At 43.4% G+C, this 72089-nt stretch overlaps 1 protein-coding gene across 2 annotated transcripts; it reads right to left on the reverse strand.

Moving 5' to 3' along the window:
• Positions 1–17762: 17762 nt before the first annotated feature.
• znf281b (zinc finger protein 281b) lies at positions 17763–54750 on the reverse strand. 2 transcript variants are annotated; one of them, XM_072487232.1, is made up of 8 exons: positions 54633–54717; positions 53487–53808; positions 46030–46428; positions 32070–32195; positions 28926–29046; positions 28633–28716; positions 28348–28466; positions 17763–27247 (listed from the first exon to the last, which is right to left on the reverse strand). In XM_072487232.1, the coding sequence occupies exons 3-8, from the start codon at positions 46381–46383 to the stop codon at positions 25703–25705; spliced, it is 2349 nt and encodes a 782-aa protein (XP_072343333.1). In that variant the 5' UTR covers positions 46384–46428; positions 53487–53808; positions 54633–54717; the 3' UTR covers positions 17763–25702. The 2 variants fall into 2 exon arrangements, with proteins under 2 accessions (XP_072343333.1, XP_072343332.1); XM_072487231.1 differs by lacking the exon at positions 53487–53808 and having other exon boundaries at positions 54633–54750.
• Between the last annotated feature and the right edge of the window lie 17339 nt (positions 54751–72089).

A 72089-nucleotide genomic window follows, 5' to 3' on the forward strand; every position in this document is an offset into this window, starting at 1 on the left:
TGATTGATGCCACCCGGACAGTGGGGTCCCTCGTACCACCGAGTCTTGCGATCTCTCTCCATTTAAATACTGTGCTGCTTTGCTATTCTCCCTGACAAAGTGGACAAGTTTACATTTATCCCCATGTTATACTCCATCTGCCAAATCTTGCCCACTTATTGACCCTGTCTACATCCCTTTGTGGATTCTGTACCTCTTCTTGACAACTTACTTTCTTATCTATCGTGGGGTCATCGGCAAGTTTATCTACCATACATTTGGTTCCTTCATCCATCCCATTGATGTAGATTTTAAATAGTTGGGGTCCCAGTACAGAGCTCTGTGGTACCCCACGAGTTACAGCCTGCCAATTTGAAAAAGACCCATTTACCCCTACTCTCTGGTTCCTGTTAGCGATCTAATACTTTTTTCATGCTAATGTGTTACCCCCTACACGATGTAACATTATGTTGTATGGTAACATTTAATGAGGCATCTTGTCAAATGCCTTCTGGAAATCCAAATACACCACGGGCACCATCTAACGGCTGCGTTGCGCCATGCGTGAATCAGAGCGAGCTGGTTAAATCGCGGGAGAGTAGGTAATCGGGAACCGTGCTGGGCGCCAATTGGTGTCAGATCTAAACAACCACTCCCGTTGGCGAGATCCGGATCATGCCTCGACGTGGCGAGAAACCAATAATAACCAATTAAAGCCACTTTCCATCCATTAATGGGGAGGACCCCCTACCTAACAGCCTGCCGTGATCTAACCGGCTCCCCAGTGAGCGGTCGTGTACGCGCCCTTTAGTGCACCTATTTAAAAACATGAAGCTAGCACAATAGCTGCTGTGGGGACCAGAGGAGGCAAGTAGCCATCTTGGAAACTGTGCAATCAGCCCGGGGACACTGGGGCTGCTACCCCACTGCTTGGGCGGGTGGGGAAACCCAGGGAGTGTGGTCGGCCATCATCGATGAAGGGTTGCCCCTGGGCTGGGGTGTGAAGGGCTCAGTACCCCTATGTCAGATATGCCACCCCCCCGGATCGTATATACCCATAACAGTGGCACTCTAGCTGCTGCCTATCCCCACCACTGAACAGTTCCAGGACAGATCCCCGTCCGAGAGAATATGGTGAAGGTCACTTTAACCCCCACTGACTTGGCGGCCTCTGGCCGCACAGTTGAAGGCCATCGCTAATAGGGAATTAGCAATGTTAGTAATGTGAGCACTTCACAGCCCCCAAATGAATTTCTCTGGGTAGACATGCCATTTCGTAAGCGGGTGTTACTGCCTAGCATCCCGATCAGACTGTGAAGCCTCGACACTTTGCCTTAACGGTGGAGGCTTTAACACCACAGAGGCAACAACCAACATTCAAACACACAAAAGCTGGACTTCAGCACTGGGGTTATTCCCGTGACCAGGGGGTGGGTGTGTGGATAAGAGAGGGAGCTTGCACCCGGTCCAAGTAATGTTCCTGACAGGGGTCCAGGGTCCGGTGCCCAGGGGCCCTTGCTGTGGATGGGGGCATGTGTGTGTGTGTGTAGGGCGGGGTCCCCCACACAACTGGCTTGTTGGATGACACCTGAAAGATGGCAGAGATATAAGGATGGGGAGGCTAAGGGGACCCGACGGTACCAGGGTAGAAGCCATAAATGATTGTCGGTTTCTCACCCTCTCCAATTCGTAACAGATATCACATTGTGGATATGTATTGTAGACTCCACAGCCGCTGCCCTCAGTGGCACTGGCAGTCCAGGCAGCCAGACGCTGGAGAAGATGGCGGCAGTAGCGTTGACAGAGGCTCAAAGCAACAGCCCATATGCAGGGACCCGCCCACACCCTGAGGACCATCAGGCCAGGGAGGGACCCAGAGGGGGAATGCGGTGATGTCCCAAGGTATACAGTTGTCACTGGTTGTTTTTTTTTGTTAATAATCTTTCTTATCACAAGTAGGCTTACATTAACACTGCAATGAAGTTACTGTGAAAATCCCCTAGTCGCCACATTCCGGCGTCTGTTCGGGTACACAGAGGGAGAATTCAGAATGTCCAATTCACCTAACAAGCACATCTTTCTGGACTTGTGGGACGAAACCGGAGCACCCGGAGGAAACCCACGCAGACACGGGGAGAACGTGCTGACTCCGCACAGACAGTGACCCAAGCTGGGAATCGAACCTGGGACCCTGGTGCTGTGAAACAACGGTGCTAACCACTATGCTACCGTGCCGCCCAAAGAGATGTCGGACAGCATGTGCCGCAGGTGGCTCTGCCTCAACAAAGAGACGGTGTGGCATTGGTGTGGACTTGTGCAGGAAGATGATACCACTACCAGTGGCAGTCAAGGTCACCGCAGCCCTGACTTTTTACGCCTCGGGTTCATTCCAGGGCTCGAGCGGGGACATGTGTGGCATTTCCCAACCAACAGCCCACAAGTGCATCTGTGACTTCACAGATGCCCTGTTTGCCCAGTCCGCTGACGAGAGAACTTTGATCTGGACCAAGCCCATCAAGATGCCTGCGCAGCAGGATTCGCCGCCATCGCCGGGATGTCTTAGGTCCAGAGGGTAATGGATGGCACGCAGATCTAGGATTACCATGCCTGAGGGATTGGGGCCGGGGAAGGGCGGAGAGCAACCGGGAAGAGGGGTGGGTGCAGGCTGGCCTGCAGTGTGGAATAATGTGACAGCGGCTTCCCATGTCTTGGGTGTAATGTGTTTTAATGGTGAACAATCGTGACCCAAACTGTCTCTCGTTACCGCTGGTACCGCCCCCCCGCCCCCCCCCCCCCCCCACTATCCCTCTCAGTGATCCTGTATCTGCGTAGCTCTCCTTACTCTGCCACTATGTCTAGGTGTGTTCCCAGGATACACATCAGAGGTGGGGGCAGCCTGCTGCTTTCCGCCCCCTATGGCCTTTGAAGCCCCTGATGTCCTCTGGAAGTCTTGGGGCCGGAGGACCTCGGCCGACTTTCCGATGGCACATGCCTTGCCGTGCCACTCTGTTCCGCCTGCTGACACCAAGGTGCGCCGTTGTCAGGAGGAGGGAGGAGGGAGAGCTAGTGACCGCCGTCGTCTCCCTGTAGGGAGGTTCCAGGTTGGCCTCCAGTGCTCCTCTTCGCGGTCAGTGCCCCTAGGGTTCTGGGGATCAGCTTGGAATGGAGGGGGCAGCTTAATTGAGCTGCAGAGACCCCAGCGTCATCTGGCTCTGCTAGCCCTGGCACCTCCCCCTTGTCTGCATCATGGGTGCCAATGCCCTCAGCGATGCCCCTGTGTCCGGGCCGCATTCTGCAGTGCCTCACTAATGCCCACCTGCATCCAGGACATGGTCCTCAATGACTGGGACATGTTCTGGAGCGCCTCAGCAAGGCCCACCTGAGACTGGGACATGCTTCACAGCGCCCCGGCATAGTCCACCTGAGATGGGGACTTTTCAGTTAGATCGCGTCCCAGATCTGCTGGTTTACCTTTATCCACATTGTTTGTTACTTCTTCAACAAACTCTAATACATTACTAGTTGAACAAAATTGCCCTTTCACAAAGATATTTTGGATCATATTGCTTGGCTGCCCGCGTGTCTCTCACGGGCAATTATCAGGAAGCACTGACCGAGCCTGACAGCAGGTCACGTGATCTTTTGCCCTCTCTACTGGCCATGGCAAAGAGGGATCGAGGAGAGTATATGACTTTAAGATTTTGTTTTTGCCATAATACATCATGGCATTAATATCAAGTGACTGGTAAAAATCCAGCAATAGTGTTTTGGCTCCTCAAGAGATTTTTAACAAAGAATTTTCTTAGTTCAAGTGCAGGTAAGAATGCATGTTTAAGGTTCAATTCTGCTCACGCTCGATTACATTCTTTCAGGCAAAGAAATGTCAAATCAATTTACCGACACTGTTATATTACAAAGCATGAAGCTGTTTCTATTAGCAAGTTGTAACAGGTTACCTGGTCATCATCTCATTGCTATTTGTGTGCAGATTGGCGTCCATATTTACAGTGTAATAGTTCCACTTCAAAAGTGCCTAATTAGCTAGAAAGTGTTTTGGGACATCGTTAAGTTCTCAAAGTGCTTTGTAAGTCCAAGTTCTTTCATTTCATGTTTTATAGCTGGGTGCAATATTCAGTCCAGTCAAGTCAAATCCTCAGCTTCATTACAGTAGCAAACTCGACCTCGTCAAAATAAAAAGCCACTTTCTGGCAGATTCTGGACACTAAACAACATTTGTTTCAAGTCTCACAACAATGCCCTTATGGTAATGATGTTTTTACGTAAATAATCGTCTTTATTAATTTTTGCGAACAGTAAGTCTTCCATTATTCGAGAAACTCAAAATCTTGAAATCCCATGCAAAGCGGCTGAGATTGTCAAAGGTTAGCTTTCAATTAAACTGAAATGAAAGACTTGGCCAGAAATGATTAATTAAACTGGGATGAATTGCTTTGACATTCCCATTTGACACTGATCACGTTATGCTTCCTTAATCCCACAAAATATTTGAAGGTATCTGTTACAGTTGTAAAATGCCTTCAATTTACCAACGAATCTGCCATTTGATAAAAAGGTAACATTTTCTTTATTGACTTTTTCAAAGTGATTGAATTAGGTGGGATTGGGGGTGGGTGGGGTGGGTTGGTAGGGGTGGGGGGTGAGGGGGTCAAGGGCAGGCGGAATGATGGTTTAAGGAAGAACCAGGTCCTGGTTCTCTGTTTTTGGGACTATGTCCTCACGCCATCGTAAAAACTGTGGCCAGTCACTGCTTTTGCTGCAGCTACGGGCCCCCGCACTTCTGGGTTGGAGGCTGCGCATGCGTACGGCAGCGGCCACACCGTGCTCCATGGCGTACTCAGGAGCTGGACCCTCCAAATAGTGCCCCCGATCGGCCTCGCGCCCGACCCGGTCAGCCCGGCCAAAATTAGCGCGCTGCTGTATAAGGCCCCCCCTGCCCTCCGATCGGCCCGCCCCCGATCATGGCGGCCGTGGACTAAGTCCGCAGCTGCCACGTGAGTATCCCGACCGGCAGGACCATGTTACTCCCCGAGTGTGCCGCTTTTCGGGGTCCGGAGAATCGGGGAAGCGGCGCCGGGCCCGATTCCATGCGGGAAACTGGATTCTCTGCCCCGGCACCGGCCACGATTTCGGAGTCGGGGTGCGGAGAATCCAACCCCAGTTCTTTTCAATTCCCTCATTCTCTCTCGAACCTCTGCTGTTATCACCTCACATTGGTATCCCTTCTCAGTCCAAGTGATCTGGGCTGTGATAGTGTCTCCAGAACTATTACCAAAGATGCTCTTTACGGGTAATAATTGCACAACCAATTCCCTTTCCAGACCATAGTTTGATCGACCCATTGCACATTATGTGAAACTCCCCCACAGCAAAAACATCTGCACGAGTCATGAGAGGCTCAGCTTTCCGAATTCATTCCAATCCTCAAACATTGTAATCACCCTTGGTGTTGTTTCAAAACTGTCCCGTTGCATAATGGGCTAGTCCAGCAAGTAGCTGACTCAAGCAAGGATGTGTAATAAATGCTGGCCTAGCCAGCAACGTCAACATCCTGTGGATGAAGAAAATGAATCCTGGTGCTGAGTCAGCCAAGGCTGAAGTAGAGATGACACAGTTGGCCTCGTATTCGGGAATGGAAAACTAGCCATAGTTTATATTCCTGGTCACTATCCATTAACCCCCCCCCCGTCTCAATTCCATATGAGAACGAAAATTTAATTCTGTTGTAATAGCATTACTGGTGACCATATGGAAAGTCATCAGCTCAAAACGCTAACTCTGATTCTCTTCCTACAGGTGTGTGCCTCCAGCATTTTCTGCTTTTATTTCAATTTCCAACATCTGCAATATTTTTGTTTTGCTTGGCACAACCATGATCCTCTGTGTCAAATAGTAAACCAACAGGTACTGTTGGGGTCCCACATGAATAGTGAAATATCATTGGGCCGCTAGAAGCGGTGGAACAAGGAGACTTTGGACAAAGAAAAGTTGTAAAAATTAAGATGGGGGGGGGGGATCTAAAACGGTTGAGACTCATGATGCAGCTACAGCTAACAGAAACAAATTCTACCTTGACGACATTTTAATGTTTCAAAACAAGCAGGTGGAAGGGACACAATGTGCCTGAACTGAGCCACACTGTACATACAGTATACTGTGGGCTTTGTTCAACTTTTAATGTCACTTACAATTCAAACAGCTGAGTGAATTTCTAAATAGACCAGAAAAGTGAAAATCAATACATTTTTGAAATGTTTACAAGAAACAAATGACAATAGTGTGCTAATAGCGTACATTTAGGTATTCATGGAAGCCCAGTATTAATGGTATCATTGTAGTAGCTCCTTGTAGTCAGGGAGCAACCAATTAAGTTTGCGCTGCCAGTATTGGAAAGATTGCATTTTTTTTCTGATGATGGAAATGACAATACTAAGCCATAGTTTACATCATGCTATAATGCTTCTGAGTTATTGAGCCAAATACTGTTTATGGCTTGAATACACTTGTGTTTACATAGTATATTTTCATGTTGAAGTGTTGGTCAGTGACGTCTGGAAATGTGGTAGCATGCGTACCAATAATCTACCGCGCACGCACGCACACACACAGCCGAGTGGTGGAATAAACTTGATTTCTGGGATTATCTTGGACAAGGCAATGAACCACTTGCTCCTTTACAGGCAATTGCAGTGGTGTCTCTGATTGAATGCTCAACAGAACAGGCTGACAGGACCTCAGTTTCAAAGCAAGCATTTCTGTCAAACTGGGCTGGACAGTATGCCTCCATGCTTTAATGTGGGATGGAAAAAAAATTGCACTTCTGTCGCGCCTTGCATGATCCTGGGTTTGTCACGTTCTGTCGACTGGCCAAAGTGAATGATGAACGACAGAAAATTTAGTTGAAATGATTTATTGTGGAACAACTGCATGGTAAGATAATTAGGATAAATGAAAAAATAAACGAACACTAATTAATTATTATGGAACTACTGCAAAATGCGTCTATCCTCCAGCACGACCTACTCCCAACTCCCCGACCACAGGGTCACGTGATAGGTTTACACTGTCACCTAGTGGTCAGAGGACATGCATAACATTATGTACAAACTTGCCTAATGCATATCATCACAGGGGTCTTTAGTGAAAAGCAATTTCCAACCAATGAAGTACTTTTGAAGATACTGCCCAATGTTCAAATGTAGACAAGGCTGCAGTCAACTGGCACGCAGTAAATTCCCACACAACAGTGTGAAAGCGACCAGGTAATCTATTTTAGTAATATCGATTGAGGGAAAAATACTCACCGAGGCTAAATCCCCTGCTCTTCTTTGATAAAACGCATGGGATCTTTTAACTCCACTGAGAGGGTAGATGGGGCCTCAGTTTAATGTCTCATCTGAAAGATTCAGTTTAAATTACTATAGACTTGAACCAACAACTTTCTGATTCAGAGGCACGAGTGTACTCCTCTGAGCCACAAATGACACCTAACAGAATAACCACGATTTGACTCAGAGGTAAAAATGCAACCCAAGCTTATATCCTGTGACAATTTTTCAAGTAAACTAATTTTATTGGGTGTGAGGGAACAATGCTGACTATTCCCTCCCACTCCTTTCAAAAAAAGAGATGAGCTATTTACTTAGTCTACTGGCAACATTTCTAGCTCCATAGCAGCACCCAGTGGTTGGTACAAAGCAAGGAAATAACCGATTAACAAACCCTTCTGACAGATCATCTGTGTGCTACCATTTTAGTCCCATTAGGAAATTGACCTTTCAAACTTCATTCTGAATCAAAAAAGCAAATGTTTACAAGTCAGGGTTGAAGGTGTTAGTTATAGATTGTGCAGATTCAGTTAAATGCACATTTCACAAGGGCCAGAGCAAGTCGACATAAACCTCTCTTGCCCCACTGATGTACATTACCAGTCTACATCGCAGCCCCAGCTGACAGGGGCAGGGATGTATCTCCAAATTAACTTAATTGGGGTTGGGGGATGGTGAGGGTGTCTGGGAGGGCAAGGTCCCAAACATTTCAGAGTTGCCATGGCTCATTGTCCGGTGCAATGAATGGATGGCAATACCGGAGAGAAAGATTTGTGCATACTCAACAGCAAAATTATTTTATCTTTTGAAACATTAAAAACGTCATAGAGGAAGGGCAGCATGTGGCACAGTGGTTAGCACTGGAACTACGGCGCTGAGGACCCAGGTTCAAATCCCGGCCCTGGGTCACCGTGTGGAGTTTGCACATTCTCCCCCCCCCCCCCCCCCCCGTGTCTGCGTGTGTTTTACCCCCACAACCCAAAGATGAGCAGGTTAGGCGGATTGGCCATGCTACATTGCCCCTTAATTGGAAAAATAAATTGGGTACTCTAAATTTAAAAAAAAATGTCATAGAGGAAAAATCTAACCTGTGCCTCTTTCAGTGGTGGTATTGAAGACTAGCATAATGGGGCAGTTATAATCTGATTTATTATTGTTGTTAGCTAGTTTAGCCACCTGAGTTGGCCAAGACCCGATTTAAAATGGCGAACGGCAAAGGCTGAAGGGAAATTCAGCCAACACAGGCAGAAACCAGCAGGTGCAGGTTTGCTGTGTATTTAACTCTACAAAGGCCCAGACAGCATCGATACTAGCAGCCATCTGCATAATAATGTAGCAACCATCTACATACTAACAAGCACTCCCCGGGAACAATAGCAACATTTGGGACAAACAAAACTAAGCCAGACTCCCCGGCGCCAGCAGGAGCCAACACAAAAGAGGTTAACGGACACCTCAAGACCGCCCATCGATCAGGGAACCGCTCCAGTATTGGAGAAATTGAACCAAGCGATTGGAACAAAGTCCAATCACCTAGAACCAGGTACAGGGTCCGCCCTGAAAGGCGGGAAGCCCCTGGGGACTATAAAGTTAAGCTCCAAGTTCAAATTGCCCTTCTTCTTCTTGACCGGGTCACCCAGCAACGCGAACCAACATTGACCGTGACCGGTCCAACGGCCACCGAGAGAGTGTAAGTCTTAAGTCAACGCTCGCTACGAGATAGGCGCTCCTAGCTATCAATCCGTACCAACTTCGAATCCCGCAGACTCAGAACCCGAACGAAAGGCCATTTGTTCCCCTGACCTGGTGGGCCAGTCCAAAGTTAAGTACAGGCCTGTTAGTCGTAGAAGTAGCTTAGACGTAGAATTTGTGCATGAGTAGTGATTACGGTGTATAATAAATGTGCTTTGATTTAAATCTTACTAATTGGTGTATTGAGTTCTTGGTCATTACTCGAACTTGAACCTCGTGGGGGTATCATAAAGATACCTGGCGACTCGAGAGCAAAGGTTATAAAACAGAGCCAAGTGAACCAACCAAAAGTTAGCAATATATTACTGGCGACTCTGGTGGGACCCGAACTAGAAGTGGCTTAACCACTCCGGGAGAACCCAAAACTTTGAACTAGAGATGCAATTGGGAACAGAAAACCACAAGTGTTCAAGCAGTTCTGACCAATCCTCATAATTCGGAGGTGTGTGTATGCATGCGTAACTAACAGGGCTATAACGTAAACTGATAGATTTTTTGTTGCGACAAAACTGTCGGGAGTTTGTACTTCGGAAATTAGCGAAAGCTGTACCCGTATTTACAGCACCGCCTTAGCTCCCCTGTTCCAAATTTAAAAGAAGCATTCGGACAAGAAAGATGGCAATGCAGGCAATGCAGCGCCTCATGAACCCAGAGGAATTTGCGGTCGCAGCGACCAGCAGCAGTAGAGTAGGACAGTGTCCCGTATGGGAGGAAGAAATTAGGAAGTACCTCAAAGGGAAAGGATGGCCCCTTTGGAGCGAATTCTGTAACAACGAGGAAACAGGTCACGGGAGTATAGGACATACTTGGTGGGAGAACCTGAGCGAGATCCACAAGAAGAGCTTAGGGAAAGCTCACAAACCAATGGCAATCGTGTCCTGCTTGGCACAGTTGCGAGGCACAGAGGAGGTTGTCAGGACGCTCTGGAAAGAGGTAGAAGGCATACATCGAATGAGTAAGGTCGATGTTAGTGAGGTAGAAAGAGAGAACTTAGAGTTGAGGAGGAAGTTGGCAGCAAAAGACAGAGAGGTGGATGATGCCAAGAGGGCACACCAGTCTTGTCTGGCGCACTTAAGCAGCTTCCAGTCCCAGTATGAAAAGGCCCATCAGGGCACGCAACGTGCAGTCCTGGTACGAGAGGAAACCGAAAAGCAGGTAGAGACAGTGCAGTGACCTGAAGGCAGCGTTAAGAGCACTCCATGCTGCCACCACGGAGCAAAGACATAGCTCGTTAGACCACGCAAAGTGCCGGAAGCAGATTGCAGAGCTGCCATCTCTGCTTTCAGTCCAAAAAGGATTCCAGGAAACCTTCGGAGCAAAATTAGATGAGGAAGACGGCCCTGATTGGGAAGAGTTAAACAAGACAGTGCAGAGATATGTTCAGGGAACATGTGCGCAGGGAAAGCCCCAAAAGAGAAAAGCGCCCCAACCCCGCACAGAACAGATAGTTCTGGCTCCAATGAACCCAGTCACCACCCACCGCACAGCCACATCGGACGATACGGAAATTCTGTACACCACCCCCTTAACAGTGACCCAATTACGGGACGCGTGCGATAAAATCAAACCCTCAATAAATGCAGGCAAAAGAAAACCGAGCACCCCACAGCGTTTGCTGGACACCTGTGGATCCACTTTGCAGCAGTTTTTGGAGACATAGACCGCGCCCATTTGTCCCCAGACAACATGGCCAAATGGACCCGCACACTTATCTCCCATGCCACAGAAACAGGACAGAAAGCATGCACGAATTCTGATCCCTCAGAGGAGGCTCATAATGACAAATGGGTAGCAAAAGGATTGTCCCGCACCTAGGAGCAGTCTGTACAAAACAAACTCGCAGTTAAAAATCCCGAAGAAAAGCAGGCCGACGCAGATATACAGGCAGTTAAAACACACCAGAACCCCGCATGGGTAAATGAAGGAAAGACCAGCCCCCCACAGAAACCACCGGAATGTTACAATTGTGGACAATTAGGACATTACGCACGATAATGTCAAGCCCCCCTGAAACAGCAACGGAATCAGTCCACAAATGCCCCCCGAACCAGCAAAGACACCAACAGCCCCGACCCCCCACCCAGGGAACCATACCCAAGGGAACAATGCACCAGAGAGCCTGCTCCTGCTTATGTGCCCCAGGGGTCATGTTACAACTGTGGGCAGCTAGGACACTTTGCCCGAGATTGCAGGAGACCCCCACCAGCTAGACTAGCCCCCAGATATGCGAGAACACCACCCACAGCAGCTACAAGGTCCCAGCTGCCCCATGCAAACTGTGAGCGTTTACCCACCACTTCTCATGGTAGCATTACCTCAGGAAGGCCACTTCATTTTTTGTTTCACTCCTCCTTCCTCTCTTCTTCGGTCACGCTGCATTCCCTCCATATGCTAGTTACACCCCAGTCCAAATGTGATTTACGATGTCCTTTCTGATGGAACCTGCAGCATGTTTTATGTTGTTTGTAGTATTTTGTTAAATGTTGTATGTTCGACCGGAACATTTTTTTCCATGGCCCCATGACACCACCCTTCTGCCGCCCACTGGCAATCAGGGAAACTAGTTTGGTCAGACGTTAGTTCAGAGGAACTAGTTTGTCCGCAGAGACTTGTTAAGGTCCCAGACACCAGTTCAGCGGAACTCGTCTGTCGACGGAAACACAGACCCCCGTTCGGAACTGCTCTTCTGGTTCGAGGAAGGAACCACTACAGCAGCCCCACCACGATGACTACATTTCTGGCCCGTTCTTGTCGGTTGCTCAGGCAGTGGAGAAATGGCATTGGGACCCGCCCTGCCTGGGAACCCCCCTCTGGTCAGCTACGCTCGGGTAGGGCACAGACGGCATTGATCGCCGTCCTACCCGGGGACTCCATCCAACTCTTACCAGTCGCGGCCATACGCACCTCATTTCGGAAAATTTGGTTCAAACAGTTTTGTTTTGTTTCAGGTAACCCTTAGGTTGCCAACCCTCTTCTATTTACATCCTGGAACATTGGGATGGTAAACCGCACAGTCTGCGAGATGGCTCTCACTGGTTCATTATCTGTATCTGTGTCTTGTCCTGAAATTCGGTTTTTGAATAAAAAATGAGGGAGTCACACATAGTGACCAATTATAAAGGGAGTAATTGGCACTAAAGGACAGACAGGCTATCGTACGAGATATTAACACAAGGTAGTAACAGACACTATGCTTGATCACACAGAACTCCAGAACCGGAGAAGAGAAGAGAAGTGAAAGAAGAACCATGAGGACATCCTCCGCGTGGCTCATCGTTATAATGGACACTTGGTTGCGCGTGAACTCGAACCCCCTGACCTCACCTCCCCCAGCCGTTAATGATTCACTTCCCCACAGTACCCAGAGCCCAGTCACAAGCGACACCACGCCATCTTGGTGTGACAGGTTTATAACCTTGTACTCCCTGTCCTACGTGATAGAATCCCTGTTGGTATTGGCGATACTCTGCTGCATCGTGCAGACTATTCGTCTGAGAAAATGCACCCCGGTATATAGAATAAGATCCCCTATTTTCGGATACGACCAGACCCCCGACCCCCGCGATTTATAATAAAGAGCATTCCTTTGCAATTTGTTGTAAATAAAGAAATGTTCATGAGCAATTGTACAATCCTGAGCTTGACTGCCAAGCCAGGAAAATGTGTATAAAACTGCTATGATTTTGTTTGTATGGTTTAGGAAGTTAGTGTGATGAAATGTTTGAGTGAGTATAGCTTATTAAGGATAGTTAGAGGTTCCCATTGTCTTGTTTTGTAATGCATGTCCCTGTTTGACATAGCGCCCCTCAGAATCGTTAATTAAATTTTTTTTTGCATAGTTATGGTCAGTGTAGAGGCCATCGAAGAGTGCTCGCCGGGTCAGTAGCGATTACTGTGTATAATAAATGTGCTTTGATTTAAATCTTACTAATCGGTGTATTGAGTTATTGGTCATTACTTGAACTTGAACCTCGTGGGGGTATCATAAAGATACCTGGCGACTCGAGAGCAAAGGTTATAAAACAGAGCCAAGTGAACCAACCAAAAGTTAGCAACACTTGGGGCTCTTATGATTTTCTAAGCAGATCCTATTATGGATCGCAGTGTCTGTCTACATGTGTGTCATAGAGGAAGAGGCCATCGCAGCTCTTAACCTAAAGCAAGATTGAAGCAGACTTTCCTGGACTGACATCAAGATGAAGGCAGATTGTTTATGGGGCAAGACCGGGTTCTTTGCTATGTCAGCAATGGAGGCAGCAGCTTCAATTTGGGTGAAAAACAAATTATATATAACCCCATTCATTGATGAGGTCTGCATCAACTGTTGCATCAGGTGATTGATGTTCCAGCAGATCTTTGAACTTGATTGAAAACTGATAAATACTTGAATCCTCATGGCTGCATCTTAACTTAGATAGAGAAAGATTGACCTACGAAATGTGCTGCCCATGTCATTGGTACAAATGACTGTGAGGGCCACAGCTGATCCCCAATCAACAAGAGCCAATCTAATAGTGAATGGATTATTTTGTTGTTTCAAGTATTTGTACAATCAGTATGCATGACGACAGAGTCGTGAACACAGCCCAGTCCATCACACGAACTCGCCTCCCATTCATTGACTCGACACCACCCGCTACCTTGTGAATGCGGGCAGCATAATCAAAGACTCCTCCCACACGGATTATTCTCTGTTCCATCGGGCAGGAAATACTAAAGTCTGAGAATGCGCACTAACAGATTCAAAAACAGCTTCTTCCCCGCTGTTACCAGACTCCTGATAGTCCCCCTTATGGACTGAAATGATCTCTCCACGCATCTTCTCTACTGCGTAGCACGACATTCCATAAGCTACACTCGATGTCTATGAATTTACATTGTGTATTTATCGTTCGTTCTATATATGAGAAAGATATAACAATCTGCCTGGTCTGTACGCAGAGCAATAAGTTTCACTGTACCTCGGTACTTGACAATAAATCTAAATTTACTACCTTGCAAATAAATCTGACCTGGAGGGCGATGCAGAAGTATGCAGGGAGAAGCCCTTTTTTTTGCCCTTTACTTCCCTTTTCCCTCATAATTTTTCCAAGTCTTTGAGGAATTTTTGTTGTTGTTGCAAAGAGAGCTACAACCGAATCTCATCCCAATTTGGGTGTGTGTGTGGTCATGAGTCCATTAAGATGCTGTAGGCCAATGTTGAAGCTCAGGGTATTTACCTCTGTTCATATGTTGGCTACAGAATGAACAGACCAGAAGAAGCACCTGGAGTAGTTAAGGAAGCTAAGCCGTTAAAACAACAGGCAAGCTTTGTACGTACAAGCTCCACAGGGACACAGTACAAACACCGATTTTCTTCCCCTCTCTCAACTGTTATGGCCTGATATCCTGTCAAGACAAAGGAAGACAAATCTAAATATAATACTCAATGATAAGCCATGGAGCGCAGAAAGATAATTTATCCCACTTGTTAGTAGAACACATACAAAGTGGTATTTTGAAGAGTTATGCAATTAAAATGCTAAACGGTTCGTCAGTTTACAGATGTTGACTGATTTGCTGGAAATGTTCTGCACAAATCATGTCTGTCTTATTTGATACCCCTCATTTAAGTCACAGATTTGATGGCTTAAAGAGGCTATTCTTAATTTGTAATTCTGTAAAAAATGCACATTCCTTATATCAAATCAGCACACATTGTCTTCACTATGCAGAAAATGTGCACTATATAAGATCTGGAGTGGTGCAACAACTGTTAATAATGCTCTATTAAAACTGAATTTATAATAGTTGATTCACAGTACAGAACTTGAAAATTGCTGAAAAATGAGGCATGTTAAAGCTTTTCCTCTTACACTCATCAGGATTCTTCTCAAGAATATCAGTATAAGAGGAAAACAACAAATATACTGTTTGAGAAGATAATGCTGATTGGTATGGAGAATGCACCAGTAGATGGTGAATGACAAATAACTGCCAATGATTGTTTGAAATTTAAACCAGACAGCTGATGGTCAGGGCATTGCCATGGGAAGTGAATCACTAAATGGCTGTTCGCTATTTTGTTTAGCTGAAACAGGCACAATGTGTGTACATTATTTCTGTCTGCCAAGAACAGGGCCTTGTGTATTAATGTACATAGCTTCCAGTACATGCAAATGTGCTACACAGTGAGCCCTACTGACAATCTCAAAGTGGTGGTCAGCATAATTCTTAGCGCAGAGGATTATTTAGCAAATGTTGTCCAATGGTGGAATCACATCTAATGTTTGTGTTTTTAGTTTTGCAACCACGATGAGTGTGATCTGTACTTTGCCCCTTGCGAACGGTGACAGTGTTTGATATACATACCTAGCATCACACTGGCACTGAAATTCATGTGCCACATTACTCATGTGTGCGATAGGCAGAACGTCTTTTTGGCTCGAAGACAGCATCCTGTTAGTTGCAATTACCACTTTTATTGCTATTGCACAGTGGTAAAATCTAACAGCTAGCTTCAACTGTTCAAGCTTTTTTTTGAGACACTTGCCCTTCCAGGGTACTCTTATCTATAACTGGATATGCATTATGAAGGGGACAAATGGTTGGGTGAATTGTTGTAAATAGTTTTGAGCAAGTTTCTCACATACGCTGAAGGATTCGTTCACATTTGCAAAGACCATAAAGGACCTGCACATCGACAGCAATGCTGTGTCCGTGTGCACATTTGACATTGCTAACCTATTCACCAAAGTTGCACTGAAGGAAGCCATAGATATTTGCACTGCAGCACGATATCATGGACATCCAGAACTGCCACGATTGCATGCATCAGTATTCATATGAACTCAGCAACTTGCACAGTTGAGCTCAGTTTTAAGATCACGTACATCCAAATTGATGGTGTTGCTATTGAATCCCCTCCAGGTCCCAATCGTGCAACTACCCCTTGCATATTTCTGATATGGGGATATGTCTGCTATATTTAAATCCACAGCTGCGTATTTTAATTCCTTTACGTCTTAATGGGCTTCAGCCTGCGCTCAAATTTGAAATGGTGCAGTCAAATAAAAGCTTCTTTTCCTCGACGTACCAGTTGAGAAATTTACCAGAGGGATCTCTACCATGGTTAACCTCAAGCCTACCGTCATTGGCCAATATATGTATTGGGATTCCAGTTCCACCTGCTAGAAGTTTGGCCTCATTGACAGCCTTTTAAGTAGGTCCTGAGCCATTTATTTACCATGCAAAATAGATGCTGAAATAGGGCACATAATAATCTTTATTGCCACAAGTAGGCTTACATTAACACTGCAATAAAGTTACTATGAAAAGCCCCTAGTTGCCACATTCCAGCACCTGTTTGGGTAGACAGAGGGAGAATTCAGAATGTCCAAATTACTTAACAGCACATCTTTGGGGACTTGTGGGAGGACACCGGAGCACCCGGAGGAAACCCACAGACACAGGAAGAACATGCAGACCGGGCACAGAATGTGACCCAAGCCAGGAATCGAACCTGGGACCCGTAAAGAAATCCTGTGGGTTAATGACTATCCTGATCAGGTCATCTTATGCAAACTGATGAACTGGCTTAAGACCATCACTTTTGGCCCCAAAAAGTGTCCAGATTAATAAGTTATCTCAAAAACCTTTGAACAACAGGTGAAGCTAGCTGTTTCACTTTGCCAGCATTCAATGTGATTCTGCAATTGATCATCAGTTAAATAGTCCTCAGTGGGCTAAGAATGATGCTGACAACCAATTTAAGATTGCCAGTTGGGCTCGTAGTGTGACACATTTGCATGTACTGGACTTTGTACATTAGTACTCAAGGCCCTGGTCTTTGCAGACACAAGAACATCTACACACGTTACGCCTGTTCCAGTTAAAACTGACAGCCATTCGATGATTCATTCCCCAGGACAATGCCATGACCTATCAGGGTCACGCTCTCTGGTTTAAATTTCACATGATGCATGGCAGCTATTGGTCAGTCACCATCACCTGGGGCAATCTTCAAGGCAATGCCCCAGCAGAGACCACTTGCCAACCAATCAGCATTCTCTTATCACACAGGATAAATTGTTGCTTTCCCCTTATACCGGCATTGTGTCCTGATGAGTGCAAGACAAAAAACTTTGATGTCTTTCTTTCAAGCAATGCTGAATTTATAATAGTGTATAAAAAGTTTTTTTCTTCTTTTCAATTTAGAACCCCCAATTTTTTTTCCAATTAAGGGGAAATGTAATGTGGCCAATCCACCTACCCCACACATCTTTGGGTTGTGGGGGTGATACCCACACAGACACGGGGAGTATGTGCAAACTCCATTCGGATAGTGACCTCAAAAAAAGTTGACAATAAAATGTTCATTCACTCACAGGCCACTATTCGAAGACTTATTTGGTGCCTTTATTCGCCAAACACAATTTATATATTAGGTTCAGTTTGCATTGAGTCTGTGATATACCATACATCGGCCTCTCAAAGATGACCAACGGGTCCATTGCCAGTTCTGCCCGTTTTCGGATACAACTAGGCAATGTAAAGTTAAAAGTTATGGAGCTATGAAGAAGGTTAGATAGAAAAGTAGGATTTGCAGTTGTTTACTTTAAAAATTGTGTAGACACAGCAAACTAGATTATTTAAAAAAAGTAAATATTCTGTGTAATGAACTTCAAAATAGAATAAAACCAAGTGTTAGGTTGGCAGGAACATTTTATTGATGTCAGAAATGGTGCACCACACACACTAAGTTGACCATTAATAAAGTTCACATGAAATATTTCATGATCTATACAAAAGAAAAAAAATTAAGGTAAAAATCATAATCCATTACATAATTTGGATCAAGTGTGAAGCAAATAAGGATACACTGCTCAATTATAACAGAAGGGTCCTTACATAATACAAATATATTTCACATAATGAATGGAAGTAAACAGTTTCCTTACAAACTTGTAAAAAAAAACGCACAATTAAACACTTTTCTACAAAACTGCTATTGTGAGGTAAATGTGGTATGTTAATATATAAGGCTAACGGTTTAAATAGAGAGATAACAGACTTTCCTAGTTCACAGAATATTGCATTTGTTTTTGGTGCTTTAATAGTAGCTGCAAGTGTTGTTTTAAGTCTCCACTGCATGACATACATGCTTTCTAACTACAGCATTATCGCAGAACCCTATTTCTGCCCCCTTCACTCATGTTCATTATGCAATCCCAAATTTAATTTCTACACAGGTTCAGAACTAGTCATGTGCAAAAAACCAAAGAAAAACAGTAGACTCCCTTTAACTGCATTACATAGGAAAGATCATGAGTTCTTCTGAAAATCTAAATTTTACATACACATTTATCGTGCCTTTTTTGTAATTAACAGATTTGATATAGCATATTTAAATATCCTTGCGTTGGTGTATCAAATGAACAGATGTCAGCCTGTTCACATTTCATGAGAATAGCAGGATAAGTAGTCAATAAATTTGATAATTGAGGTTTATAGAGACATGAAGAAATGACCTCTGAACATTCACATATTTGAATTCTGGTGAAAATATGATTTAAATATTATAGGTGTATAATATTTACAAGGCATACACTGTAATGGCTTTTCATGATAATGGAACATCTGCAGCTCTACAAGAGAGCAGAATAGTTCACGGTTTGTCAATATATTCAAGTTGCTTAAAGATCGACCAAGGTCCTGTTAATGCAGAATTAAGAGTTGCAAGTTGAGAAATATGTTCAGCAGGAAGGAAGCTCTATTATATTCGTAAAATAACATTTGCATAGATCAGCACCTGGATTAATTATCTCAATATCCTGTACTGCTGTTTTCATATTGCCAAGGGTGAGGAGCACTACTGAATTAGTCTTCAGAGCATCAAGACTGAGATGGGGATTAGGATTGCCAAACCTCCAGGTTTTTCCTGGAGCCTCCAGGGATTATAAAGATTAATCTCCTGCTGAGAGAAATCTGGAAGAAAAATCGTAGGAATATCTTTCATTTTACTTATTAGTTATGAAACTATTGAAGATGGGCAAAATCGCTGTTGGACTGGGTGGAATGGCTGGAGGCAAGAGATGAAACCTCCAGGAATAAGGTCAGAATTGGCAACCTTGGTGATGATGCAAATAAAAAATTTCTGATTCCAGTCTGTAATTGGTACTCATGTGGACATGCGATCAAGAGTAATCCAGGTTTTTTTTTAACAAGTAGGGTTCTAACACTTTTACTTTCATTGTTCATACCTCTTTTGTTTGTGATTATGAGTATACACATATGGAGGAGGAAAAAAAGTGGATGCCAACCTTTCTCTCTTCCCATCTGCCAAAATGAAATGGTACGACTCCATACAATTGCAGCTTGTTTCTTTATTGTAATATTAAAATCTACTAAACTTTCTAGACATAAACGCAAATAGATAAGGAAATGATTACGGACTACAGTTACTTTTTGAATATTTAAGAGGTGGAAATCCTGTTAAACTATTCAGTACTACAAACATAACCCATAATTGACGACTTCCACTGTGACGCTTTGGTACAAAGTTACACAGGAAGCGATACACCTGAATTTCTTACTAGAATGTAAACCTGAAATTGTAGGGCTTTTTTTCCTTAGGATAAAAAGATGAAAAAGATCCTTTATTCAAAGTTCTGAAAAGATTGTTCCATATAATGGTTGCAAAAGACTAGAAAGGTGTTAAATCAACATAAAAGGCAGGAAACAGAACAGATTACAGCTCAGATCAAATGACTTTCACTTACATTCAGGGTCCATTGATCAGCAACAAGCCCCAACTTACTGGGGCTGATCATGTAAAATTATTTTTAAAACTTTGAGTCAGTCTTTAATAGCCCCTCCAAAAGGTTTATTCGTCTGTAACCTGTTTTAAGAATTAAAGCGGTCATGTAACCCAGGAGCTTAATCCTGATCACTGCTTCGTGCAGCACATTCAACTTTTCCTTTTAATTGGCACATGGGGAAAGACATTTAGAAAAGACACCATACCCTGACACTCCATTACACCTTGAATGAAAGGTGCACAGCCTGATTTTGCAATAGTGTATTAATCACTGGTGTTTTGAGATCTCAGACAAGCACACAGTTCACTTTCCTTATAACTCAATTACTTAGAAATCTATTCATGCAGAGTATGTTCTGTGACCTTGGAGTATATACAATGATGTTATTTGAAGGTACATTGTACCACAGTTCTTCACAATCAGAAATAACCTCCTTGGGAAGAAATCAAAAATGGCAAAAGCATTCTTAACTGAAAAGGTAGTTCACATTGTATTCAACATTTGAGCAAGGTTAGTTAATTAATTGTGCTCAATTGTGATCATTTCTAGGCAACCAGACCAGTATTTTACAAACAAGCTGAAAATTGAATATTGTGGACGAAACATATCTGTATTGATTGCTCTCTATAAACCCTGCCTTCCAAACTTGGGAGCAGCTTGTGAAAGAGATCAGTACTGAACCAGTGTCATTGGGCTATATTTTAAAAGTAGCTGTCAGATTTGGCTAGATTGCAAAGTCACAAATGCATTCATATTATTTCCAAAATTTGTTGATAAAGATGCTCAAAATATTATTGAACCACCAAGTAGTATCAAGCCATAAACTTCACGGCAGAAACAAAAAATTTCAATTCTGAAGCCAGTTCCAAGAATCTACGTTTTGATTGCTATTTTCAAATAATTTCAGACAAAAAAAAGAGGGATAAGGTTTTAGCAAGCAGGATTGGAACATACATTTGAACTTCATTATTAGATTTGGATTAATTTGTTCTTTCTGTTGTACATATTGTTAGGCTCAGCAATACAGTTGTATCTAGAAATATGCCAACACCTGGCAGCTGGCAATCAATAACCACTCGAGGCAGCACTGATAGTTGTAGGAAATGTGATCTCCTAACTCCTCAAGATAGATCTACAGGCTGATCTAAGTTACTAGCAGCAAATAACTTTGTTCCATGTATTTAGATTGAACAAAATTCATAAGGTCTCACCATTAAAAATGCATCAGGGAAGAGTTATCAGGGCAATAGAATTGAAAATAAAACACTTGACTAAAATTTTACATCTTTAGTTGAATAAATCTGATTATTCCCACCGCTATTATATATAACTAATTTTATTCTACACTGATCTATGAAAGCAGGAAACAGGAATCCAGTATATAACATTCATTATTGCTCTGAAATCATAGGAGGCCTTTACTCAGGTTGTTTGTTAATCAAACAATGTTAGAACAGCTCCATTTTCTCTTGAAGGCGTAATGATGACCTAACACAATAAAACCAATTCACAGCAAGTGTGCGATGACAATTTGAATGTTCCTGAAATCCAAACTCAATTTTTCTTTCATCAGTTGAACATTTCACAAAATTTTCAATGGGAAATATTACAGTGACTACAGATCACTATTACCAACACTGTGACACACACACATACACGCAATAAGTTGTTTTATGGAGTTTAATAGCTTGATTTAATGAGGACCAGTTATAGCTTTAAAAATATAATCTATCAAGTAAAGGTGCATGTGGAAAATTGTATTTCATAGAGCGTGACCTCTGCCAGGAGCATTAAATTGCCAGCAAATTATTACCTCATCTAGTCTACTGAAAGTACGTAATTAGTATAACAAATATCTCTGAACACAATCCAGACATACTTGACAAGTATTTTACAGCAAATAAGCTGATAAAAAAGGTAGTTATATACAATACCTGATTTTAAAGTCTATAATGTTCTGATAAAAGTAGTTGGATATAGTTGGGAGTGTATTAGATTTGAATATTCTAGTCATCTTGTTTTAAGAGATTTATCAGAAGATACTTCATATTTGGCCATTCACCATGGCATTACGGTGAAGCCTACATGTTTGTGAAAACTGGATTCAATACGGACCAGGTCACGAAAATACTTGAAACAAAATTGCAAATTGTTTCCAACCAGACAACAATCAAGAGTGGGGTAAAGTGAAAAAGTACTTGCAACTGGTCTTTATAATTTCAAGCAGAAAATGGAAATCCGATATAACTGCAGACTGAAAATGGAAACCGATGAAGCGTGCAATAATAAAGGCAATAGCTGAAGTCAAAGTAAAATGACTCCTCCATTAAACAATTGTATCAGTATGCAAGACACAACATACTTTAAACTAGTGCAAAATCCTCTGTCCCCTTGTGGGTAAAAGTAACCAAAAAACTGTAAAATGCAAATAGCTTGTAAGCAATTTCCATTTGGTATAAAATTCTAATTGCAACTCATCAATAACCTTAAATGATGATTAATAGTCTAGATTCACAATGGAAACATGAATTGTTTGGCATCTAAAAGTCTTAACCAATTTGATGCATTGTGGCATTGTTGTATTGTGTTTTTTCAAAAAAAAGATCAGTAGCCTTCAAACCGGTTGTGAAATAATGGATGGAACTGGGAGTCACTTGGAGTTTCCCCTCGTGACAAAAACTATTTAGTACAGAATAATTTATTTTCAATATTACGCCATTGTACCAAGGTGGGAAAGAATAAATTGTAACTAACTGATTTTGTCTTACTAGGTTGTGGCTAAACATCTATGTCTTTTAAATGGCATGATATTACTGCTAAAATGTGAATATATCCTTCAAAAAAATTCTTCTGTCAAGACATCCTCACATGTATAGGCATGCACAACTAGAAAACTAAATTGACGTTTCCTCATTAGGATCACTCACTGTACAACTCCTCCGATAGTATGGCCTGTTCACTACTGACATTGTGACGCAAGGGCTTCAGTCTTTCCCAGTTTCCATCACATACACACCCCCCGCCCCCCCTTCCACCATCAATTGACATAACTGCTGCTTCACTCATCAATGACTCCAACCCAGCATGTGAAAAAAAAAACCACATCCATAGGATGGAATTCTGACCAGGCATATAATCCAAGTTTACAACTTGAAGTGCGGTAAAGTCAATCAACGATGAAGCAATATTTTTTGCTCAATTTGGAATATTTGCTTTCAATGTTTAAAAACTGGAAAAAGCACAAGTATCCCATCAACAAAGGAAATATCTTCATTGTAGTCCTTTAATCAAACAGGAGTTTTTGCCAAAAAAGGTCAACTGAAAAGCATGGCAAGCATCTAAAGCAATTTGCAGAACATTTTACAGTTATGCAAGTCACAATTTCTACATTTAAGACAGGACAACTTTGTTCATTTGAACAGGGTATTATTTTCCAAAAGCAGGAAAACAATGTTCAATTTCCGTCAATTTTAATAGGCATTAAACATACTTGGATTTTCGCAGAGTTATGGGTTATATTCAGAATCTAATGGCAATACCATCGGTATTGGGCTCTTTTAATAATTGGGCCTGTTCCCTGTTAGAATAATTTAGTTTTAGATAATATAATATTGGCAGTTTTGTTTTCTTATTTTTGTGGACACTAAAATGAAATGGCCCTAAGGACAATTAATTTTGTGGGTTTAAAAAAGTATCAAAAGATTGCAAACGACTACAACTCCCATGCTGCAACTGTATCTCTCCACTGTCCCACCCCCCCTCCTCACACACACACCAGTAAATTGTTCATTTACTTCACTTAAATCACAACCTATGTTTTACTTTTGAAGGACAATTGGGAAGAGGGCCTCCTTCATCTGAACCTATCAGATCACCATGTAAATTACAAGTCCTAAATTTTATCGGTTAAATAAGAATCTCATTTCACTGCACTGGGGAAAAAATAAAAAAAAGAGTACAGCTATTTTCCCTCCACTGACCTGTTCAACCGGACACTGAATCAAAAATGCTAAACTGGCAACCGATAAAATAGGCAGCATATTGACTAGCTGGTTATGTAGCCTCAATTAATATCTAAACAGTCTATCTACTGTTTAGTTCACACTGGTTTTAAAGGCTTGGTTATTTTAATGATGAATTGATGTACAGTTAAGTCCAGTCAGCAATGTGAACACTGCTAGTATTCACTTGAAAGCAGGTCCAACATCAATCTTAATCAAGAAACTCAAAATACAAGGAAGCTTCGGATCATGATTACTGCTGTTTAGACAATTTCTGATCACTGCACTACTAGATGCATTATGGGTTGTAAAACTCTAAGAGACATCCTTGACTCTAGACTTATAATCCACAGCCAGAGTTTACCTAGTATTCCACTTGCTTTTCCAAGGTGAGGGAGATTTTCTAACTGATCCTTGAGATAATTCAAGTCAAATACAACTTTTTCAAACATACAATATAATTGTTAGCAATCTTACAGACATCCTTCTGAAACTACACAAACTATTTATGAATTATAAATAACAAAGCTTATGTACTGTCATCACTTGAGTCCTCGGGCATTCAGGATGGAATACAGAATCAAAGTAAAATTACTTTGAATATATACAACTAGGCCAACCAGGTATGTGTTGGTTTAACTAAATTTGTTACTTTTGACCAATTCACGTCTTGTTCAACTTCTTAAAACTCAAAAACAAAGCAGCAAATTACCACGCACCTTTAATGGCTATTATGTTAGCAGGTTGTTACCATCAAACTGATGGGTAAATCTGAATTGTAACACTATGCTTTTGCAACACTATGAAATGTATAGAATTTATCATGTAGCATACTGAACCTTTCAATATACTTCACCGCACCCATAATTTTCACTGTACAGAACTGCGATTTCATCCTTTCACCCTGTACTATGCAGTTTTCTGAAACAAAGGTCTTTTTTCTCTCTCCTGTAAACATTGCTAATGTTAACAATGGAAATTATTACATTTACGCAATGTTGGTTCATGCTACTTGTACTACTGATACTTGCATTGGTACCCGCCTATTCACGGTTTTCAAAATGTAGAATGAGGTAAATAAAGTCTTGCCTACCTACTTATTTTTTTAAGTTTACTTTTTAAACTTTTTGTTATTACTACACTGAAATGAAATTGGTCATTAGTTCCTCTCGACTCAAATGAGGTTACTGCTTTGCGGTTTCAAAGCTGTTTTCAGGGACCAAATGCTTCAAATGCACAGATGGACCTGGCAAAATTCCCAACATCAAAGTTCTGCTCCCCCTTTCAAGTCAGTGCTTGTGGAATTTGTTTCAATAGAAATATCCCCATACTGCATCAAATGTTTCCTGAGTCATACTATAAACTAGAGCCATAGCTCAATATTAATGATGTCTCTATTTTGAAAATTGAACTTGTTGAGCATTTCCCTGATGCTTTTGAGTTCCTCTTTCTTTTTCCATTAATAGTACAGTTGAATTAAAAAAAAACACAAATCCCACAAAAAAAAACATTTAACCCCCATCCATGTCATGCTATTTTGCTAAAACATTTCCCAGTCCTCTTGAGAAAAAAAAATCCAGACTTATTTAATTTTCTGCCTATCCACTGTGTTTAAAATTTATTCCTAATACAAACTGTTCTAACATGATTACAGACTGAATGCACCAAACAAAATGGTAAAATGTTGCATTGGAAGGGCTTCATACATTTTACATTTTTTCTCAGAACCAGACATATAAACATTTGGACTGGCAATGTGCTTACGCATGGTTAAAAGCATGGTATCAAGCACTCAAGGCCCTCCAGCCTGGTCATACTTATGACCTTACCTGTAACTTTGGCTGGTTGGAGTCTTGGCTCCTGTACTAATTGGCTCATTAGCATCAGACAACAAATTAGTGTACCCTGAGAATTCAGAAACTGTAGTCCTTATTCTGTGGCCTGCCTCTTCGCCGGTGCCACTGCTGAAAGTCATTGGCACTCTCCCGCCTGTCTTAAACTGAGATCCAAAGGCCTGGGCAAAATTCTCAATCTGATAGACCTGATGGTTCAGGCCAGCCTCCAAGTTCTTTTGTTGTTCCAGCTGCCCCACTAACTCTTGGGATGGCGTCAGCCTTTGATGAGCAGCTTCGGTACCAGGAAAGTGAATGCCAGGTTGGGAACCTCCAACCAACAGACCAAAATGGGATTTTGGTGAGGTGGTTGGCAATACTGAGGTAATAGATGGACTGAAACCACACTCAAGTGCAGGTGTGGTATACGCCTGTTTGTCAGGGAATAAATTATGGCTGGGGATACTCGATGGAAGACTAGTGGGACAAAACTGCATCCCTGGGCTTAGTGAGAAACCGTCACTTTGACTTGTTCTCTCCAAAGCTTGTTGCAGGTACTTAGAATATTCTTGGAGCATTCCTGTTTTGTCACCACGAGATGCATGTGGTTCTGGGCAAACAGCATTCTCATGTATCTCTGGATTCTCTCCTGAAGAATGCATTGGGATATGTTGCTCAGTCATATCAAAAGCAACATCATGCTGGCCCTCATGTTTGTGAGAATATTGGTCCAGAAGGCTTTGAAGGACCTCATCTGGAATTCCAGACTTTTCATGGCAGACTTTCACATCTACATTCATCGGAGAAGAGTCCAGCAGTGTAAGTGAGGCTTCATTATCCATCACACTGGCAACTGCTGCTTGAATTACAGACTGTTGGGATGCCATCTGTCCTATACTTACTGCATAGTCATTGTTACTGGAAGCAGCTTGCAAGTATCTTTTTTTCTTAAAAAACTGCATAGCATCATCATAGTTGCAGTTGCTAGCCTGTTCCGTCTTATTGCCTGTGTTCTGCAGCAAGACAATATTATCCATGCTGGTGCTATTGTTCAATTCCAAAGGTCCTTGTTTATTAGCCATCATCTTTTGCCTCATCAGCTCTGTGGCAGGTATAACAAGAGGTGTTGTACTGTTCAGACCTGTCCTTTGAGGGCTCTTCCTATTCACCTTTTTGATTACCAATTTAGGTGCTCTTGTCTGCAAATCCTCTTCACTTCCCAATTTCATACTAGCGGGCAACATTGGCATCTCAACAGCATATTCATGCATATTATATACAGACAATTTATCTTTGCAGGTGGTCAAGCTACTTGGAAGTTCAGAAATGGTGGTTTTATTCTTTTTGCGAGCTGCCTTTTCCTTCGTCTCCTGAGATGTAGCTTTTGATTTTGCTTTTTTGCGTGCTCCCTGAGTTGATGTGAAACAACCATTTCCCATTTGATTGGATGGTCCAGGTTCCATTCCATTTTCACTTTTACCAAGGACTTCACCACATGTTCGCCTGTGCTTTAATAACCTGTCTGTTCTGGAAAAATACTGAGAAAAATAAGAGAAGCAGAATTAAAATGTCTTCTACAATACTAAACATACTCAGTGATATTATACACATATAGATACACAGAAAGAAAGAATTGCAGAATGGTTACAGTAGAGTTAAATATAAATGACCACTGAATTAAAAACAGTAGCTTCCATTTCCCCAAATAAACACTAAAACTTCATTATACATTAGAAATCAAAGGACAATTATTCCCATTGAAAAAGAGGATATGTAATTTAATTCATTAAATATAAGCCATATAAATGAAGCTTACGAGAGGCAAGGTGCAGAGAAAATAACAGAATATTTGCTGGGGTCTTGCTGTGAGTGGCTAGCTTCGTTAATTGTGTGATCATTCAGGACCTCTTCTTGCTGCCAAGTCCGACAGTAAGGATGTCGAGAGAGGTGCACGAGGCAAATCTACATGATATGCAACGAGGTAGCTCAACATTAAGCCTATGCTGTCTGCAATGCTACTGTAGTAAATACCCTGCCAATATTTGTTGTCAAATCTCATGCACTACGCCCCAGCAACCTTCTCACAAAGCCCATCTTTCATCCACTACATACAAAATTTAAAAAGGGTAACAATTCATTTAATTTATAGAAACATGGAAATTTCAGCATAGGTTAACATTTGGTCTACTGTTATATTACATATTTAATTCCCTAAAATCTCTTTCTTTGAAAGCCTCAGCAGCTGGAAAAAGGTTTACCATACATTGTCCCTTCCACCCATTTCAGTCAGGCTAAACATGTGAGGCTACATGGGCAGTATACTGATCCACGTATTTGATTTGAGAACAGTGAATAAATTCTCTGGTAAATCAAATCTGGCCAATTGATTTTGACTCGCTTCAAACACTTCTCTCAAAATAAACAATTTCCCAATACCCTTGCATCCATCATAAAAAACTGTTCTATTAAAGCAACACTATATATTCTGATTCAGCAATGGGACTGGACCATATAGCATACATGTCGATATTTACCCCGCAAAACTTTTGATTAATCGAACAATTCTGCCTTGCTATATATATTTTACATTTTTCCCATTCACAAGAATCACTTTCAAAGTCAGTCAGTTCACAAGTACCTGTTGACAAGTGTGGCATTGATAAGGCTTTTCCCCACTGTGTGTCCTTTTGTGTCGCTCCATGTGATATTTCTGGATGAACCTCATATTACACTGATCACAACAGAATGGCTTCTCTCCTGAGGAACATATATATCAAGCTTCAAAACATGTACAAAGTACCATTGTTTATAGACAACCCCATCACATATGCAATAGGTATATAATTACAAAAAGGTTTTAAGAAAACTTAAAAAGCACTGAAGTTAGCTGAAATAGGTGCCAATATAATCGCTGTGTGCATACCACTGTGGATCTTCTCATGCCTTTGAAGCAGATACTTCTGAATGAAGCACATGTTGCACTGGCTACACTGGAAAGGTCGTTCACCTACACCAAGAACAATTTTAGAATTATCCCTCCAACACAGGCTGTCAGGTCACACTAAACTGTCTCAAACAGGAACTGTAGCAAGCAGTTCCAAAGTAAAGCAAGAAACGCAATAGCATAACCACAGAAAAATCACAAAAAATTGCATGGAAAATATTGGAAAAATTCATAGCTTACTTCCAGTGCTATCAATACTTTTCATTCCTTACCAGTGTGAATGAGCACGTGGCGACGAAGATGGTAAGAACTACGGAAGGAGGCACAGCAATGCTCACATATATGAACTTTCGGACCATGTAAAAGACCGGTACCATCTCCACCCGTTGAAGACTACGAAGGAAAACAATTCTTTATTAAAACCCAAGAACCAATTTAATCAAAGCATCATCAAGTTTGATATTGTGAAGGGCAGCATGGTGGCGCAGTGGGTTAGCCCTGCTGCCTCACGGCGCCGAAGTTCCGGGTTCGATCCCGGCTCTGGGTCACTGTCCGTGTGGAGTTTGCACATTCTCCCCGTGTTTGCGTGGGTTTCGCCCCCACAACCCAAAGATGTGCTGGTTAGGTGGATTGGCCACGCTAAATTGCCCCTTAATTGGAAAAAATGAATTGGATACTCTAAATTTTAAATTTTTAAAAAAAGTTTGATACTGTGGTACGGGATTTTGACCGGAGGCAGGTTCCTGGCTTCCCTCGCCTCCCCCCGAGGGGGTCACAAGATAAGGTGATGCCAAAAACAGAGGTTGGAGAGGGGAGGGTCTCGGAGATATACAAGGAGTTGATGGGAGTGGGAAGGGGCCCCTATCAGGGAGGTGAAGAGGAAGTGGGAAGAGGAGCTGGGTGGGGAGATAGAATACGAGCAGAGGGATAAAGCCCCGAAGAGAGTCAATTCATCCTCATTGTGTGCCAGACTTAGCTTGATCCAGTTCAAGGTGGTCCACAGGTCCCATATGACGGTAAGCCTGGATGAGCAGGTTCTTTGAGGGGGTGGAGGACAGATGTGGGTGGTGTTGGGGTAGCCCGGCAAACCATGCACATATGTTTTGGGCATATCCGAAATTGAGGGGATTCTGGCAGGGATTTGCGGACGTTACGTCAGAGGTCCTGGAAGGAAGGGTAACTCGGAGTCCAAAATTGGCAATATTTGGGGTATCGGAAGATCCGCGGCCCGGGAGGGGGGAGGCCAACGTTCTGATCTTCTTCTCCCTGGTGGCCCGGAGACGGATTTTGCTGGGATTCGGAGCCCCCGAAGTCAGGAGTGCGGGTCAGCGATATGGCAGGGTTTCCCAGTCTGAAGAAAATTAAATTCGCTTTGAGAGGATCAATTCAAGGGTTCGCCCTGAGATGGCAGCCGTTCATAGACTACTTCAAGGAAAATTGAACGTCAGCAGTAAAAGAGGGGGGGGGGAGAAGAAGACGAGGAGGAGGAAAACAGGAGGCATGGCAATGTTACAACCGGACAGAGAATACAGTTTACGGGCAGCTACAGAATAGAGCGGGGAATGTTGTTCTGCAAGTTTTTTTTTTTAAGTTTGTCGGCCCGTGCGGTTGGTTAAGAGATATGAATGTGTTAAACTGTGAAAATTACAAATGCTTCAATGAAATATTTTCTAAAAATAAAGTTTGATATTGTGGGGTCGTTAAAAGCCTATTTAGGTGAGGTGGTGGTAATTCTAAACCGTTGAATCCTTCATAAGAAGTCAAAAGTATCTGTGGCCTTCAGCAGGGGATATTTGGACCAGTATATGCATTAGTAATTCATTTTCTATTTTGAAGTCATACATTCTTTCTTTATTTCTGCATTTGTATTTTAAATTTCTTTGTCCATATTTATCATAATGGAAACTGCCTATGTAAACATGCCATGTCTTAATTGCATCCTTGGTGTGGAGGACATAGGAACTTATCATTGAAATAACTGATGGGAAGTGTACACAACTATAGGTTTAACATATTTATATATAAATAAATGGAAGGGGTCAACAGGTGCAAAAGAATACTTAGGAGACGGGAAATATAATAGTTTGCAAATAAACTTCCAAATCTTATTATACTGATAAGATGGAATGATTCCCCCCACAACCCAAAGATGTGCTGCGTAGGTGGATTGGCTACGCTAAATCGCCCCTTAATTGGAAAAAATGAATTGGGTACTCTTAAATTTATGTTTTTTAAAATGGCACGATTCTCGTAAAAGTTGATCAATCTGGGGCGGCACTGTGCTGAAGACCCGGGTTCGACCCCAGGTCACTGTCCATGTGGAGTTTGCACATCTGCCCCATGTTTGCGTGGGTCTCACCCCCACAACCCAAAGATGTGCAGGCTAGGTGGATTGGCCATGTTAAATTGCCCCTTAATTCGAAAAAAAGAATTGGGTACTCTAAATTTATTTTTAAAAGTTGATCCATCCACATTCGTCTCCCTGTCACACCTCTTATGCTTTCTGTGCAAATACACAGAGGGCTTTACTTTAGCCAGGTCGCAATTTTGCTTATACAACAATATTCAAGCAGTAATCTACTCAAATTGCCTGGCTATTTATTGTAATCATATCGCTTGTTTTTAAAATTGTAAGCTTTTTAAAACTCTGCCATCACAAGACTTTGACTGGGCCAAGTTGTTAGTAAAAGTAAAGGTACTATAAGATGTGTATGTCCATATTGATTAATGCAAAAAAAAAAAAAAGTGGGTTTACCTAAAAATACAAACACTGAAATATCCTATTAATTACAGCAACTTTTACAATAGATGAAACCCATAGGTTTTAAACAGTCACAGGTGCATCACTAGTTTAGCTTGTGTTTTAGTCCAGTGTTGTGGGATCCAGGGTTGCGAGTATATGACCCCCATGAAATGATCTTTTAGCTTCTTATTTGCAATGTTCAGCACATGATGGCCATAATTAGAATTTTTTTTTTGCCACAGCAGACACTGACTTTTTAAGAAATATTGATATTTTATGACAATCTGCAGCAACAGGTTGGAAAAGGTTACCAGGAGTGTGGGCCCGAAAAGTATTACCAAATATGCATGTTAATTCAACTCAGTCATGAGGTTATAGTCAATTCCTCCAAGTGGTGTATTTGATTTTTTTGAACACTCACACAAATTAAAATGCTTTCCTTGAATTTGTACTTTGTTGCCACTGAAAATGATGCAGAACATAATCTTGTGTGCAGCAACTACGATTACACTTTTTTCTCCCCAACCATTACTTTCCCGAGTATTTTAAGATTGAATAGCCAGCCAGTTAAGTTCTCAAATGATTAACAAAACCTGCGACTTCAGTAAATAGTTAACTCTCCAAGCTACCTTCCAGTGTAATCAAGGCACCGAGAAAAAAAACATGTCCTTACCTTGGAAGTTTCACTTCGTTTGCGCTTGGGTTTTGTATCCTGAGATTGGGAGTTCTGTTTCTTTGCCCTCTTAACATTCCCTGGTTTTGGAATAGTGAGGTAATCTTTTTCATATCTGACCTGTGACTGGAGGAAATAAATTAACAAAATGTTAATGTCGGTAGGGATTTGTTACTCTACCCTGGGCCCTAAAAAAAAAAAATTCTTCAATTTTGCAACTTCCTTGAATTCAAAAGTGCAGCCCGCCCCCCAAAAAAAAGGCAGTCAACGTGGCTGACAAAAGAAGTTATGGATTGTACAAGATTAAAAGAAAAAGCTTTTAAAATTGCCAGAAATAGTAAACCTAATTGGGAGGTTTTTAAGAATACAGCAAAGGAAGGCCAAGATACTGATTAAGAAAGGGTGAAGAGAATGAATGCAATCTGGCGAAAAACAAAAACAGACTGTAAAAGCTTCTATAGGGGTGTAAAAAGGAAGTATTTGGCTAAGACAAATGTGCGTCCATTACAGGCAGAGGCAGGAATTCATAATGGGGAATAGAGAAATGGCAGAGAAGCTAAATGATTACTTTGTCTCTGTTTTCACGAAGGAAGTTACAGGAAATCTCTGATGTAGAACTCAAAATGAAATGAAAATCGCTTATTGTCACAAGTAGGCTTCAAATGAAGTTACTGTGAAAAGCCCCTAGTTGCCACATTCCGGCGCTTGTTCGGGAAGGCTGGTACGAGAATTGAACCTGCGCTGTTGGCCTGCCTGGGTCTGCTTTAAAAACCAGCTATTTAGCCCTGTGCTAAACCAGCCCCTGCTGGAAAGGACCAGGGAGAATGCAGAGTTCAAGGAAATCAGTACAAGTAAGAAAATTGTATTGGAGAAATTAATGAGACTGAAAGTTGATAAGTTCTGGGAACCCAACATTATGCACCCCAGAGTGGTGAAAGTGTTTATGATAAAGATAGTGGATTGATTAGTCCCTGAAAATTGGAAGGCAGCAAATGTCATCCCACTGTTTAAGAACAGTGACTCACCTGATGAAGGAGCTACGCTCCGAAAGCTAGTGATTCCAAAGAAACCTGTTGGACTTTAACGTGGTGTTGTTAGACTTCTTACTGTTTAAGGGAGGGGAGAGAGAAAACAGGAAACTTAAAAAAAAAAAGTACCCAATTAAGGACCAATTTAATTTGGCCAATCCACGTACTACACATCTTTGGGTTGTGGGGCTGAGACCCACGCAGACACGGGGAGAATGTGCAAACTCCACACGGACAGTGATCGTGGGCCGGGATCGGACCCGGGTCCTTGGCACTGTCCCAACTTTAGAAAACAAGAACCATACCTGTTAGCTTTACAACAGTGGTAGGGAAAATGCTAGAATCATTATAAAGGATGTGATATATAGACATTTGGACAATTATCTGATTGGGGATAGTCAGCATGGATTTATGAATGGGAAATCACATTTGATGAATTTGTTGGTGTTTTTTTTGGAAGATGTTACTAACAAAATTGATAAAGGAGAGTCGATGGGCATAGTATATTTGGACTTTCAGAAAGCTTTTGGTAAAGTTCCACAGGGGGTTAATTAGCAAAACAGAAGCACATGGGAAACGAGGCAACATACTGTCATGAATAGAGGATTGGCTAACAGGCAGAAATCAGAATAGAAATAATTGGGTTATTCTAGTGTTGACAGGCTGTGGCTAGTCCGGTACCGCAAGGATCAAAACTTGGGCCCCAGCTGTTCAGAATATACATCAATAATTCAGATGTGGGTACCAAATGTGGTATTTCCAAGTTCGCAGTTGATACAAAGATAGATGTGAATATTTGTGAGGAAGATGTAAAGCGGCTACAGGAGAATTTGGACAATCTTAGTGAGTGTGCAAGAACATGGTAGATGGAATAAAATGTGGAGAAGTGTGAGGTAACCCATTTTGGTCGAATCATAGAATCCCTACAGTGCAGGAGGCCCATCAGCCCATCAAGGCTGCACCGATCCTCCGAAAGAGCACCCTAACCCAGGCCCAATCCCCGCCCTATCCATGTGACTCCACCTAACCAATTTATCATGGCAAATCGACCCATCTGCATATTGTTGGACACTAAGGGGCAATTAAGCATGGCCAATCCTCCTAACCTGCACATCTTTGGACTGCGGGAGGAAACCGGAGCAGCCGGAGGAAACCCACAAGCTTTTGCATATAGATCAAGGCCAATATCTGCCTGGGTAATTGCTAGTCACTCAAAAGTAAAGTTACGGTCTAGTATGAACTTTTAGTACTCTGTAGAATAACTTGTGTTGATGGAGTAATTGATTTACTGCAGCAATATGAGAGTGTGAATAAAGACTATTGATTTAAAATGAAGTCGACTCGCAGTCATTTGTCCACTGCATACGGGTTAAAGACACACTGTGGTAGCAACAAAGCACTACATTTCTGATTCAAATAGTGCAGGCACTGATAAATATGGAGTCTAAAGTTTTCAAAGGAGCTTTCAGGTAGCAAGCGGAGAACTACAAGAACAGACTTTGACTCACAATGTTGTGAATAATTTGAGTGGCAAGCTTCAAGTATAAGTGGAAAAGGGCAGCACGGTGGCGCAGTGGGTTAGCCCTGCAGCCTCATGGCGCCAAGGTCCCAGGTTCGATCCCGGTTATGGGTCACTGTCCGTGTGGAGTTTGCACATTATCCCCGTGTTTGCGTGGGTTTTGCCCTCCAGTGCAGTAGATAACGGGGAGCCAATGGATGTGGTATATCTGGATTTCCAGAAAGCTTTTGACAAGGTGCCACACAAAAGGTTGCTGCATAAACAAAAGATGCATGGCATTGAGGGTAAAGTGGTAGCATGGGTAGAGGATTGGTTAACTAACAGAAAGCAGAGAGTGGGGATAAATGGGTGTTTCTCTGGTTGGCAACCTGTAACTAGTGGGGTCCCTCAAGGATCAGTGTTGGGCCCGCAGTTGTTCACAATTTACATAGACGATTTGGAGTTGGGGACCAAGTGCAATGTGTCAAAGTTTGCAGACGACACTAAGATGAGTGGTAAAGCAAAAAGAGCAGAGGATACCGGAAGTCTGCAGAAGGATTTGGATAGGTTAGGTGAATGGGCTAGGGTCTGGCAGGTGGAATTCAATGTTGCCAAGTGTGAGGCTATCCATTTTGGGAGGAATAACAGCAGAATGGATTATTATTTAAACGGTAAGATGTTAAAACATGCTGCTGTGCAGAGGGACCTGGGTGTGCTGGTGCACGAGTCGCAAAAAGTTGGTGTGCAGGTGCAACAGGTGATTAAGAAGGCTAATCGAGTTTTGTCTTTCATTGCTAGAGGGATGGAGTTCAAGACTAGGGAGGTTATGCTGCAATTGTATAGGGTGTTGGTGAGGCCGCATCTGGAGTATTGTGTTCAGTTTTGGTCTCCTTACCTGAGAAAGGACATACTGGCACTGGAGGGAGTGCAGAGGAGATTCACTAGGTTGATCCCAGAGTTGAGGGGATTAGATTATGACGAGAGGTTGAGTAGACTGGGACTGTACTCATTGGAGTTTAGAAGGATGCGGGGGGATCTTATTGAAACACATAAAATTATGGAGGGAATAGATAGGATAGATGCGGGCAGGTTGTTTCCACTGGTCGGGGAAAGCAGAACTGGGGGCATAGCCTCAAAATAAGGGGAAGTAGATTTAGGACTGAGTGTAGGAGGAACTTCTTCACCCAGAGGGTTGTGAATCACTGGAATTCCTTGCCCAGTGAAGCAGGTGAAGCTCCTTCTTTAAACGTTTTTAAGAAAAAGATAGATACCTTTCTAAAGAATAAAGGGATTCGGGGATATGGTGTACGGGCCGGAGAGTGGAGCTGAGTCCACAAAGATCAGCCTGATCTCATTAAATGGCAGAGCAGGCTCGAGGGGCCAGATGGCCTACTCCTGCTCCTAGTTCTTATGTGCAGGTTAGGTGGATTGGCCACGCTAAATTGCCCCTGAATTGGAAAAAAATCAATTGGGTACTCTAATTTTTTTTTTTTTAAAGTGCAAGTGGAAATTATTATTCATTAATAATCGGATCCAGAGAATTAAGATAAAACCCAATTTGAATTTGTTTCACTTGCCACTGGCAAAGCCCAACTTGCCATGGTTCCAACCCCTGGTTGTTATTCAATGACCACTGCTGGAAAGTGTACAAACAGGGTCAACTGGAGACAGGATCTGGCTGTGATACCTTAATATGTTGCCCAGGTTCATATCTTAAGAATGACATTTAGACAAGGCACAGGAGAATTCCCAGTTGCTGTGGAACTAACTCCAACACAAGCAAAGACCGTAGGGGCATTTCAGGAAGAGAAAGCGGGAAAATAAGACAAGAAATGGAACACACCTTATAGCAATTATCACCATAGCAGTAATTCCAATGTGGGAGGAGGAAGAATACATTTGGATTGGGTTTTATTGTCACGCGTACTGCAGTACAGTGAAAAGTATTGTTCTGCGCACAGCCCAGACAGTTCATTCCATACATGAAAAAATATAGCACATACGATAAATACACAATGTAAATATATAGATGCAGACATCGGGTGAAGCATACGGAGTATAGTACTACTCAGCAGAGAACATGCCTGGAAAGATCAGTTCAGTCCATAAGAGGGTCATTCCAGAGTCTGGTAACAGCGGGGAAGAATCTATTTTTGAATCTGTTAATGCGTGTTCTCAGACATTTGTATCTCCTGTCCGATGGAAGAGGTTGGAAGAGAGAATAACCCGGGTTTGATTTTGCTGCCCGTTTTCCCAAGACAACGGGAGACAAAGTCAATGGATGGGAGGCGGGGTCGCGTGATGGACTGGGCTGTGTTCACGACTTTGGCCGAGCAGTTACCATACCAAGCTGTGATGCAGCCAGTTAAGATGCTTACTATGGTGCATCTTGTCCTCCAGAACGTGCCGCACCATAGCTGTTCCAGTACAGCTACAACACTTGGCATCTACCCGGCAAAATAGAAAATTGCCCAAGTGTGCCTGCACACAAGAAAGAGGACAAATCCAACCCAGCTAATTAACGGCCTATCAGTCTACTCTCCATCATCAGCAAAGTCATCAACAGTGCTATCAAGCAACTTACTCAGCAATAACTTGCTCACGGATGCTCAGTTTGGGCTCCGCCACGGTCACTCAGCTCCTGACCTCATTACAGCCTTGATTCAAACATGGATAAAAGAGCTGAATGCCAGAGGCGAGAGTAACTGCCCTTGACATTAAGGCAGCATTTGACCGAGTATTGCATCAAGGAGCCCTAGCTAAACTGGAGTCAATGAGAATCGGGGGGGGGGGAAACTCTGTTGGTTGGAGTAATACCAAGCACAAAGGAAGATGGGCGTGGTGGTTGGAGGTCAATCATCTCAGCTTCAAGACATCACTGTAGCAGTTCCTTAGCGGAGTGTCCGAGGCCCAACCATCTTCAGCTGCTTCATCAACGACCTCCCTTCCATCAAAAGGTCAGAAGCGAGGATGTTTGCGGATGACTGCACAATGTTCAGTAACATTCACGATTCCTCAGATAACTAAGTAGTCCATGTCTAAATGCAGCAAGACCTGTACAATATCCAGGCTTGGACTGACAAGTGGCAAATTACATTCGCACCACCCAAGTGCCAGGCAATGACCATCTCCTACAAGAAAGGATCTAACCACCCCATGACATTCAATGGCATTACAATCGCAAAATTCCCCACAATCAATATCCTGGGGGTTACCATTGATCAGAAATGGAATTAGACTAGCCATATTAATACTGTGGCTACCAGGGCAGGTCAAAGGCTAGGAATCCTATGGCCAGTGACTCACCTCCTGCCCCCCCCCCCCCCCAGCCTGACCACCATCGAGCAGTTGCCATGCCAAGCTGTGATGCAGCCAGATAGGGTGTTGTCTTTTTTTTCCCAACTTGACGGGTATTAACATGGCCAATCCACCAACCTTGCACATCTTTGGGTGGGGGTGAGACTCAGGCAGACATGGGGCCGGGATTGAACCCGGGTCCTCAGCACAGTGCCACCGTAATAGGATGCTTTCTATGGTGCATCTGTGAAAATTGGTATGAGGCAATTTGGACACAACAAATTTCCTTAGTTTCCTGAGAAAATATTGCCACTGTTGTGCATTCTTGGTCTTAGCAGCGATGTGGGTGGACCAGGAAAGATTGCTGGTGATGTTTACACCTAGGAATTCAAAGCCATCAACCATCTACACCTCGGCACCATGGACACAGACAGGGCATGAATGACACTTCCTGAACTCGATGACCAGCTCCTTAGTTTTGCTGACATTGAGGGAGAGATTGTTTTCATTGCACCATTCCACTTCCTGTACTCTGACTCATCATAGTTTGCGATCCGACCTAATACGGTCATGCCATCAGCAAACTTGTAGATGGAGTTGGAGCCGAATTTTGCCACATGGTCGTGTGTGTAAAGGGAGTACAGTATGGGGATAAGCATGCAGCCTTGTGGGGCCCTGGTATTGAGGACTATCGTCGAGGTGTCGTCGTTTATCCTTACAATTTATGGTTTGTGGGTCAGAAAGTCGAGGATCCAGTTGCAGATGGAGGGGCCAAGTTCCAAGGTTTGGAATTTGGATACAAACTTGACTGGGATTATGGTGTTGAAAGCGGAGCTGTAGTCAATGAACAGGAATCTGATGTAGGAGTCCTTGGTGACTAGACGCCCCAGATACGAGTGTAAGACCAGGGAGGTGGCATCTTCTGTGGATCGCTTGTGGCGGTATGCGAATTGCAGTGGCTCAAGGCAATCTGGAAGGATGGAGTTGATGTGTCTCCCAGCTAACCTCTCAAAGCACTTCATAATGATAGTTGTCAGGGCCACCGGTCTGTAGTCGTTGAGGCATGTTGCCTGGTTCTTTGGCACCAGCATGACGGTGCCTTCTTGAAGCAGGTTTGAACGGAGTAGGGAGAGATTGACGATGTCTGCGAACACACCCGCCAGTTGGTCCGTGCATGATCTGAGTGCATGACCAGGGACTCTGTCAAGACCCATTGCTTTCCTCGAGTCATTTTCGAGAAGGTTGATCTAACTTCTGAGGCTGTGACAATAGGATTGGGTGTGCCTGAGGTTGTTGGGGTAGTTGACAACGGTTTGTTGGCTTCCTGTTCAAAACGAGCATCGCATTCATTCAGTTCATCTGGGAGGTATTCTACTCGGCTTTGCTTTGTAGCCCGTTATATTGTTTAAACCTTGCCACAACCGACGAGAGTTTGTGTTGTTAGTCTGGGACTCTAGCTTAGTCTGGTATGGTCTCCTGGTGTCCCTGATGGCTTTGCGTAGATTGTACCTAGATTTCTTGGATAGGTCAGGGTCACCCGTCATGAACGCCTCAGACATGGACTTCAGTCGGGGAGTAGATCTCTCAGTTAAACCATGGTGGCTGGTTGCAGAAGGCACGTACTACCTTCTTTGGCACACAATCTTCGACACACTTACTGATGAGGTCTGTGACAGTAGTGGCATGCTCTTCCAGGTTGGCTGCTGAGTTTTTGAATATGGACCAGTTCACAGACTTCAAGCAGTTTGCATAGGAGTTCTTCTGTTGCCTCAGACCAGCATTGCACGAACTTCTTAACCAGACCCTCCCGCCTAAGTTCTGCTCATATGCCAGGAGAAGGAGCACCCTCTGTGGTCGATTTTCTGAAATGTGGTCTTGGGATGGCACGGTAGACACCCTTGATGGGTGTGTAGCAGTGGTTAAGGATGTTAGGGCCCCTCGTGGGATAGGAGAGGTGTTGGTGGAATTTTGGAACTACACTCTTGAGGTTGGCCTGGTTGAAGTCCCCGGCCATGAGGAACAAGGCCTCCGGTAATCCATTCCACAGTTGTTTATAGCGGTGTACAATACATCAAACGCTTTCTTTACTTCCACCTGGGGTGGAAGTAAATGATGATGGTAGAAGGGAACTCATTTACTTAATTGCCATTTGTGGGACATTGCTGTGTACAAACTGGCTGTATTACTCTACATTAAAACAGTGACTACACGGAGTACTTCATCAGCTATTATTCAATTCGGACCTTCAGGAGGTCGTGCGGGTGCTATATACATATAAGGTTCTTCTTGTGTCAAATAGAAGCCAATATGATTTCCAAGATCATGGAACTCCTTCCATAACAGCACTGTACCAACATCACATGGACAGCAAATGGAGGAACACATATGTAAAAATATTTCTTACAGAGTTATGGTGATCTAGAACGTACCTACAGGATGGTGGAAGTGCATTCAATTGTAACTTTCATAAAGTAATTGGCCATATAATTGAAAAGGAGGGACAGCAGTCAGAACTGCTCACGGCGCCGAGGACACTGGATCGATCCCAGTTCCGAGTCACTGACTGTGAGAAGTTTTCACATTTTTCCCGTGCCTGAGTGGGTCTCACCCCTACAACCCAAACATGTGCAGGGTAGGTGGATTGGCCATGCAAAATTGCCCATTAATTGGAAAAAAATTGGATTGGGTTTATAAATTTATTTAAAGACTTTAAAAAAAAAAAAAACAATTGAAGGGGAAATATTTGCAAGGCTACATGGAAAGGAGGACGGGAACAGGATCAACTAGATCGCCACTTTAAAGAGCTGCTACAATAAGCGTAACGGCTTCCTTCTGATTTATATGATTCTATGCTTGCTACGATCCCTCGAGACAGATAACTTTCCCCAATGGCAAACCTAAAAGGAATTGCAACTCAAAAGTTTCAAGTTTTAAGACTTTGACTGTAACAAACAAAAGCAACATTGACTAATCACTTTTTAGTGGGATACTTATACTCTGAACTACAGAGAAATTCCCTTATTAATGCTTTACCATGACTGAAAATCTCCCTCCGTGATCATACTTTACACTGTCCCTGAAGAAGACACTCTATTCTCCTGGAATCAATACAAATTTGTTCCTAGCTCCCAAGGGCTTACTTCCCTTCTTTTTCTTTTCTATCTGGGTAACTTTATTCTTCCAACTGGCTTTTAAGGGAGTGGTCATCCTGGAGATACCTTCTTCTAGCCAAAGCTAGATCAATATTCCAGTCTCATTTACATCTCACAAATTTGGTCTAGTCAATCCAAGTGCAAGCTTCCCCTGGTGAACCATATCCACTGCCTCTATCAATCAGCGCTCTCTGAGATTAAGACAGACTGACACTGTCCATGAGAATCAGTGATACTGTTAAGAAAACACCCTCTAAGCCGATCTTACAATGGCTTCCTATGAACTTTGCCCCACTCAAAGCCCATCTCCATAGCAATATGAATCACAAAGGTCTTGGTATTCAGCTAGAAATTCTAATTAGTTATCCTTTATACTCCCAACTTTATTTTATCTTGAAACTAAACAGACAGTATGAAGTATAATAATTTACAAAACCGGATACTCCTAATATGTTCTTGGAACTTGAGACCAACAGTCTAGCCACTGCCAGCACAGCTGCTTCGGTACTTGTTTACACTTTCCTAGTAAAACAACCCAGGCCCCTCCTTTTACCTTCAACACCCAAGCTTGCTTTCAGCAGAGGTCAGAACAGGTCATATGGCACCCTTCATCTCTCCATTTTACCCTAAATTAAAGACACAGTCCCAAAACAATCTTTTTTTAAAAAAAATATTTTTATTCTCCTTTTTCACATTTTCTCCCGCATTTACACCCATCAACAATAAACAATAATCAGCAAGATATGTCAGTCCCCATAATAACAACGATCCCATCCGCCCGCCCACCAACCCCCAAACATCAGCCCGCATGTTTACATAAATAAATGACAAAAAGGAATCAGGGATTACCCATAGTCACCCTTAATCTACACAGCCCCCCCCCACCCCCCCAACTAATGTTCGATGTTATCCAGTTCTTGAAAGTGCATAATAAATAGTGCCCATGACTTGTAGAACTCCTCCGAGCTTCCCCTCAGTTTGAACTTAACCTTCTCAAGGGTCAAGTATTCCAACAGGTCCCCCCGCCATGCCAGGGCGCTGGGTGGAGAGGCTGCTCTCCATCCCAGCAGGATTCGCCTTCGGGCGATCAACGAGGCGAAGGCTATGATAGCTGCCTCCGCACCCGTTCCCAATCCTGGCTGGTCCGACACCCCGAATATGGCCTCCTGGGGACCCGGGTCCAGTTTCACACGCACCACCTTGGAAATTACCCTAAACACCTCCTTCCAGTACTCCCCTAGCTTTGGACAGGACCAAAACATATGAACGTGATTAACGGGCCCCCCCCTCCCCAAAACGCTCACACACATCCTCTACTCCTTCAAAAAATCGGCTCATCCTCGCCCTCGTGAGGTGCGCTCTATATACCACCTTCAGCTGTATCAGCCCCAACCTCGCACATTAGGTGGAGGCATTCACTCTCCGGAGCACCTCACACCAGACCCCCTCCTCTATAACCTCTCCAAGCTCATCCTCCCACTTTGCTTTGATCCCTTCCAGTGGTGCCTTATCGTCTTCTAAAATAGCTCCGTACACCGCTGACACTGCCCCCTTCTCCAGTCACCTTGTCGTCAAAACCTCCTCCAGCAATGTGGAGGCTGGTTCCTCTGGGAAGCTCTGTATCTCCTTCCTGGCAAAGTCCCAAACCTGCATGTACCTAAACACTTCTCCCTGCTCTAGCCCATACTTCGCTTCCAGCTCCCTCAATCCTGCAAACCGACCCCGAAGAAACAAATCTTTTAGCGTCTTCATCCCCTTCTCTTCCCATTTCCGAAAACTTCCATCCCACCTCCCTGGCTCAAAAATCTGTGGTTCCCCCGACTCGGCTTTTCCCTTGACCCTAAACCCAACCCGAAGTGTTGGCGAAACTGCCTCCAGATTTTCAATGAAGCTATTATTACCGGACTCCCTGAATATTTCCCCGGAGCTATCGGGAGTGGCGCTGTTGCGAGTGCCTTCAGCCCTGACCCCCTGCACAAACTCTCCTCCATTCTGACCTACTGAGAATCAACCCCTCTGACCCAGCTCTGCACTTTCTCCACATTCGCCGCCCAGTAGTAGTACAACAGGTTCGGGAGACCCAAACCCCCTGCCTGCCTTCCCCTCTGTAGCAGCACCTTTCTCAATCTGGCCACCTTCCCTCCCCATATGAATGAGGTAATCCTTCCCTCAATCTCCCTGAAAAAAGACTTTGGCAGGAAAATCGGTAGGCATTGAAAAATAAACAGGAATCACGGCAACACATTCATTTTAACCGCCTGTACCCGACCTGCCAGTGACAGAGGAAGGCCGTCCTACCTTGCCAGATCGGTTTTCACTCTCCCCACCAAACTAGTGATGTTGTACCTGCGAAGCCTCCCCCACTCCCGGGCAACCTGCACCCCCAGATACCTAAAATGAGTCCCTGCTCTACGGAATGGCAGCCCCCCCCCACCCCTGCCCCCAACCGAGACACCACAAAGTACTCACTCTTGTCCAGGTTCAACTTGTACCCCGAGAAAGATCCAAATACCCACAGTAGCTCCAATATTCCTCCTATCGACGCACTCGGTTCCGACACATACAGCAGCAAGTCGTTGGCATATAAGGACACCCTATGCTCTATTCCCCCCCCCCCGCACTATTCCTTTCCATGCTCCCGAACTTCTCAATGCGATGGCCAAAGGCTCAGTCGCAAGTGCAAACAGCAGGGGGGAAATAGGACATCCCTGTCTCATCCCACGGTGGAGAGAAAAGTATCTCGAACTGATATTATTTGTGCGGACACTCACCTTCGGCTCCTTATATAATAGCTTTACCCAGTTCACGAACCTTGGTCCAATCACAAACCGCTCCAACACTGCCATCAGGTACCCCCATTCTACCCGATCAAACGCCTTCTCGGCGTCCAATGCCACAACTACCTCTGTTTCCTTCCCTTCCGCCAGTGCCATAACAACGTTCAAAACCCTCCTAATGTTTGAAAACAGCTTCCTCCCCTTCACGAAGCCCGTCTGATCCTCCCCTATCACCTTCGGGAGGCACTCCTCCAGCCTACCCGCAAGTACCTTCGCCAACAGTTTTGCATCCACATTCTGAAGTGATATGGGCCGATACGACCCACACTCTGTCGGATCCTTATCTTTTTTTAGCAACAGGGAAATCAATGCCTGCCCCAAGGTTTGCGGCAACACCCCCTTCCCTATCGCCTCCTCAAACATCCCCACCATCAAGGGTGCCAACCTATCCTTAATATTTTAAAATAATATTCCACCGGAAACCCATCCAGCCCTGCCACCTTCCCCGGGGACTGCATCCTCCCAATCGCATCCTTTATCTCCTGCTCCACTATTGCTCCTTCTAATGCAGCCCTGTCCCCCTCCCCTAGCCTCGGGTACTCCAACCCATCTAGAAATTCCTTCATCTCACGGTCTCCCCCGGGTGGCTCTGACTTGTACAACCTCTCATAAAACTCCTCAAAAACCTTGTTAATCAGCACTGGAGCCACCACATACTTCCCTGCCCTATCCTTCACCTGAAGAATTTCCCTTGCCGCTGCCTCCCTCCGGAGCTGACCTGCTAACATTATCTCCATGTTCATAAACTGCACCCCTTGCTCGTCTCAGTTGGCGCACCGCCTTCCTGATGGACAGTCGGTCGAAGCTCGCCTGTAGTTCCTTCCTCTTTTCCAGCTTCGCCGGGTCCCAAAACAATCTTATAAAATTTTGCATTTGTAGCAAACCACAATCAAATTAGAACACTTACAGAATATTTGATACATCTTGCTACTGTATGAGCATTTCTGACTTTTTAGTGATAAGAGATCAGGCACAAGGGCAATGAACCATACAATGTGTCATTTTAGAATGCAAGAGTAGATCACGTGGATCACTGAACATCATAGCACTGTATTCTCACCATATGGTCCCTCTTGGAATCTATTAAGATACGTGAGATAGTTCTACTGTAGGCTTTCTTCATGTGCATTTATCCTTGGGATGTGGGTGACTGGCAAAGCCGCATACATTATCCATCCCCAGCTGTTCTTACCCACACTATCCATCCCCAGCTGTTCTTACCCACACTATCCATCCCCAGCTGTTCTTACCCACACTACATGGTTGACTCATCGCTCTGTTTAGCTGTTTAGCACAGGGCTAAATCACTGGCTTTGAAAGCAGACCAAGGCAGGCCAGCAGCACGGTTCAATTCCCGTAACAGCCTCCCCGAACAGGCGCCGGAATGTGGTGACTAGGGGCTTTGCACAGTAACTTCATTGAAGCCTACTTGTGACAATAAGCGATTTTCATTTCATTTTTATTTCTCAGGGAAGCTCGGGACGGAGAGTAAATGTTAGCTTGCCAATACTGCCCACGTCAGGAACAAATAAATAAAAAGAAACACAGGACCAGCTGAAACCATAGTTCAGTGCTTGAGTTGTGTGGTGGCAATAAACACCCTTCCTTCAAAGACATCAGGAAACTTTAAGTTTCACAACAAACTATGCTAGGATTTGAACTCCTTCATTGTTAGCATAGTACCATAATATGCTGTCATGCCTAATAAATGTGGAAGGTGCAGAATTAGTGGCGATGCTTAATCTCTCTCAAACAGGGCATAGATCATTTCCTCCTGTCTTGAGTGAGACTGATCATTTTCCATTCTTCCACTTGTAAGAAACATCAAAATTAATACTGGCCTCGGTGAAGATAGTTCTTCAGAGATTGGGATGGAATATTGTTGAGTGAGCTAAATAACCTCCCGTATGGAAAAAGAGTGCAACATTTGCCTTTTGAGTGCAGATGAAGAGCGACTGCTCAAGCTCAAGGGTGACTTTGAAAACAAATTCAGGTGACTTCCCCAAAGACTAAATTGCAGCAATAAAATTTCAGTCCGCAACTAGCTCTATCTGGGCCAACAATATAAATTTGTTCCTTGATATATTGGTTAAGAAAAAATTATACCGCTGAGCAATGCAAGAGTTGGAATAGTAATGCAATACTTACTACACTGGTGTGATTCAGGCTGTGAGTCAACATACTCTGTCCCCTGCCCATCTCCTCTTCCTCGAGTAGTTTATTCTTAAAAAACACAAATCCATCATGCGCGGAGAACTTTTTCTCTTTAACATCAGAGGTGGGTTGCATATACTCTGAAGGATATCTTTCAGCTGGAGCATCGGGATCCTTTTTAAGGATTAAATCCTGAGGTACAGCTGGTGTGACAGAATGGGCAGCGAGGCTGGAAAAGTTTGTGATTGGTGGGAGGTGACTGAACATAATCATACTAGAAGAGAAGTTTGGTTCCATCCCACCGTTCCTGAGGAATTCGTTCGCCAACTTGTCGTGAACAATGCTCATGATGTAAAATCTAAAATTATTCAAAGCCAGATCGACAGCACACTCCTGAAGTAGAGAGGAGAAAAACATTAGACGCTTTGAATGGCAAAGTGCACAAAAGTTACACATTATATCATGCACACAGTTGGTTACAAATCTACAATGGGGTTTACTAGTCACAACTCCTAACATGTATGTTGCACTGATTGCACTCTAATACATAGGTGCAAGAGGATGTCTATGTTGAAGTCAGTAACTGGATATTAGTACTTTTTACCCGTAAAAGCAAATTACAAAGACACAACCTAGGTGGGGAGGTATAGTTGTGGGATCAGGTTCCGCTTATAAGCCACTCAAGCTTTGCTCTTGATGGTTTATGACATCATAATCACTCAGTTATGCTGTTGCCTAGTAACAGATTCTTATCCATTGTTTTACTGAAGGCACAAAAAAGTTGGTAGGGCTAAACATTGATGGCTAGTTTTTGGAACTATACTCTCACAACTTCCAAATTACTCGGTCACATAACAGAAAGCATACCTCTTCAATTGAGAAACAGCGTGCCCTGGACAAAGTACTGAAGGAAAAGGAATTATACATAAACCTAGACATTATTTTAAAAAATTAAACAAAATAGATTACGGAGATATTTTTCTTTTTTAAAAACTTTCTTCATTCAATTTCAGTACAAGCCAACCTGCCTTTGCCATCCCCCACGTTACTTGTTTGCTTATGAGAAGGTATGTTCAGACAGCTAATTTTCTGTTATGGCAAGGCCGTTGCTTCCTCTTTCAGCTGGACAGCACATTGTGGGCTTCAGTCTTCACCACTGCTCCTCTTCAATGGTGAAGCAATAGATATAGAACACTGATTACATCACCAGACACACCATGCAAGGACAAAAGACTCAACATTGCAAAATATGTTGCAAAGTTAACTTCCGGTTCAAACTTATGATGGTTTATTACAATATAAATCAAAAAGCGTCAACCACCTACTTCGATAGTTCATTTACTTATAATTTTATAATTTAGTTTGAATGGTTAGGGTCATCTTAACGGCGTGAATTCCCTCAAAGCAAGCTCAGTTTCAGTACAATATTGGTTTAATATTATTTCTTATCCCCCATGCAATGTCCTGGGTTACACAGCATTAGCCTCAGCTGGCAGGATGGGTTAGACAGTCACCAACAACTTTATAATGATGCTTAGCAATCAAGGAATGAGTGAGTCTGAAGGGTATTAAATTGGAAGCCAATGTTTTTTCTTCCCTCCTCACTTATATCTATGCACAACGTATGTCAGTGGAGGCTAGGATTCAGACACAGGTCTTGGAAATTTTTAACCGTTCTGCAGAGTGTAGACTGAACAGCTTCCCCAATGGCTGAGTTTATCCAGTCAGTAATCGAGCTGTTAAACCAGGAAAGTTGCAGTTTCAATCCCTGCAGTGGCTGAAATCAGCTGGATCATGGACTAGATGATACATTTGTGCTTCAAAGTCCCTAAGTTAGGGAGAGGAAAACGGGCCACAGTTCCATTTGTAATCAACACCTGCAGCACCTTAAAGATAAAATACTGCAGATGCTGGAAATCTGAAACAGAAAACATGGGGTGATATTATGCCTTTAGGAGAGGAGACAACTGGCAGGCAAAAAGACAACCAATTACAACAATTTATTTTAAATGAGCAGGAGCTTGGTTTCACGGTGGATACTCACTGCCTTCTCACCTTTAGGCTCAAAACAAATCAATCACCTGCCTGTCGGACGTATATTTCCAGTTTAGTTCTTAGTAAGTGGCGGGCAACTTGCAGCCCGAGGGCCAAATGCGGCCCATCTGGGTTCTGAATGCGACCCACAAGACACTTTGTTGACCATTGTGCACACGGAGGATTGGCATATTCCACATATTTCTGTTCATGTAGTCCCCCCCACCCCCACTCTCTCCCCGCCCCCCTACCGATATGACTGAAATGATGCGCATGAAAAACAAGCCCAAATGAGTGAGATGCCTGCTGATTTCATACAATAGTGACCGTAAGAGCCATATACACCCTCTGCACCCAAGAAGTTTAAATATTTATTTTGTTTTTACCATTTGAAGTTGATAGTGCTATTAAAATATAAATGATTACGAATTTTCTTTAACTTGAAATATTTGGTGTGAAATGTATTTAATCTTTTTGATGGGGTCATGGTTGGTGAACAAGCCCAATTTCAATCCTGTGGCTCACTGAGATGAAGAAGGGCCACTCATGTGGTCCACCCACGAGCCTAGGTTATCCATCACTGTCTCGGTAGGTATGAACATGCAACATAAAGAGAATACAAGAGCCTGCAACATAAAGAGAACATAACATAGAAGGCTGAGAGGGGATTTGAGTGAGGTGATTATGAGGGGCATGGATAAGGTGGATAGAAAGCAGCTGTTCCCCTTTGTTAAAGGGCCAATAACAAAGGGCATAATTTTAAAGTGAAAGGCAGGAGGTTTAGAGGGGATTAGAGGAAAATATGTTTGTTTTCACTCAGAGGGTGGTGGGAATCGGAAATACACGGCCTGGGAGAGTGTTGAGGCAGGAAATCTCACAATCTTTAAAAAGTACTTGGATGAGCACTTGAAATGTCATACACTGAGGGCTATGGGTCAAGTACTGGGAACTGGGATTCATGTAGATTAAGAGGATTTTTTTTGTTGGTGCAGGCTTGATGGGCTGAAGGGCCTCTTCTGTAGTACTGTATGATTGAGGTATAACAGTTGCTCTTGTGGCAAGGGCTGAAGCACATTGCTGGGCCAGAATAAAGGAAATACTTCTAAAATGAGGTAAAAGCAAATTACTGCAGATGCTGGAATCTGAAACGAAAGAGAAAATGCTGGAAATTCTTTGACAAAGAGTCATCGGGCTCGAAACGTTAGCTCTTTTCTCTCCCTACTGATGCTGCCAGACCTGCTGAGATTTTCTAGCATTTTCTCTTTCGTCTAAAATGAGGTACTTTCATAGAATTTACAGTGCAGAAGGAGGCCATTCGGCCCATCGAGTCTGCAGCGGCTCTTGGAAAGAGCACCCTACCCAAGGTCCACACCTCCACCCTATCCCCATAACCCAGTAAACGCACCCAACACGAAGGGCAATTTTGGACACTAAGGGCAATTTAGCATGGCCAATCCACCTAACCTGCGCATCTTTGGACTGTGGGAGGAAACCGGAGCACCCGGAGGAAACCCACGCGCACACAGGGAGAACGTGCAGACTCTGCACAGACAGTGACCCAAGCCGGGAATCGAACCTGGGACCCTGCACCTGTGAAGCAATTGTGCTATCCACAATGCTACCGTGCTGCCCATTGTAAAAAAAATAGAAATTAAAACACTTCTTTTCCAAAAACAGCCATTTGAAAAATTACAAATTTACTTGAACACCAAAATGTAAATGCAGTTTTGTCAGTACAGAAATACAAACAGATGTTTCAAAATTTCCTTTCAAATCTTTCTGGTGCTGTCCTGAAGATTCCCAGATTTTAAAAATAGGTCACATTTTTCTCTCTTTCAACTGTTTAACTACATATTTATTTAATTGCAATATTTGGTCTGTTCCAGAAAGCCTTCTTCCAACATCATGAACTTGTGTTGGGTTGACTTGTGGATGTTAATATTTCTAGTAAGATTGAGCACAATAGGGCAGCCCGGTGGCGCAGTGAGTAGCACTGTTGCCTCACGGTGCCGAGGTCCCAGGTTCAATCCCGGCTCTGGGGCACTGTGTGGAGTTTGCACATTCTCCCAGTGTTTGCGTCGGTTTCGCCTCCACAACCCAAAGATGTGTAGGGTAGGTAGACTGACCACGCTAAATTGCTCTTTAATTGAAAAATTAATTGGGCACTCTAAATTTATAAAAAAAAAGATTGAGCACAATAGTCATGAGGTCAGTCTGAAAATTGCAAGATGTGTCATCTTTAGTGCAATATTAAAGATCTATATTTCATGCCCTTATTTAGAAGGAGCTCATATTATTAACATAAAACTGTCCAGCACAAGTTTCAAAACTCAAGTCACTTTTACCGTGCTATATAACAATTAAGACTTGAGCTGGTGCCAAGGCTATCTGAATTTGAGCAATAAGGGGATTAGCAACTTGATAATTCTGTTCATTTTATAAAACAAACAACCCAGATTTTGCAGTAAAAATAATGCTGAACCCATCCATTTTCAAAACTAATAAAGAGTAAACAGAAAGCAACATCCTGTGACGTGTAAATGTAGGAATAAGGAGGTTGTCCTGCTCCACTACTGTACCTCACTGAAATACAGAGCTTTGAAATACATGGAAGGCTGTGACTTTGGGCTAACTACATGATAGGTACCAAGGGCAACGGGATGGCACAGTTGTCCGCACTGCTGTCTCACAATGCGAGGAACCAGGGTTCAATTCTGGCCTTGGGTGACTGTGTGGAGTTTGCACTTCCTCCATGTGTCTGCGTGGGTTTGCCCCAGTGCTCCGATTTCCTCCCACAGTCCAAAGATGTACAGGTTAGGTGGGGTTATAGGAAAAGGCGGGAGAGTGGACCGAGGTAGGGTGTTCTTTTAGAGGGTCGGTGCAGACTTGATGGGCCAATGGCCGCCTTCTGAACTGTTAGAATACTATGGTTCTAATTAAAATAAATTTAAAGTACCCTATTATTTTTTTCCAATTAAGGGGAAATTGAGCAAGGCCAATCCACCTAATCTGCAAATCTTTGGGCTGAAACCCACGTAGACACGGGGAGAATGTGGAAAATCCACACAGATAGTGACCCAGGGCTGGGATCAAAACCAGGTCCTCAGTGTTGTAGGCAGCAATGCTAACCACTGCACTACCCCTTCTATGCTACTAATTAAACTAGTCAGAAAAGTTAGCGATTATCCATTCAAGTGTAAATGAACTAAGCTGCAGTGAAGTCTTCATCACTACCAAACCACCTCTCTGGCACTGGGATAAGGGCCTTGTCTGATGAAGAAATGTTGAGCAGCTTAGGGTCTATACTCTCTGGGAGTTTAAAAGAATGAGAAATGATCTTATTGAAATATAAGATTCTGAGAGGACTTGACAGGGTAGATGCTCAGAAGGTGTTTCCACTTGTGGGACTATCCAGAACACTAGGAGGATTAAAAATAAGGTGTCACCCATTTAAGATGGAGATAAGCAGCAATGTCTTCTCTTAGGTGATCATCAGTTTTTGGAATTTTCTTCCAAGTGAGCAGTGGAGGCTGGGTTATTGAATATATTCAAGTCGACTTAAGACAGATTTTGGATCGACAGGAGAGTCAAGAGTTATGGGCAGCAGACTAGAAAGTGGAGTTAAGGCTACAATCAATTCATCCCTGATTCTATTGAATTATGGAGCAAGCTGTGCCAAATGGTCTATTCCTGCCTTTTCCTTGTGTTTTACATGACCCAAAAAGAATTTTACAGTTTGCTTGATTAAAGAGATACAGTTGCTAACCCTATTCCAACAGCTAAACCTGTTGCATAGTTTTCAATTTCAAATCACAGCAAGGTTCAGTGCAAAAGCGCATTGAATGTCTGTTGGAAAGTGGAAGTCTAATGAATGGGTAGTGTCATTTCCTTGCTGCTGACTGCAGGTGCCAGATTTTTTCCACAAATAACTGATTTGCATACCGTAAAACAATACTTTTAAATTCATTTGTTTGCATTTTCAAATAAATAGGAACATTGACATCATGTGCCACTATATTTACACTTCACCTAGGATCAATTTACTTAGATGGAGATTCTCTAACAGTAAATTCATAAACTCTAAATCTAATTGTAACTAAGACACCTAATTATTCCAGCCATTATGTAATTTAAAAACCAAGATAATAACATAAAAATGGTTAATCGTGCTTTGTGGGACGTTTTACATTAAAGGCACTACATAAATGCAAGCGGTGATTTTATTCACCAAAATGTTCATTTTGTAGCTTCACATTCTTTATTGTATGGACTACTTGAGCTATCTGGTGTTTGCAATGAAAAACTAAGTTTCCTGAAATATATCACATCACCACATCACAGAGACGACAAAATGAATTATGGATAAAGCGCATTTCCTGCTGTAACAAAGCAGAAGACAGTGTGAAAATTGAAGATACCCGAAGACTGTTAAAGGTGCTCGAGGTAAAAAGCAAATCATTTGACTTGGACTGCATGTTTCCTACATGGTATACTTTATTAAAATTACTAACCTAAATGTTATAGTAGGAAATGATTGAGCTGTCACCTATTATTTAGTTCGCACTTAGTCCTGCACTTTATGCTTTCAAAATGTTGGTGGAAGAAAGCTTGTCATCACGGGTTTGATACACAATTCCCTTCAATGATAATGTATTTACAGAGGAAGAAATTTATGCAGGTGAAGAGGAGCATGCTCAATACAAAATTATATTTTTCATGAAATAAATTAATACCTGCATATTCTCCTTCTCTGTGACAGTAATTATAGAGCGTACCCTGGATAGTCTTCATTATACAGACCATTTGGTATTCAAAATTGCCCAAAGGCCCATCTATAGCAGTCCACAACCGGAAAGCCTCTTATTGGCTGGGATTGCAAAATTGGCAATCTTATCTAGGTGTTCAGGAATTTGGCAGTCCTCCGCAAAAAAACACAGGAAGAATGCAGGACTAAGAAACACCGGTAAATGTCCAACCGGTAAATGTCCATATGATATAGTAATGTGACAATTTTTGGCACATCCATGATCATGTAGCCTAACTTGATTAAAAGACTAATTGAACATTTGGCATTCTACACTCAAAACATCAACTTCAAATTTGTTGATTTAATGCAACATGCGGTTTCTAACCAAGTACAACTGATATGTGAATTTCAGGGAAGGTATAATGATGGGATAGACCATATTGCAGTGCACAAAGTTAGGTTTTAAACAACTGATTTGCAACTGCAACAGTTTACTTTGCAAGTTTATGCCTTTTTTGAAATGTACTGTCAAGAGAAAATAATCAGAAGTCCACACAAAAATGGGGGGGGGGGGGGGGGGGTGCTTTTATACTGAGAAATAGTCTCCCATTTTAAAGGAAAAATTTTAAACTCCAGAGAAATTTGCACAAACTTTAAAATTTGTTCTCACCAAAGATAGCTTAAGAGTAATTTAATTAAGAGACCTTCTTTCTTGTTCGGCAATTTCAGTGTCATAGTGAACAGAAAGCTCTCCTATGTCCCTGAAAAATACTATGGGAAACAGCTGGCACAACTGCAACCGAGTACCAATCTAAAGCCACCAACTCTAATAACGGCACTCAAGAGTGATCCTTGTTGTTTCCTATGATGTGGTTAGCACGGTTTCCACTGTGGTTAGCACTGTTGTCCCAGGTTTGATTCTCAGTTTGGATCACTGTGCGGAGTCCGCATGTTCTCACGGTGCCTGCATGGGTTTCCTCCGGGTAAGCCTACTTGTGACAGTAATAAAGATTATTATTAGTGGAGGGGGAGGTGTTCTTTAGAAGTGATGGCATCATAACTAGTGAGTCCTATCATCCACGTTGAAAAAAAAATCTAATCTTCTTGATGTTACCACTTCTTATGTTTAAAGAAAATGGGGGAACATTTCCAATAGAGCCAACTTTCCTTCCCTTTTAGATGTCTGGGGTCTGAACAGTAACTGAAGTGTATCAATGAATCACTTGGGTTTGGCTTTCAGGCGAGCAAAAATTGCACATTTCGAAGTTACTTGGAATCCGAATTAAATGCAATTTCAAAAGTTCTGGATTCGGTGGGGTTTTGCACAGTTCGGAGATACCGCTGGAAAATCGTGAAACAAGGAGGAAAAAGGGCAGTGATACAGACCCCCCCCCCCCCCCCCCCCCCTTTTTAAACGTACCACAACTTTCAAGATATTAGCCTCATTTAAGTTAAGCCAATTGGAGTGAAGGAGGGCGTCCTTGGCTTTTGTCTGCAAACCGGCAGAGTGAGCCGTGCACTCACTCGGCTGGTTCGCTCTCATCAATTCTCTTCCACCGAGTTGTTGTTTTTTTGTTTTTTCACCGGGGCCCGGTGTTAATTGAAGCGGTTTTTTTCCGGGGGGACAGGTTTGGTGGTCCGGCTTTGCGTCGCTTTTGTCCCGCTCCCCCAGCCGACACCCGGGCTCTCCATGCCCCACGACCGGAGCCGCTCGCCGGAGCCGCTGGAGACAGTGACTTGGCGCCTAGGTCGCCGCCGGCCCCTCCTCCGCCCCGGTATTTCGGCTCCGGGGCCTCCCAGCCGCCCTCCCTCTTACCTCGCATCGCCGCTCCGCGAATTCAAGGCCCGATCCCGTCTCTAGTTTGTCAACACCGTTCAGCCGCTCGGCTCCGCCATCTTGGTTTTTTTTCCCCCGCCAGCTGCACGCCGGGTAATACGGGCTCCCGGACGGGGACAATTCCGAGAGGAGCCGAGCGCGACCGAACCTTTGCGCAGGCGCAATTCTGCGCTGGCCGATCCCTGGGCTCCCGGACAGGGACAATCCCCAGAGGAGCCCAGCGCGACCGAACCCTTGCGCAGGCGCAGTGCCGCGCTTGCCGATCCCAGGGCTGGTCTCAAGCTGCACGTGCTGATTGGCATTTGCAACATTTGCTGTTCTTCTTTTAGATGCGCGGGGCTTTGTTGTTTGAGAATTATTATTTTTTTAAATCCCGACGTGAATGACATTTTAAACTAAATGAATGTTCATTGGATGGGGAAAACCATTTAGAGTAGAATCATAGAATCCCTACAGTGCAGAAGGAGGCCATTTGGCCCATCGAGTCTGCACCTACCCTCAGAAAGGGCACCCTATCCAGACCGCTCCCCTGCCCCATCCCTGTAAGCCCATCTAACCTTTGTACATGTAAGGGGCAATTTAGCGTAGCCAATCCACTTAACCTGCACCTCTTTGGACTGGGATGAAACTCACGCAGACACAGGGAGAACGTGCAAACTCCAACCAGTCACCCGAGGCCGGAAATGAAACCGGGTCCTTGAAGCTGTGAGGCAGCAGTGCTAACCACTGTGCCGCCAATGTCTCTGTTCATCCTTCTAAAGAGAAAATCTAACAGTTCCCCCGGACAGGTTACAAGTGAGGCCTCACTTTAAGATGCTCCTTGAATCCCACCTTTTTGATCAAACATTTGGTCACCTGCCCGATTACCTCTTGGTGGAGTTCTGTCATATCTTGTTTTATAATGCCCCCTGAAGTACCTTGGGATGTTTTATTACATTAAAGGTACCGTGTAAATATAATTTATTATTGTTGTTTCTTCATTGACTCTAGATTCTTTGATAGTACAGTTAATGCGGCTGATAATGCATATTGTTTTATTTAATCAGTGTGGGAAATGCACCAGAGTTACACAGTTGAGCAAAGATTTGGAATGGAAACCCCTCCAGCAAAGAAGTGAAGAAAAATAGACTGACCATGTTCTGTAAAATATGGAATGGACTGGTGAGAATTGACAAACCAGTGCCCTCCAGCAATGACAAGTCATGAGGTAGCCATTGACACAAACCACAAAGACTATTTGTTTCCAAGACAGTGTAGCAACAATCTTTCTTTCCCAAGGCCAATCTCACTATGGGACAAACTGCCAAAGGAAATAGCAACAGCCCTATCACTTGGAATAGTCAAGACACATTTTTGGATTATTTCTATTTAAAAGTTTTCATTATCAAAGCTACCATCTCAACAGATCATGCCTGGTAGCTAGCACTACCCACATAAATGCTGGAGGAATACAGATATTAGCCCGTGATACCAACACAATAGAAGCAGAAGGGGAATATGGAAGTCATATCGCTCACAGCTAAGTCTCACGAACAAACAATGAGACGAATGACCAGTTAATATGCTTTAATTAGAGAGGTAGGAATGTTGGCCAGGACAGTCTGCGTTTCATCTCTCTGCAAAGGCAGACATGGTTTTGACTTAATATCTCAACTGACAAAGAGATGGTAGTTCTGATAATGAAAACAGTCTAAAGATGGGTTGTTTGGCAGCTTGTTCAATTGTGGAATGTTCTTGGGAGAAAGATTGTTGGCACACATCCTTAGAAACAAATAGGCCAGAATTTTATGCCCCCCCCTCCCCCCACCTGTGGGTTCTGAGGCAGGGGGCAGTGGGGGAGCATAAAATTGCGTGGACAGGATTCTCTCTGGGATCCCACCTGCCTCTGCCCCAGTTTAGCAGCTAAATCCTTTAGGACCGGGCCAGCTCGGCCTGTGGTGATACTACCGAGTCTTTCTTGGTGATGGACCTTGAAGTTCCCCACCCAGAGCATATTCTGCACCCTTGCCACCCTCAGTGGTTCCTCCACGTGCTGTTCAACATGGAGGAGCACACATTCATCAGCTGATGGTGGCCGGTGCAAGGTAATCAGCAGGAGGTTTCCTTGCCCATGTTTAACCTGAAGCCATGAGACTTTGTGGGTTCCAGAGTGGGGTGAAGCGAGGGCGAAACTACAATGTGCATTTTGTGTAGCGGGTGAGCTGGGCATAATTATGCAGAGCATAAGAGTTGGAGGGGATTGAGGCAATTATGGGAGCAAATTTGGGAGCAAAGAGATCCAGGAACCTCTTGCATTAGGCACAAGAAGGAGGGCAGGGAGGGAAATTTACACAAGTTTAATACAGGTTTTATGTATTAGGTCCAGGCTGTTTACAGGGCTGTTCACACATTGATATCTTACAGGCAATCATTTTGGTTAAACACATATATTACATTAATAATTTGTAGCATGTATCCAAGATTTTTGTTTGTGCAATAGAAAAGGAATTTACATTAAACAACCACACACTGTGAAACCCAAGATAAGCAAACTGCAGCCAAGGACAAAATACATTAACAAGAAGATCATGTACTCTTGTTTCTGGATGTATGATGTAATACACATTAGTGCTACCGGCTAACAGCACTATATTTTAAAATGCATTAGCTGCAGTACTACCCATTCAAGGCACTTTAATCTTCTGTCAAATTAATTTAACCTTGACTAGAGGAACGAAAACTAAAGATGATCAAGAATATTCATGCAAATGGAAACAGGTTAAATTAGTTATGATACAATGGTTTGTGGATGTTTGTCAGAGCATATGTGGGGATAGGGGGGGGCGCTACCAATAGCATTTAATGCATCTGATACTGGATTACTGTCAGTTGATATGCCAAGAGATTGATTGGATGGATTAAGGCAATGGGCATTGGAGTCTGCAAAAAGTCTGTAGTAAAACTGAATTATATTGAACTACAAAAGCGTGGCTTACAAAGTGTTGACCTGTTATAAAAGAGACTGAAAAAGTGGAAGGTTAATGTTGTGATTAAGCAAAGATTATGCTGTTGCCTCTGAGATAGTGGGAATGGCTGAAGATCTGAAAGGCAGTTACAGGCTAAATGCATATAATCTGCGTGAATGAGAGAAGCAACGATAATTCCAGTTTATACAGCTTTGCAACACTGCTAATATTAAAATTACCACTCAGAAGGACCTCTAGTGTGATTGTGTGCTGACATTTACCATCAACGAGAAATGGCTGCCGGCAGCAAATTAAGTCGAAAACTTTCTCCTCTGCAAGGTTTCCACGCATCAATGATAATTTGAAGATGTTCAGTCTTGAAAAAATATTTTACTTGTTTGTCTCTTCTGCTGAATGGCTTGGTGAAACAATACATAAAACATATTTTCTGCACTGTAAATTCTATGATAATCTATGATATTTAGTTAAAACACTAAATTTGTGATTATTTCCTCAAGGAACATTGCACTGGATTTTAACTCATGAGGGAATAGGGGATGTTTCGAGGTTGGTAAATCCATGAGAACAGGCTTCCCTCCAGTTCTACCGAAATTAAAGTCGGGGCCTGGATTAGCAATTTTTACCTCTGTTTCCTAACTACAGCAATAGAGATCGAGAGGCTGGCTGTTGGGTGGGTAGACATTAAGCACCAGGGATACAGCCAGGGAGCAGAGAAGAGGGAGAGGGAATGGAGTTTGCGGTTGGGTGTGTTATAATACGATGGTGTAATGTATATATCGCTCTTTTTATCTAGCCGAGTTGTTGAAATATAGCCGTAGTCTTCCAGTGATGATAAAGTAATTTAATGAGTAATATAAAATAATCTCGTGAGTTCTTTTTACTTAATACTGAACTAGTAAAACAAACAAACACTGTGGAATAAACTATTAAATAAGATGACACAATACTCTGATAACTAATAACTTCTTCTCTCTAGCTTTCTCACTTCTGTTCTCTCTGCTATCCTGACGCACACTCCTGAAGGAAAGAGTGGGAAAACAGTTATGTACGTCCTGTTAGTGTGGCCATCTAGTGTTCAATTGCCTGTGCTTGTTTAGCATAGTCTGATCATGTATTACTACATACAGAGATCACTACATCACCCTTTTTGTGGATACAAAATACAATTTTACATTAGAAATGCAGTGATTACATAGTACAGCAAACACTAGAGTTATGTTAAAGTTCACAGATTAAATCGATTTGGTTTTCTTCTACTCCTTGTAGATCTTCTTAATTTCAACGGTGAGATAAAAGTTTTAATGTTCATGCTCATTGGTGGAATAGAATGTCGTTTTTGTTCAACATGCCTTGAAACAGTGTGATGTAAGTCAAGATCAGGAAAATTTGTGTGTGACCCTTAACTTGTAGAAGATCACAATGATGAGAACATCATCTGAAGTCTTTATCAGATATGATCTAGGTGATATTTGTCTAAGAATGTGGGCAATGTCAGGCCAACCTCCTTCAGGAAGTCTGAAGTGAACAGTATCATCTTCTGCAGGAGGTTTCAGATTCTTGGCATGTAGATCATAGTACTGTTTCTGTTTTTGACGTTGGTGGTGAAGTTTTCAGGATCAGGAATATGTTGCTGAGGTATTGTTGATCTAATGTTCCTGTTAAATAACATCTGGGCTGGAGATAATCCTGATGTCAAAGGTGATGATCCATAAGTTAACAATGATAAGTAAAAATCAGATTGTGAGTCTCTGGCTTTATTTAATAACTGTTTAATTATATGGCCGCCTTTTTCAACCTTTCCGTTAGACTGCGGGAACTGAGGGCTTGAGGTAATGTGGTCGGAATTGTAAGTCGTGGCAAATTCTTTCCATTCAGACCTAGAGAAACATGGACCATTATCAGACATGATAGTTTGAGGTATTCCATGTCTTTCAAAGATGTCTCTGCATGCTTTAATAACAGCTGTGGATGTGAGATCATTTAGTTTCATGACTTCTGGAAAATTTGAATAATAATCAACGACTAAAATGTAATCTTTGTCATATGAATGAAAGAGGTCGATACCTACTTTCACCCATGGTGATATTATGATGTCATGCTGTTGCAATGTTTCCTTGCATTGTTGACTTTGTAGTTTTTGACAAGTAGAACATGACATGATCATGTCTGAGATATCTTGATTAATACCTGGCCAATAAATCAATTGCCTGGCTCTGCGTTTGCATTTCTCTATGCCTAGATGACCTTCGTGAAGTTTCGTTAGCATTTCTGACTTCATGCTCTCTGGAATGACAATTGTGTCATGACGCAGTAGAATACCATCTAAGATTGTTAGTTCAGACTGTATACTCTGGTATTGTGAACAATGACCTTTTGGCCATCCATCCTGCAAGTGATGGATTACTCTGGTCAAAGTGGCTCCTCACTGTGGCTCCTCACGTATTTGTTGAAGTTTGTGATCGGACGCAGGAAGTAATTCTCTGAAAAGTTGTAGATGAACATCAATGTCATTGATTGATTCTGTTTGTATCTGTTTCAATCGTGACAGTATGTCAGCTATGATTAACCCTTTACCTGGAGTATAGATAAGATTAAAATCATATCTGTGCAATTTCATCATAAGTCGTTGTAGTCTAGGTCAGACAGTGTCAAACTCGGGGGCACGACCCGCGGGTGGGTCGCGGGCAGTTGTCAGGAGGGTCACGGAGCCGTCCGTCGCGGCGCTCCTGATCGCGCAAATCCACGTGCAACAGTCGCAGCAGCCAGCTTTTAATAATGCCGGCTACAAGTGGCCTTCAAAATGGCCGTGAACATGTAAAAAAAATGCGGCCGCATTGCGCATGCGTGCCAGATCATCGGTGCGCACATGCAAATCTATGCGCATGCGCGCCGGTGATCGGGCACGCATGCGCAGTGCGGCCACTTTTTTTTTAAAACAGTCGCAGCCAATTTTTACAAGTTCGGGGGGGGGGGGTTATTTGTTTTATTTTATTCATTTCATTTTTATTTTTTTCATTTATTTTATTCTTTTTTTTTACAAGTTCGGGGGGGTGGTTTATTTGATAAAATGTTACAGGAAAAAGATGCAGAACTTTGGACAGATGGAGACTCCATACTTTCCGACACCGGAAGCCTTCACCTTCATCCAACAGGTTCCATTGGAGGAGCATGTACGAGGGCCAAAGGGACAAAAAACCATTTCCTCCATTTTTGTCAGCAGCAAACAAGATAAGAGAAAATGGTGGGTCGCACAGGTCAGCCGGCGTAGGCCGCGAAGGTTGGCTGGCGTGGGTTACAAAGGTCGGCAGGGGTGGGCTGTGAAGGTCGGCCGATGTGGGCCGCGAAGGTCGGCCGGCGTGGGTTGCGAAGATCGGCCAGCGTGGGTCGCGAAGGTCGGCCGGGTTGGGTCCCGAAGGTTGGCCGGCTGGTAAAAATGAGTCCCCGGAAAACAAGTTTGAAAAACACTGGTCTAGGTGTCATATCGTTAAGATTCTTGTCGATAATGTTGACAAGTGGACGATGGTCTGTTTTCACAGTAAATCTTGGTGAGCCATATACATAATCATGGAATTTCGTAATTCCAGTCACAAGTCCAAGACACTCTTTTTCAATCTGGCATCCCTGCACTCAGTTGAAGTCATTCATCTGGATGCATAGGCGATGGGAACCCAGTTATTGTAGTGGTCTTGTTGTAACAGAACTGCACCTATGCCATTCTGACTGGCATCAGTCGAAATTCTAGTGGGCTTGGTTGGGCCAAAAAAGTTCAAGCTTGGCGCCTGGATTAACTGTTGTTTCAGATCTAACCATTCTTCAGTGTGATTCTGAGTCCATTCGAAATAAGTGTTTTTTCTAATGAGCTGACGTAATGCTTGAAAGATTTGAGATGAATTTTCCTAGAAAATTCACAAATCCAAAAAGCATAAGACAGCTTTTTAGTCTTTCGGTTTCTGCATTGTTTTGATGGCTCGATTTTTATCTTCGTCTGGTTTGATACCATTTGCTGGCATGTTGTCACCAAGAGATTTCAGTGATGAGGTGGCAAACATACATTTAGCTTGGTTAAGTTTTAAATCATACTTATATATTCTCTTGAACACTTCTCTGAGTCTTATCATGTGTTCTGCTGTCGTAGACCAGATGATTATGTTATCAACATAAACACAAACACCTTCAATGTTCTCTGTCATTTGTTCCATTATACGATGAAATATTTCTGATGCAGAAATAATTCCGAAGGGCATTCTATTGAAACAATACCTCCTGAAAGGTGTGTTGAAGGTGCAGAGGAGCTTGCGGGAGTCATCAAGCTGCATCTGCCAAAACCTTGTGAGGCATCAACTAGGGGCTTTTCACAGTAACTTCATTTGAAGCCTACTTGTGACAATAAGCAATTTACATTACATTTGGTGAATATTTTGGCATTGGCCATTTCTGAGGTGATTTCCTCTCTTTTAGATATTGGGTAGTACTCTCGACGAATACTTCTGTTGAGATCTTTAGGGTGCATGCATATCCTAAAGTCATCCGATGGTTTTTGGCACACAGACTAGGGAGCTCACCCAATCAGTAGGTTGTGTTACTTTTGATATTATTCCTTGCGATCGTAGTCTTGTGAATTCAGCTTTCAATCTATCTCTGGGAGGTGCTGGTACTCGTCTCGGTGGATGCATCACTGGCTTGACATCTTTTTTAAGAAGAATTTTATATTGATGTGCCCATGCCATGAAAAACATCAGGGTGTTCCTTTAAGAGTTGTTGGATGTCATCTTCTATTGTAGCTGTCTCAGAAGTATTCAGGAAGATTCTCTGAATCAGCTGCAAATCTTTACAAGCCTGAGCACCCAATAGTGAAGATCGGTTGTCATCCACTATTTCAAATCGGATCTTTTCGTGAATGTCCCTGTTGGTGGCATTTAAATAACATGAGCCATGCGCAAAAATTTGATTGCCATTATAATCTTTTAGTGAACATTCTGCAGGTACTATGTCATAGTCACCTGTGATACTAGACAGGACCTTGGAGTTGAGAAGATTCGCTGAAGCGCCTGTATCTAACTTGAATGTTATTGGTATATCATTGATACATACAGTTATCATCCATTCATTGCTGACGACGTTGACGTGTTGATTTTTTGTTGCTTGAAGATAAATGAATTGTAGATTTCAATTGCATGCTGTCCTGCTAGAGACAGAAGCAAAGCGATTCGTCTTGCTTCAGAAGCAGTGTTTAAATCACTAGCTTCCAGATAAAGCTGAAATTGTTGCTTAAACAACCTCCAATTAAGATTAGATTACCAGTTGTCTTTAGATGTCTGGGAGCTTGCACTTGGTCCATCGAAAACCGATTCGCAGTCGAGGATTCAATTGCTGCGATGACTTCACCAGTCGAATAGTCGGTATCGAACTTTGTCTTTTTTGTTTGAATTTTCTTACTAGTCTTTCTTAAAGCCTAATATAACCATGTTATATTATGATGTTGTAATATATAAATTACTCTTTATCTAACCGAGTTGTTGAAGTATAGCCGCAGTCTTCCAATGATGATAAAGTCATTTAATATAAAATAATCTCTTGAGTTCTTTTTACTTAACACTGAACTAGTAAAACAAACAAACAACTGTAGAATAAACAATTAAATAAGATGATGCAATACTCTGATAACTAATAACTTCTTTGCTCCAGCTTTCTCACTTCTGTTCTCTCTGCTATCCTGACACACACTTCTGTAGGAAAGAGCGGGAAAACATTTATATAGGTCTTGATAGTGTGCAATGTTGTCATTCATCTCAAGAGGCTTGGAATATAAAAGCAGGGATGTACTTCTGAAGCTTTATAAAGCATTAGTTAGGCCCCATTTAGAATACTGTGAGCAATTTTGGGCCCCACACCTCAGGAAGGACATACTGGCACTGGAGCGGGTCCAGCGGAGGATGATCCCAGGAATGGTAGGCCTAACATACGATGAACGTCTGAGGATCCTGGGATTATATTCATTGGAGTTTAGGAAGTTGAGGGGAGATCTAATAGAAACTTACAAGATAATGAATGGCTTAGATAGGGTGGATGTAGGGAAGTTGTTTCCATTAACAGGGGAGACTAGGACCCGGGGGCACAGCCTTAGAATAAAAGGGAGTTACTTTAGAACAGAGATGAGGAGAAATTTCTTCAGCCAGAGAGTGGTGGGTCTGTGGAATTCATTGCCACAGAGGGCGGTGGAGGCCGGGACATTGAGTGTCTTTAAGACAGAAGTTGATAAATTCTTGATTTCTCGAGGAATTAAGGGCTATAGAGAGAGCGGGTAAATGGAGTTGAAATCAGTCATGATTGAATGGTGGAGTGGACTCGATGGGCCGAATGGCCTTACTTCCACTCCTATGTCTTATGGTCAATTGCCTGTACTTGCTTAGCATAGTCTGATCATGTATTACTACATACAGAGATCACTACAGGTGGGGGGAGGGGAAGAAGCAACAATCAGAGACTAGAAGGAAGATTGGGCCAATGTGGATGGGGTGGGGTGGGGGGTGGGGGATTATTTGAGACTAGAAGATAGATTTAGGATTTAGGTAGGAGATTAGAAAGGTCAGAAGAGAAAAACAGAAGAATTGTGGGGGAAGATGGAAAACATCAGGTGAGGTGAGGCGGGGTGGGGAGTTTGTGGATAAGCAGGAAATTGAATCCAGCCATCCTTGCATCCCTTTACCTGCCTGGTTTCCCGAGGCCAGTGTTAAATTTACAATAGTGATTCAATATGAGGCATGCAATCTCATTATAATACTTAAATTATCAAACTACTTTCTGGGACTAGGCTGGTTGCCTGTCCCCACTTCTGCCTCTGTTAAAGCTGGACGTGGGTATATTGGAAGAGGATTAGGGTTGGAGATGGGGTTGAGTTCCTGAGCATTTTAACCCACCCAACCTAAACCAGCCAGCCTTGGAAGGTTAACTCTACCCCCAATGAGTTTATTAGATCTTAAGCTGCTTGCGACAAAATGTAGCAGTTCAGTCACCCACATGTGGAAAAATGGAATGCTAAGATATAACTTCTGGGTTTTCTAGAAATCTCGAGATCTTCTCAGCGACACTGATAAGGATAAAGCTGTTTATGATCACAGTCAGGAATTATCCAATTAGAAGAAATCGCAAATATGAATCTGTCTATACCAGCACTGCATATTATAAAGGTTGGCAAATTGGCTACACTCTGGGTGGCATTTTGCATCCCCCCAACCCCGTGTGTGTTTTCCAGTGGTGGAGGCAGCTTGCCATTGACCACCATCGAGGTCTATGCGATTTTGAGTGGCTCGCCCGTCCCGCCGCTGAAGAACCCACTGTGGGGGGGGGGGGGGGACCAGAAGATCCCGCTAGAGGGGAGGGCGGAAAGTTCTGTCCCATGTGTTGCCCCTACGATTGTTTAAATCAAAAGAGCCCCCGACCCAGGTCCACTCCCCACCCTAACCCCGCAACCCTGTAACTCCACATAACCGACACATCTTTGGACACTAAGGGGCAATTTTGCATAGCCAATCCACCTAAACCTGCACGTCTTTGGACTGTTAATTGTTTATCCTTGATTTATTCGCAGTGGTGGTTTGCCATTACCTTCCACTCTCAGGGACAGTATGAGGAGGTAGGTCCTATAGTCTACCTCAGCTGGCAAGGGAATCAAATCCACCCTATTGAACAAAGAACAAAGAAAATTACAGCACAGGAACAGGTCCTTCGGCCATCCCAGCCTGCGCCGATCCAGATCCTTTATCTAAACCTGTCACTTATTTTCCAAGGATCTACTTCCCTCTGTTCCCCGCCCGTTCATATATCTGTCTAGATGCATCTTAAATGATGCTATCGTGCCTGCCTCTACCACCTCCGCTGGCAAAGCGTTCCAGGCACCCACCACCCTCTGCGTAAAAAACTTTCCACGCACATCTCCCTTAAACTTTCCCCCTCTCACCTTGAAATCGTGACCCCTTGTAATTGACACCCTGTGGTATTATCAGGTATTGCAGTACCCGAGAGGCTGAAGTTCCATTGGTTAAACCTGGGGGGTTCACCATTGGCTGGAAAGTATGTAGCTCCGCCCAGATAGGCGGGGTATAAGAGTCAGTGCCGTCCCAGCAGCCCTCATTCTGTACCTGAGCTGCTGGGGAACAGTTCTAGTCTATTAAAGCCTTCTGTTGTGCTACAACCTCGTTTTAGTAGTTATTGATCGTGCATCACACCCCCACTCTTGGAAAAAGTTTGTTGCTATCCACCCTGTCCATACCTCTCATAATTTTGCAGACCTCAATCAGGTCCCCCCTCAACCTCTGTCTTTCCAACGAAAACAATCCTAATCTACTCAACCTTTCGTCATAGCTAGCACCCTCCATACCAGGCAACATACTGGTGAACCTCCACTGCACCCTCTCTAAAGCATCCACATCCTTCTGGTAATGTGGCGACCAGAACTGCACGCAGTATTCCAAATGTGGCCTAACCAAAGTCCTATACAACTGTAACATGACCTGCCAACTCTTGTACTCAATACCTCGTCCGATGAAGGCAAGCATACTGTATGCCTTCTTGACCACTCTATCGACCTACATTGCCACCTTCAGGGTACAATGGATCTCAACTCCCAGATCTCTCTGTACATCAATTTTCCCCAGGACTCTTCCATTGACCATATAGTCCGCTCTTGAATTGGATCTTCCAAAATGCATCACCTCGCATTTGCCTGGATTGAACTCCATCTGCCATTTCCCTGCCCAACTCTCCAATCTATCTATATTTTGCTGTATTTTCTGTCAGTCCTCCTCGCTATCTGCAACTCCACCAATCTTAGTATCATCTGCAAACTTGCTCATCAGACCACCTATACCTTCGTCCAGATCAGTTATGTATAACACAAAAAACAGTGGTCCGAGCACGGATCCCTGTGGAACACCACTAGTCACCCTTCTTCATTTTGAGACACTCCCTTCCACCACTACTCTCTGTCTCCTGTTGCCCAGACAGTTCTTTATCCATCTAGCTAGTACACCCTGAACCCCATGCGACTTCACTTTTTCCATCAACCTGCCATGGGAAACTTTATCAAACGCCTTACTGAAGTCCATGTTTCTGACATCTGCAGCTCTTCCCTCATCAATTAACTTTGTCACTTCCTCAAAGAATTCTATTAGGTTTGTAAGACATGACCTTCCCTGCACAAATCCATGCTGCCTATCACTGATAAGTCTATTTTCTTCCAAATGTGAATAGATCCTATCCCTCAGTATCTTCTCCAACAGTTTGCCTATCACTGACGTCAAGCTCACAGGTCTATAATTCCCTGGATTATCCCTGCTACCCTTCTTAAACAAAGGGACAACAATAGCAATTCTCCAGTCCTCCGGGACCTCACCCGTGCTGCAAAGATATCTGTTAAGGCCCCAGCTATTTCGTCCCTCACTTCCCTCAGGAACCTGGGATAGACCCCATCCGGACCTGGGGACTTGTCCACCTTAATGCCTTTTAGAATACTCAAAACTTCCCCCTTCCTTATGCTGACTTGACCTACAGTATTTAAACATCCATCCCTAACCTCAACATCTGTCATGTCCCTCTCCTTGGTGAATACCGATGCAAAGTATTCATTAAGAATCTCACCCATTTCCTCTGAATCCACGCATAAATTCCTTCTTTTGTCTTTGAGTGGGCCAATCCTTTCTCTAGTTACCCTCTTGCTCCTTATATACGAATAAAAGTCTTTGGGATTTTCCTTACCCTGTTAGCCAAAGATATTTCATGACCCCTTTTAGCCCTCTTTATTGTGCGTTTGAGATTTGTCCTATTTTCACGATATTCCTCCAAAGCTTCATCAGTTTTAAGTCGTCTAGATCTTATGTATGCTTCCTTTTTCATTTTAGCTAATCTCACAATTCCACCCGTCATCCATGGTTCCCTAATCTTGCCATTTCTGTCCCTCATTTTCACAGGGACATGTCTGTCCTGCATGCTAATCAACCTTTCCTTTAAAGTCTCCCACATTTCAAATGTGGATTTACCCTTAAGCAGCTGCTCCCAATCCACACACCCTAGCTCCTGCCGAATTTTGTTATACTTAGCCTTTCCCCAATTTAGCACTCTTCCTTTCGGACCACTCTTGTCTTTGTCCATGAGTATTCTAAAACTTATAGAATTGTGATCGCTACTCCCAAAGTAATCACCGACTGAAACTTCAACCACCTGGCCGGGATCATTCCCCAATACCAGGTCCAGTATAGCCCCTTCCCGAGTTGAACTACTTACATACTGCTTTAAAAAACTCTTCTGGATGCTCCTTACAAATTCTGCTCCATCTACGCCTCCAACACTACATGAGTCCCATTCAATGTTGGGGAAGTTAAAATCGCCCATCACGACCACCCTATTGCTCCTACATTTTTCTATAATCTGTCTACATATTTGTACCTCTACTTCACGCTCGCTTTTGGGAGGCCTGTAGTAAAGTCCCAACAATGTTACTGCACCCTTCCTATTTCTTAGCTCTACCCATATTGCCTCAGTGCTTGAATCCTCCATAGTGCCCTCCTTAATCACAGCTGTGATATCATCTCTGACCAGTAATGCAACTCTGCCACCCCTTTTACCTCCCTCTCTATCCCTCCTGAAGTATCTATACCCTGGGATATTTAGTTGCCAATCTTGCCCTACCCTCAACCAAGTATCAGTAATACCAATAACATCATATTCCCAGGTACTAATCCAAGCACTAAATTCATCTGCCTTACCTGCTACACTTCTCACATTAAAACAAATGCACCTCAGACCACGTGTCCCTTTGCGTTCATCATCTCTTCCCCTTAGTCACAATGAGTTTATTATCTAGTACCTTACTGGCTTTAGTTGCTGCCTCTTTACTGACCTCTAACTTCCTAATCTGGTTCCCACCCCCCTGCCACATTAGTTTAAAACCTCCCCAACAGTGTTGGCAAAAGCAACCCCTAGAACATTGGTTCCAGTCCTGCCCAGGTGTAGACCATCCGATTTGTAATGGTCCCTCCGCCCCCAGAACCGGTTCCAATGTCCCAAAAATCTGAACCCCTCCCTCCTGCACCATCTCTCAAGCCATGTATTCATTCTGACTATTCTTGAATTTCTACTCTGACTGTCTCGTGACACTGGTAGCAATCCTGAGATTACTACCTTTGAGGTCCTACTTTTTAACTTATCTCCTAACTCCCTAAATTCTGATTGTAGGACCTCACCCCATTTTTTACCTGTATCGTTGGTGCCTATATGCACCATGACAACTGGCTGTTCACCCTCCCCCTTCAGTATGTCCTGCAGCCGATCTGAGACATCCCTGACCCGTGCACCCGGGAGGCAACCTACCATTCGGGAGTCTCGTTTTCGACCACAGAAACGCCTGTCTACTGCCCTTACGATTGAATCCCCTATGACTATAGCCCTGCTAGTCTTTTTCCCGACCTTCTGTGCAGCAGAGCCAGCCACGGTGCCATGAGCCTGGCTACTACTACCTTCCCCTGGTGAGTTTCTCCCCCAACAGTATCCAAAACGATATACCTGTTTTGGAGGGAGATGACCGCAGGGGACACCTGCACGGCCTTCCTGCTCTTTCTCTGCCTTTTGGTCACCCATTCCCTGTCTCCCTCACCAATGCTAATCTGCTGTGTGAGCAATTCACTGAACGTGCTATCCACGACCTCCTCAGCATCGCGGATGCTCCAAAGTGAGTCCATCCGCAGCTCCAGAGCCGTCATGCGGTCTAACAGGAGCTGCAGCTGGACACACATCCTGCACATGAAGGAGTCAGGGGCATCGGCCGCGTCCCTGAACTCCCACAGTGAGCACGAGGAGCATAACATGGGTCTGGGATCTCCTGCCTTTTTTACACTTTACCTTAACTGATTACAAATATAATATCAAATAATGAATAAGTGAAAGGAATAAAGATTTTACTTACCAATCACAATACTTACCAACGCACAAAGAGTTAAATTTCTCCCAGCTGCTGCTAATTGGAGCACTTTCCTTACCAGCCAATCAGCTCACTGCTTTGGTGTTATGTCACTCTTCAAATTTATCCCCAGAGACCCTGTGGCCGCTGTTTAAGCAGCAAAGCAGCTAGTTTAAATACTCACCGCTAGACTCTGTAGCTCCGTCCTCGCCAACAGCTGAATTCCCGCCGAAAAGACTCTAATCCGTGAAGCAACTAGTTTAAATACTCACCGCTCGACTCTGTAGCTCCGCCCACTCTAACAGCTGAATTCCCGCCGAAAAGTGTTATTCTGGTGTTATTCTGAATCATATGCTAGCCACCTAGCCAACTGAGTTAATCGGCCCACATATTTTCCTGTAAATCACTTGCTAAATGAATCTTTATGCTCTATTTTTTTCAGCAGTAATGACCCAATGGGTGGGATTATCCAGCTCTTCCACCGGCAGACTCTTCCGGTACTGCCAAAGTCGACCCCACCGCAGGTTCCCCGGCAGCGGGTGAGCCACCCAAATTGCCGTTGATTTTGGGGGGACAGGAAAATCCCATTGCCAGTGGCGAGCTGCCTCGGTCACTAGAAAATTCTCTGTGGGGAGTGGGTGGGGGATGGGGGAGGCAGGGGGGGTGGGGGGGGGGGTGTGCTGGAAAATGTTGCCCATTGGCTTTTTTGAACGAGTACAAAGCTACTCAATTGTTTTGCAATGCGTTCGCTAAACCAGCTAAAAACTGAAACCACTCTTAAAAATCAAATCAAAGGCTTAACTTCAACTGCCAAGATTAGATGGTCAGTTACTTAAAGACAGGATCACAATTTCTATGATGGAGCCTGCTCTGGCATTCAATACAATCCTGGCTAACTGAACACTTTTACACCCACTATCCCTGTAACCCTTTAGGTTATTGCTAATCAGAAAATGATCAATCTCTGCTTTAAACATTTCCTGAGCTTCCACAGCCCACTGGGAGAGAGAATTCCAAAGATTTACAACCTTCTGTGTAAAAAGGTTTTTCTTCATCTTGGTCCTAAGTGGCATCTCCCTTATTTTAAAATTGTGCCCTGTGGTTCTAGACTCCCCATCCATTCTATGATTCTTACCATTCAGGAAATACTCTGCACATCTGTTCCTTCTACCAAATTGGATTACCTTACACTCCTTAACCACTATTATATTTTGGAGATTTCCATTATGATAACCCTCATGCTCCACCTGAGCTGATCAATGGAACGTTGTTATATACTAAGGTGCCTTACATCAAGGAGGAATGTGCAGCAAACGGATCATACAGCAATTTGCCTTCACCTGACTCATGCCTCCTCCATGTTTCACCCCACCCCAGTTAATTAGAGGTTATGGGTAGAATTTTCCCATGAGCCTCTGGACCCTGATGACTGGACCAAATGGGTCTTGCCAGGAGCCAGACCGAGGATTCTCTTTTCCTGGAACCAGCCTATTAATTGCCTGCGTTCGTGCTTGAAATCCTATTAAGATCAGTGGCTGGGGACCCGATGCTGTGGGCCCAATCCCTCTGGGGGATTGTTATAGTCGCAGGGTAGATCTCTGCAGCCCTGTTAATTGGATATGGAGCCTCCTGCTCCAGTGGACCTTAGTCTGCTGCAGGATGGCCACCTCCTTTGTTGAGGTAGCAGGGTTGGGTTGGAGGGGGAGGAGGGCACTATGCCGCTGGAAGGCCACCTGAATCGCCCCCAAGTTAGACCCCAATTATTTAAATTAGCTGGCCGGCACAGGCGGCATGTTGGCACAGTGGTTAGCACTGCTGCTCACAGCGCCAAGGACTCTGGGTTCAATTCCGAACTTGGGTGGCTGTCTGTTTGGAGTTTGCACTTTCTCCCCATGTCTGTATGGTTTTCTTCTGGTTGCTCCAGTTTCCTCCCACAGTCCAAAAATGTGCAGGTTAAATGGGGTTACAGGGATAGGACAAGAGAGTGGGCCTAGGTAGGGTTCTGTTTCAGAGGGTCAGTGCAGACTCGATGGCCGAATTCTATGTTTCTATGGCTCTGTACAGCATGATCGCAGCCCACCTCTGTGCCAGAGGTCCCCCACCCCTCCCACTGCCCCTCTACACTCCAGACTGGGAAAAATTTGTCCCGTGCAGGCAATGATCATGAGATGTTTGTGAACTTGATTGAGCCATCTTCCAGCTTTCATGATGACTGAGCATTACCTGGATGGAAGTTTTGTATTGTTAACATGCTAAGATCATTGCATACAGTTTACAAATATCAATCCATTATTTGAATCCCACCATTTGGAAAGTCAGGCATACAGCCACTGCATCTTGTGAACAATTCTCAAACAGTAGGTGGCATTGTTGCACCTTCTAAATGAATAGAATGAACTGAATATTGCCAAACAAACAGCAACACTCCATTCAAAACTGTCGATGACTTCTGGCATGAAGCAGGTAGTTTGATCCTGCATTTGGTTTTGAGATGTGTAAAAACCTTCATGCGCAAAACTG

Source organism: Scyliorhinus torazame, chromosome 21, assembly GCF_047496885.1.
Source record: "Scyliorhinus torazame isolate Kashiwa2021f chromosome 21, sScyTor2.1, whole genome shotgun sequence".
Lineage (NCBI taxonomy): Eukaryota > Metazoa > Chordata > Chondrichthyes > Carcharhiniformes > Scyliorhinidae > Scyliorhinus > Scyliorhinus torazame.

Excerpts from the sequence above, each read along its gene's own strand:
- znf281b (XM_072487231.1), bottom strand. The coding sequence starts at position 46,383 with ATGAGCATTGTTCACGACAAGTTGGCGAACGAATTCCTCAGGAACGGT. Across the intron at positions 29,047-32,069 it reads AACGAAGTGAAACTTCCAAG|TCTTCAACGGGTGGAGATGG; the intron begins GTAAGGACATGT and ends TTTCCTTCGTAG. Across the intron at positions 28,717-28,925 it reads CCACGTGCTCATTCACACTG|GTGAACGACCTTTCCAGTGT; the intron begins GTAAGGAATGAA and ends TTCTTGGTGTAG.